We start from the raw sequence: 72,089 nt of genomic DNA on the forward strand, positions 1-72,089 counted from the left end.
CTTGGTAAAGAGTAGATCCTCTCAAGGTGGAATCATATTCACACTGGTGGATCTTAAAACAATCTTTATCTCACAAGAAAAGAGGAGAAGGATTCCCAACACCAAAAAGAAGTTATTAGTACCAGACTTTCTTTGGTTTTCTTTAAACTAGAGATTACCTATCATGAGGCTCTCTTAGAAGATTCATGCCATCCCATAAATTAGTTGCTTGATAGCGAGGCCATGCCTACTTGCTCAACTCTTCCTAAATAGAGTAGTTGATGTTATAGCAGAAGCATAAACAATTATTCACTGGAATGAATCCCAGCACGCCATGCATGCATATCAAAAAAATAGAGTGATAAGCCCTCGGCTTCAATGACAGTTTCAACAGTGTGGGTTGATACTATATGTGCCTTGTATATTTTGTAGTGGCATGGATACATCACAATTTGACATTGCCAATGTAAAATGTGAGCTTATATCCGTATACTTCCAATTCGCTAAACCTGTGTGCCATTACTCTTAATCCCAAGTCAATGGGTAGTACTTTGATACAAAGTAGAAGCCTTGCTTCTTGTTAGTTCTATCAAAGCACTTTGCTTTGCATAGCAGGGAAATATTTTCCAAATAAAAGATTAAAATACAAAAATATATGAAGAACTTGAAATTGTCTAACCTTGTCACCCCTCTTTCATAAGTAAACTCTCACTTGAGAATAAAGTACAATTTGATTTTGTCTTCTAGTCTTGAATTTGGCTCAAAGCCAAGTATACTAAGAAATAGAGAGCTTCTATGCAAACTTTGGAAGCTTCTATGCAATATGCCTAACATTGAAGCCTTGCTTCGCATAATTACATAAAAAAGATAAGATAGGAATGATGGAACCTATGTGCTCATAGCCAATGGGTGCTCCTACCCCATGTACAAATATCATGAAAAAATAAAATCAACCTTGTCGATCATTCACTGATAATCGACCATGTTGACTTAAACATCTTATCGAGAAACATAAAGCACCTTAGATTTCCCAACGTGGATAGTAGATATCTCAAGAAAGTTATCTATCCAGCTTCATCTAACTACAAAACCCTTGTTGACCAAAGAAGTTGTTGCTAGCTAAGCGACTTGCTTGAATCACCACCCTTAGCATCAAAACTCATAGCACCCTATAATATGGTTATCTGCATTGAATTTAACGTGTAAAATTGGGCTCCTTAGTTAAAAGATGATCAATGTACCTTGGCCAATCTTATGGCATGGTCATACTAGACACAGTTAAAGAAAATTGACCGCTCCAATCCTTGACCTTGTCTAGGATACCATACTAGAAGCATAAATATACCTACAATAATTGCATAGACAAAGCATACTTGAGCTATCCAATACTACTGGCATGTACTCATTGCCAATTACCCTTGAAAACCTATCGAATATGGCTTGCCAACAATGCGTTGATCATGCCGTTTCTTACTGAATCAAGTTCAAAAAACTTGCCTAGGAGCCATGCCCTAGCAAATCCAAACTCCAAACTAGAGAAAAAGGATTCTAGTTAGCTTATTGAATTGGAACAAATGGTCTGCCCTATCATATGTCTGTGTCTTACAAGCCATAGACCTTGCCTAATCTTACCTTACTAAGAAATTTTGTTTACATTCATCAACTATGATTGAGCAACTAATAAAAAATTGAAAGAAGTTACCTTGTTCACGTTATACATATTTTAATAATTGCCATCAAAATGCACTTTGGTCTTGTCAATCTTCTCACTCTTGGAGCCCATAAGGCCCGATTCAAGGAAAAATTGCTATTCAATGACAGTTTATGTATGGACCCTTGCTCCCACAACCTTGTTGATTTTTGTTAAAAAGGCTGAAGCTTCCATAAAAATGGCATGCTTGCCCTTGAGGACTTAGGAGCTCGCAACCCTCATATATCAGACCTCTATCTATGATTAGAACATAGGTACTCAAGTCGTGTCAAAGTGGTGTCTCCACAGCTTTGCAATGTTTGCCATGGTATATCCAAGACCAATTACCAACACTCTTAAGCACCCACCCTTTGGTGGGAGCCTCCAATTGTTGAGCACCTTTCGGCATAAAACCCTGAGAAGTGGGAACCTAATATGAAACGAAGGCCAACGATGGGATTTCAGTAGTGCCAAGAGAGAGGAAAAGACTTGTACTACCTTGCTTAGGCCTTGACGGCCATAGCTATATAAACAATTTAGGCAAAGAACATGGGGGCGCTTCCCTTTGAAGCAAGAATCGCCACAATCCGTGTTGCTTGTCAACTTGAGGCTGCCATGGAATAATTTGGAGTAGCCTCAAATTAGCAAACCAATCCCTAGGCTTATCATCAATATAGATAAATAATTGATGGAAAGGTCCTTCATTATTATGAGTGGGGTAACTATGATCAACTCTCTTCTAACAAGTCAGTCCGCAATACTGCAAAGACTTTGGTTTTGATCTCAAGGTAGAAGAATTGTCTTGCATCCCTTGGTAATCTCATTGCCATACTTTTGAACACTATGACCAAAAATTTGTTTCACTTGCTAAAGCATTCAGACATCACATTAGGAGCCATTGCTAACTACAAAGCAAGAATTCAAAAACCCTTAACACAATTGTTTAATACATCAATCATTTCATTGTAATTCAATACCACTCAAATCCACACAAGAAGACAATTCAAGCAGGTATCACCATTTAATGTTACTCATAGATGCTCATGAATACAATAGTATTTTCCAAAAAACATTCTCATGAATGTGCGCATGATGCATTACTAGCGCGACTAGGACCAGGTTTTAGGCTATACCTATAAACTTAGGCTCTAATACCAGGTAAGAGATACCCCTCCCAAGGGGTCTATGCGAGAATTATATAATTTCCACCTTTATTAATTTCAATATACATTAAAGTTATGAATGAATTTGTATTGGAGAGGGTTCTCAATGCCCGACCTAACATGGAGTTTAAGCCATGAGCCAGATTGCATGCAGAGGTACCTAGCAACTAGTGCTACTCCTAAATGTGTAAGGGAAAAAATGTACTCAAGAAGATGATCAAGTGGAGGGATAATATATGTGTACACCACATTGTGAGAATAGAGAGGGAGAGAGAAGGTGGAGGGTGAACTAGAGTGCATAGAGACTTAGGAGAATGACAAAAAAGAATCTTTAAATGGCCCATATAAATGAAAGAGACAAACCATGAATTAATGCAATAACAAAATTTGGGTATGTAATAACTTCAAAAATGTAAATGACTAAGTAGAAGCACCAAACCTTGTGTGGGATTGACCGGTTCACCCATACCACTTCTCCTCCTAGTACGGACAAGGAGAATTTCACTTCACCGGGAGAGATCTAGAACACCTCCAACTTACCTGAGCCATACATAAGCCAAGGCTGCTTCGCCTCCCTCCATGAACCTGAGCTCTTAGAGGATTTCAAATACTAGCAGGTGGTAGGAAGTCAACACCAACCATACTAGTTTAGGCACCATGCCTCTTTGGTGCCACACTAGGTGTTTAAGAAAAGCTAAGAAAAGATCCCCAGCATGCTAGCTGTGTAGGTCATTCAACCCTCAACACACTAATAGTGTAAATGAGCCTCACCAAAAAGAAGATATAGGAAACATCTCCAATCCAGCAAAGCCCCAGGCCATCGACCCTTTCATCTAAGTCTAAGCAATGTAGGTGATCCTAATCTTGTATCGACACTTTCATAAGAAACATAACACATGAGTCCAATCAAAATAACATCTTGCATATGCACAAAAAATCCTTTCCCAAGCAGTCAGGGTCTCTACCCTGATGATGGGAGGCTATGGGGGATGCCACCTTGAGGAAGACATGGCGAGCTGCAAGTGCAAAATGAGCGAGATGGTGAGAGAGATTAACGACACATAAGAAAAAACAAAGCAACACGCTATGATTGTATATATTTGTAAAAAAAAACTTATAATATATAGAAAAACTTTCCATGCAAACTAAAAGGGAGCTCGAGTTCATCTGCATGCATTATGAGAGTGTTCCCACAGGCTAACTGAACCACAATTGGGCTTGGATACCCAACAATACATCTACCATAGTACCTCAAAGCCACTTCATAATCCAATCCAAAGAAAATAAAGTATAATCCAATCCCATCACATGGGTGATCACTCCACCCTACTCTGGTGATGCACATCCAACCTACAAAACCACTTTAGCACATAACGTGGCTTATCACAACCATTACCAAAAACGATCTGAGAGCCACACCAACTTCCACAATAAAAAACACAACCATAATCCATGAGGTACCTCAACCCTTTATCATTAATCATAATCTTCATTGGACCAACTTGCACACTTGGAGTCATGACTATACCCACTATAGTCAAACCGAGCGAACACACATGGTCCTTAAAGAATGAATTTTTATACCCACTATAGTCAAACAGAGCGAACACACATGGTCCTTAAAGAATGAATTTTTATGCATAAAAAGGATTCCAACAAGTGATTAAACATAAACTCAAAATCCCATTTTGATAATGTTTAACCATGCATAAGAGATGTACTATGATCCCACATCACCTTCCTTGCACTAGAGCTAGTTTTGACTTAGAAGTGTTGGGTAAGCCCATGCTAGTGGCACCACATGGGAAAGGTCCCTAGTCTACTAGGATGGATGAAATGATGACTTTGTCCAATAGGAAAAGGATGCAACCTCTCTAGCCAATGGATGTAAACTACCAAGCCATTTAAGAGGTTATAATCTAATTAATCATTTGCACTTTGAGTCCTATCATTGTGTCTATACTCTCTCTCTCTCTCTCTCTCTCTCTCTCTCTCTCTCTCTCTCTCTCTCTCTCTCTCTCTCTCTCTCTATGCATAAGCTAACCTTAATCACCATCTCTCTAACCCTAACCCTAACCCTAGCACCATGGTTAAGCTAAGGCTTCACCCTCCATGGCCTAATGCTAATCATTGGTGATCACCACTTTGATCAAGCACATGCCATAGTTTCACATATAGCTGAAAAACAAACTTTTCTTATTTTTTTAGGTGTGTGTATGACATGCAAAAAAAGTATTTGGCCTCATACCAATGCATCAATATCAATCCTATAACATAGGGTAACACCTTAAAACATCACTACACCCATATGAAACTCATACTAAAAACGATTACATGAAAACAAAACCACTTTATGTATGATAGCCCATACGGCTTGGTTTGACTAACCATATATCCACACATAAGTTTATAGACATCTAACACTTAAAATCAACTCACCAAAAAAAAACAATAAAACATATATGACTCACTCGTCAAACTCACGACTCCATATGGTACTCCCCCTTGGTAGCATTCCTACACATTAGTAATCGCGTACAAAGAATGGTCAATAAATCTCACTCATGAAGTGATTTTGTAAGAGAACGAGGTGTCATGGATGCTTTCATCTACTCCTTAAACTCACGACTCCATATGGTACTCCCCCTTGGTAGCATTCCTACACATTAGTAATCGCGTACAAAGAATGGTCAATAAATCTCACTCATGAAGTGATTTTGTAAGAGAACGAGGTGTCATGGATGCTTTCATCTACTCCTTAACCTCATCAATTTTTTCATTGTCCTCCTCCACAATGGTCATAGGTTCCTTCTTGCTAACCTTTTATTTGGAGTTTCCCATGTCCTTGCCCTCAAGCACAAGCAAAGCCAAACCATGTTTTAAGCTATGGAGTTGGTGCCTATACACCCCATGCCCAAGGCTATGAGGTCATCCTCATCCTCTGTCTTATAGTATTGTTCAATGAGCCCTTTGATGAACCTCAAAAGGAAAAAGCAAAAGTTCTTATCGGGCTTGTAGAGGTGCTTGAAGAAATCCACCCGCGACCACACCATGTCGAATCTCTCAAAACACGATTGCATATTTGGCCATTTGCTCCTCCATGTAGTTGAGAAACATTTGGAAGGCCTTCAATGTAAGCTGGCTATGGCCTGCATGTTGATAGAGCCCTTAAACACAATCACAAGGCCATGTGCTTGATCTACAGGGGCCAAACTTTTTGAGCTTTGCAAGAAGGGCATCACATGATTTTGCCATGGGTTTGTGTGCGAGGAAGATGCCAAAAGAGCTTAGAGCTTCTGCTTTTTGAAAGTGATAAATGAACTTTAGAAACTTATATACCCAAAGCCACTTTAAAAAAAGGAAAAAATCAAAGCCACTTCAAAAACTTAAAGAAAATCCTAAAGCATAACTAAACAGTATAAACAAAAACAATTTGCAAAAAATTAACACAAGACACCATCTGACTTGATTTTAACATTTGCAACCAATCAAGTTGAACATTTTGGCTTGAAGATTTTCTAGAAAATAAAATGCTTCAATAAAAACTTGAAAACTAACCACAGAGATGGAATACAAAATATTATATTCATTGGTAAGAGAGAAATTCACATCAATTACAAGCTTTTACAATAATACATCACAGGACGCAATGTCCTCACAAATAAAGCCTTTTTCTTTTTTGGATCAAACAAATTTGTCATTGACACCAAAGAAGTAAATCTTTGGCAATGTATAACTCATATTGAGATACTTGCAAAGGTGGCAGAGGTGCCAATTGTTATTCACATAGATGTCATGCATCGCATCATTGTGGAGACATATTTGAAGGTCTATAGTTTTTCAAGTAGCAACATCAAAGTAAAGTGCCTCTCATATTATGTGACTAGGTTAGGGTGGATAGGTATTAGTGCCATTCATGAGTTATTAGCATGCGAGGTTAATCATGAATTAAATAAAATAACAAGTAAGATAACTTTAAGTGCAAATGAAATAGCAATGGTTGAAAATAACTGGTTGAAATCTCCTTCACACATAAAAAAACACCACTAAGATGGCTTGCTCATATTCTTCTTCAAAACCATAAAAATATCCACTTTTTGGCTGCAAAACACTCAAACCATTGAGATCTCCATAAAACTAATAAATTTTAGGTTCATTTTCAATCTAAACTCACTCCATTAACACTTTGAATAACTTCACATTAGCTTTTTCTACTTCAAATTGCACAACTTGGCTTTCAGGAAACAATACCTAATCTTTGATTTGAAACATCTTTGCCTCCAATCCACCAAATTCGACTTCAATTTGGTTAGCACAGTCACTTTGCATCACAACGTGCAAAAAACTCCCAATAAAAATGCAGTTGTGGATGTAAGAACACTCAAGAAAACCATCTTGAACTTTAATGTGAATTGCTTTCCTTTCTAAGTTCAACTGAAAAACTCTAGAGAACTGCTCCTCATAGAGATTAGTTAACTGCACTTGACAAATGGATGCAGGTTGGTTCTTTTTAATTGAGTTTCCAATAGCGGTGTGGGAATCCACTTTGTTCTTGGTCCCTATGTCACTATATTCCATAATTGCCTTGTCGTACCATTGACTTGTTGGACCTTAGGCATTGGTATCCTTATGTGGGTATTACTATTTTAGAGGCCTTTCTTTTGTAGTAGAAGATGAGAGATCCATCTAGAGGTTGTGTCATCCTTGGTTGTGGTTGGTTTTCTTTGGGTGAGGCATTATGCTACACGATGTTAACGGCTCGTTGCAATCAAATGTATGCAGCATAGTTGTTTGGCACTAACATAAGGTCAATACTCAAGGAAACAACTCAGATGGGGCACTGAGACTCTTTGAGGGTGTCAACCTCAAGAAGTGAACCTATGGAACCATGCTATCATTGGCACTTGAAATTCTATCACTTCTACTCTGGAAAATCTACCTATGTCATATCTCACTGCTCTAGGGCATCATGCCATTTCATCGACCAAAAGATCTTAGAATGCAACAAAATTTTAGGAAGAGCTATAATAGGGCAAGGAGCACTATCCTAGAAAGTTTGGCGATCATCCAACAATGTACCAAAATCCCACTCCATCATGGTCCACATCATGAAAACTATAATAGAACTATCCAGAAAGGTTGCCCTATGGTCTAGGATCACTCTCCTATGGTCAAAATGTCAAAAAACAACCATTTTTGCTCTCAAAACTATAGGTTTAGCTCACTAATAGGTAGTTGCAAACCACAAAAAAATCGAGAATGATTATACTTAAATTAAAGAACAAGAGACAAGGAACACAATGCACTTTCCGGCAACATTGAGTTTTGATTACCAGAGACTGAGAAAAATTGATTACAATGTCCTGTGATGAGTTGCCGCTCTTTGTCGTACAGATAGAGCTCTTCAAAAACTTTAGATGATGTTACAATGGTGTGTTCAAACTAAAGGTTTTGAACCTTATACCTAGAGGTTCTCATTTGGCCATTGGTTGACTTACAAGGCTGTTGGTGTTCAGAGCAAAGAATTACAACTCAAAGTACATACATAAATGCGGCTCAACAATCATCACTTCTCCTTTATACAAATCTTTTTTTGGAAAAATTTATGGGCTTTGTGGTGGTGTAGTTGACTGTTGTTAAGTATTTTCGCCAGCATTCACCCCTTCCTAGTTGTTGCATGTCCTCTTGCAAGGTTTTTCTTTGGGCTTTAGTAGTCAAATTTTCTTTTCTCAAGTTTCTTTGTAATTCTTGTGATCTTGGCAGCCCGAGAAGTTATCTCTGCTTGTATGGATAGGTCCTTGAATGGGTTGTTGAGTACTGCACTTTGATAGGCGATGTGCCACACTTGTAAATCTTTAATGAGGGGATTGAAAATAGTAGAATCCATTTCAAAGAACCCCATCATGAATGCCTCTTTGAAAGTTTGCATATAATGCAAGGGCAAAAACATGATTCTTTCATACATGTCTCTAGATTCCATGCTATGCCTTGCATGCCCTCTAGGAACACCTTCCATGGGTGTTCTACAGCATCAATTTCTTCAAATACCTGAATGCACGTGATAATCATCTTTGCATGCCCTCTAGGAACACCTGCCATGGGTGTTCTACTGCATCAATTTCTTCAAATGCTTGAATGCACGTGATAATCATCTTTGAAATCTTTGTGAGCATGTGGCATGTCAAATCTGGCACATCTTGCAATTGATTATCACTGCTTGCATTGTGTGCACCATGTAAGATTCTATCAGCTTGTACTTGTTGGGTCAATCTTGAGATGTTGTAGCATGTTTTTGTACAGAGTCTCATCTTGTGGCCACTTCTCCAAGCACTTTTTCTCCATAGGGCATCTTTGAGGCACTCTTTTTGCTGATGTAGCCTCTCAATTTCTCTTACAGCCACATCCGCATCAGCTTTTGCATCCCTAGCATCCAATTCCCCCAATTGTGAAACAACTCTTTGGCATCAAAATTGGAGCCTTATCATCTCTTGGTGTTTCTCTAGCTCAAACTTGAGAATGATCTTGTCAGCTTCCTCAGTTGTTTTTGGTGGGACTTGTCTTCCTACTTGAGTAGCTAGTTTTTGAGATGTTCCTAGCATCAACTCTTTCCTCTCCTCCTCTTTCTTCTATTGGTCTATTGTCTACTCTTGTCCATTTCTTTTTTGTCTTGATCATTTTTAACAGGGTCTTGCTACTCCATTTTCATGTTTTTTAGATTTTCTTGAGAGTGTTTTTTGTCCTCTTGATCTTTAGTTTCTTCTTTCTCTTCAGTAGCAAGAGGAGGTTTGGTTGGTTTTGGGGAGATTTGTTGTTGCTCAGTTCCATCTCTGCCTCCTGCTAATGCTCATTGGTAGCTTTATCTTTTGGCAAAACTTCATGCAGAGATTGTTGTCCTTTAGGTGATCCACTGGGGATTTCAAATCATGCGTCTTTTGTCGCTTGGAATCTTGTTCTTCCCTCTATTGCACTTTTTGCTTTAGGACATCGTGTATATGCTTCCAAAAGGATCCTGCCAACTCGACTTCTTACTTTGCCTTCTTGCATTGATGTCACTTTATCTTCTCTAGCTGCTTACCTTTAATCTTTTTCAACTTTTTTTAAAGCTCGATATCATCTTCATCATTGTTCTTCGAGTTTGCTTCTTCTACCTTCTTCTTTTCTATAGCTAGCTTTGCTAGCCATTCTTCCCTCAACCACCTCTGATCTTCCTCATAGATCTTTGGACTTGTGTCTTGGGGATTTGTTCAGTAGGTTGGGCTCTGGGTCATCACACCATTTTGTCAATCAAACAATCTCAAAATACAACAAAATTCTAGGAAGAGCTATAATAGGCCTAGGGGCACTATCCTAAAAAGTCTGAACAAGGTATCAAAATCTCAATCCATCATGGTCCAAGTCATGAAAACTGCAACATAACTATCTAGGAAGGTTGCCCTATGGTCTAGGATCACTCTCCTATGGTCAAAATGTCAAAAAACTATAGTTTTATTTCACTAACAAGTAGTCATGAACCACATCAAAACTGAGAATGATTATACTTAAATGAAAGAACAAGAGACAGGGAGCACAATGCACTTTTTAAAATTGAACTTTGATTACCAGAGACTGAGAAAAATTGATTGCAATGTGTCATTGAGTTGCTGCTCTTAGTTGTACGTACAGAGCTCTTCAAAAAATTTAGATAATGTTACAATGGTGTGTTCAAACTAGAGATTTTGAACCTTATACCTAGGGCTTCTCATTTTGCCATTGGCCAACTTACAAGGATTTTGTGTCCAGAGCGAAATAATTACAACTCAGAGTGTACATAAATGTGGCTCAACAATTATGACTTCTCCGTTATACAAAGCTTTTCCAAAAAAATAATGCAATTACATCAAAATCATGGGCTTTGTTGCTCATTACGTATTTTTGCTAACACACGACATTCTTAGTGGGTCTCGGTTGAGCTACTACTTTGGGTAACCATATTTGAGAATTATCCTTGTAGAATCCTTGTGCTTGAAGTAAATTCATAGGGACCATCCATTGTTTTATTTGGATAACTTTATGCCCATTTGCTATACCCATAGCTAGAAGATTCATGTCCATCTCTGTTGCAACCACCTGAGACTTTGCAATCAAAATATGCTTAACCTTTTGTTGTTGGTGATGGTGCATAGCAACATTCTTCTTAGACTCCATAGTTTTTGGTTTTGTCTTTTGCTTGTTGCAGGTGTTGGACTAGATGATAAGTTGTATCCCTTTGTTGCTTTTGTGCAAACCCATATGTCCTCATTCCCTGGGAAGTATCCTTGTTCTTGCAATGATTACCTTGACATGATCCATCCCTTGGTCTATCTTCATGGATGATGCGATTGACTTGTTGGTGCCCAAGAAGCCTTGCATACCATTGAAGGGAACCAACACTTGGTTCCTCTTTTTCTTCTTTAATTCTTTGAATCATGGGTACTTTGGTTGATAAATTGGCTTTTTGCTTAAAACCTTTGAAATGAACATAGACTATGTAGGAGAGGTTGACCTTGTTTCTTGTACACTAGCTTTGATTGTAGAGATGTGTACATAGAAGGTTGTCGCAATTTTCTTGTCTCCATCTTCATATCTCTTGGTGTGGAAACTAAAGTCAAGGTGTTGAATTAATTCTTCATAAATGTTTCCTTGTTCATACCAATTACATCTTCTTCGCTTTCCAAGTCTTTATTAAAGGTAATTTGTGCCACCTTGTTTGAAAATTGCTCCTGCAAAGCAAAGACAATCCAACAATATTTGTTGTCTTGCTTAGATAAGCTTCATTTGGAATTTGAGGATGACTGATTTGTGTATCCATGATCTTCTTAGATAGAGCTATGCTTCTCATGGAAACCTTCAATTCATGTTGACTATAGCCTTTTGGTCTATGAGGATGTTCATAAGAACTTAAAAAATCTTCTCTTGTATCGGTGATCCTTGTCAATGAAGAACTCTTCTCTTGTAGCCGTGAGCCTTGTCAATCAAGAACTCTTAGCCGCTTGATGAAGTTGCTAACCACACCAACCTTGAGTTGTTGCAACTTTGATTTTTCCTTCTCCAAGGTTTTGGAGTTTGATGATAAGGCTCTTGAATTGGTAAAGGTTCCACATTGTTGCTTGACTCTCCTCTACTTTGATCCATGGGAGGAATCACTGGGTGGTTTTGAATAGGATGCACCTATTCAAGTTCTTGCAATCTCTCTGAATATTCAAGATCCCTTTGCAATTGCATTTCTTTCTCTCTTTGTTCTTAAGTTGCAAATAACATTTCTTGAAGGGGTTGCTGAGTGAGGATGATCTTGGTTGTGGCTCCCCCCTTCCTAGAGGGTTGTGTAGGTTCATCAATTGGGAGCATCTTGTAGATGTATCCATCGTCTCCTATGCACTCTCACATCGTCTCCTATGCACTCTCGAACTCTATTGTAAGCTATCACAACTTGCTATGAATGAATGGAATAAAAAGATTTTCACAAGATTTTTGGAAGTGTAGTTTTTGTTTAGCCCAATTCACATGAATATTGTGCTTTCTTATCCATGGTCTTCCAAGAGAAACCAGATCCACTAGCTTTCCTATAGGCAGCACATAAAACTTATGCAATGCATCGCACATTAACATAAACCTCAATCATTAGCGATCCAAGTAATATATTTTCTCCAAAAAAAGGTTTGACATTTGATTTTCTTTGGTTTGATAGTTGGTTTTCCCAAAGTTGCCCATGTGTCAAAGTTAATGAGGTTCAAAGCACTTCCCCCATCAACATAAGTGTCAAATATGGGCTTACCTTGTCCCAAGCCTACTTGAATGTATGGCTCCATGTTTGGTTCATCATTGGAGGTTTGATTCTCATGATCATTTCTATTCAACATTCATGCCAATTATCTTTGCTTTTCCATTTTAATCTCAATTTGAATGGGTATGAATTCATTTCCTTCTTTGTCGGAGAATTTGGTTATTTGTTGAGATTTGTTGACATGTACATCCATGATAGCCAATATATCCATCCATCAAAAGGGCTCAAAAAGTATTATAGAAAGGGATCTAGAACATAGCAGCATGTGCCACATTTGTTTCAAGAATACAGTCTTCCCTTTGTAGGCTATCATGGTTTGAAATAGCAAACATCCACATAGGTGTATCGTCCTTAAGCCATAATGGTAGTTTGGTATTTCTAGATGATAGTGATTTGATATCCAAATCTTCTTTTGGTCGTGTTTACATCCCTATAGGAATGTTCCAATAAACTCACTCATGTTATAGCCCCAGATTGCTTGAGATATATGACATTACAGCCCCATTTTTGAATCATCTAGAGTTGTATCATTAAAGGTCTCCCCAATATGATTTCATAGTTTGATTTGGCCCCAAAATCTACAACGGCATCAGTATGTTCATAATCAATCCCAAAGAGGTGACTATCACTCCTTCCAACAATACTAGAGGTCTTTCAACATGTCCATTTCCAACAATACGAGAGGTCTTTCAACATGTCCATTTGCAAGTTATAGTTTCATACCAGTTTTTCTAATTGTTGGTTTTTTCCCAAGCTTCCCAAACTTGTTTGGTAGCAATAGCAATTAATGCTCCATTATCCACTATAACAAGAGGTTTAACTCCGACATACTCAACAAGCAGAGTGGTATTGCCTTTGTCTATTTTGCTAATGCTCCATTATCCAATATAACAAGAGGTTTAACTCCGGCATGCTCAACAAGCAGAGTGGTATTGCCTTTGTCTCTTTTGTTGTATTCTCCCACTTTGTTTACTGTTACACATTTGACTATCATCCTAGGTTCATTTTCTTGCTTTAAGTGTTGAACATGCTCCTTTGTCATTCTCTCAAGATCGTTTTGCAAACCTTTTTACAAATGACGTTTAATGGGTGTAGATAAAAAAGAATGAAAATTGTTCACATCTAAGGTCTTTTTTATTGTGTGTAGTTTCATAGTATTGCATACGACTGACTTTTCTTCATGCTGTCCTAAATACGAGGGTAAAGTTTTGAGAGTAATGTCCTTTCAGAGGGTTCTGGGGACCCCAATCCCCATACAATGACTACATATCCACTTCCATTCAAGGATGGTTCAGGCATAATTCCTCCAAGGAGTCAAACACTTGAGCCTAAAGTTGTTGTTTCTAATATCTCTGTCTTTTGGCTTTTTGCATCTCTCTTGAAGACTTTACAAACACTTGCTCTCAAATGGTTTGTTTATTTCCTTGTTCTTGCAATTTTGCTCTTTCCCTTGTTGCAGACAATTCTTTAGCCCCTTCTTCAATTTGTGCATTTTGCTTCCACATTCTTAGTGAGTTTCTATCTCTTCTTGCTCTGCTTATAGCTTGTGATGACTTCTAACATCCTCACCATCAATTTTTTTCTAGAGCTTTGTTTGAGATCTCGTCACAACATTCCCACGAACTATTGTTCACCCTCGGATGAGGTTGGCAGAATGGACTGTGCCATGTTCAACGCCTGTTTATTTTGTGTTTTTGGATAGTACTCTAGAAAGTGATGCCCTTTCTTATTGCAATCATGACAATACACTGTAGGAGGTACCAAGTTTTTCCTCGTCTCTTTACACTCATTCTTCCATTGATCACGGGATCCAATTATGACAACCCTCAATCCTTTGTATTGGTGGATTTCCAGATGCACCCAAGTTGATTGGATTCTTTCTTAATAGGCATATTATGGGTTGGTTCTACCCCAGGTGGTGGCATATACTAATCTTCATTAACTAGTATTGAAGATGTACTTTCTCCATAGGACATGATAGGAGCCAGTGCTTATTTACAAACTTGTTCTTTACGTTGTATCCATTCAAGAGAACTTGGATTCCCACTAGGTAGGTGGTGTTTTGTCTCCTTGTGTCTCTATGGGTATATAATTCTCATCTCCATTTTACCCTGGCCTATAGTAGCACTCGTGGGTTTCATGGTTTGTCCACTTACCTTCTGTGGCACACAATTGAAGTTGTCCCTAGTGAGATATAAGTTTGTTCTTGAGGAGTTACTTGTTTAGACAAAATTTTTCCTTGAAGAGTATCCATCAATTAAGTCATTTTCCTCAATGTTCCTTTGTACTCTTCTATAGTGGATTTTTTTGTTGGACTTGCTTGTGTAGGCATAGCCACTTCTATCTTGCCACTCCCTATATCTTCTTCTTGGGCATCTTCCCCATAGATCTCACAATTATTCCTTAGCTCAATAGCATCATGTATATATGCCGTCCAAAGTGGAATGTTTCATTCTATACAAGCTTATGTGTAATTCTCTATTTGACAAACCTTCCACGGAGCGAAACAAGTCTCTCTTGTAACAAAAATCTCACTACATATTGTCGCATCCTGCTCACACAATCTCTGATGGTTTCCTCGTTATCTTGTTTAAAGTTGTATATTTGTGTTAATGCCTTGTGTTTGATTCCTATTTTAGCAAATGAAGCAACAAACTTTAGGCTGGAGCCTAAAGGTCATGAATGCTTCTAGATTCTAGACTTTGAAACCATGGTAAGGCCTTGCCTTCCATTGTCATTCCAAAACCCTCATATTGTGTGTGAAAATCATACACTTTTTGCTCTAATTACTTGATGGAATCTTTCCAGGTGATCATAAGGATCTCCAAATCCATCTTACCTTTTTACCCGTTTTTGAAAATCACCCGCTCTTACCTCCCTTGTACAACCTAACCCATTCTTGTTAGTGTTTGGTATCCCCAATCCTAGACCTTCAAACCAAGTTAGGTCTAAATTTGTCCCATTTTCTCTCATGCTGGCTGGTTGGTCATCATGTCTATCCTATTTTGTATCATTTTTTCCTCCATTGATCCAATATTCTTGTGGGATAGAATCCTCACTATCACGCATTAGAGTACATGTGTCTGGTGGTTAGGATGACTCCACATGAGTAGAATAACCACTTGTTAAAATCCACGAGCTAAATTTTGAGGTGTGGCGATGGGTAGGATGTATCTCTTGGTTGTCTCTCAAGCCCACTCTCATAGTGCTACAAGACTTCTTGTTCTTTGCATGTGTAGCATATCTCTAAATTGGACTAGAAACCCAGGTGGTGGGTGATCTAGCATTTTTAAAAGACCATTCAAATCTTCTCAAATAGACATTCACTAACTCACCCTAGTTTAGTACAAACAATCCCTTTTTTTCTCCTAGTCAAGTCTATAGAAAGTCAAGTATTGGTGGCCCTCATGTCTTAGGACTCCTATTATAGACATCTTAAAAGGACTCCTATTGGTGGCCCTCAGGTCTTAGAACTCCTATTACAGACACCCTATAGAAAGTCAAGTATTGGTGGCCCACGAGTCTTAGGACTCCTATTACAAACACCCTAAAAGTTTGGAATTGGAAATCCTAGTTAAAAATAGTCTATGTTATCACTCACAAGCCTTTATCCTAGCAAAATTCAACTCAATTTTGAGTTGTGCATCAAAAGTTAAAGCAATTTCGTTGAATTGCACTTGAAACGGCACTTAAAATAGTTTCAAGCTCTAAAACCCCAATTCTAATGTTTACATAATATTTTGTGATCCAAATCTTCCAAAATTTGACAAGTAGGCTTTAATTACCAAGCACAACAAAAAATAGTCAGAATGGTAATCTGGGAGGAGGGTCTAAAATCAGTGCGCCTATTCTGATTTGGCAAAATTTGACCAAACTTTGTAAGCACACTCTAGGCAACATGTAGAAACATCCTATACCCAAGATTTGCAAAAAAAATCAAATTTTGGCACTTCCCAAGATAGGTGCACCCATAGCCCTTGTCTTGTTGAATGCATATATGCTTTTAAAATTGAATTTGAATATGTCTTTTGTCATTTTTGCTACCAAATAGATGTTGATGTAGTTTCAAACACAATTCTAGCTTTTTCTAAGGGAGCTCTATCCTTTTCTATGCTCGAACTTCCAAACGGATGCATAAATGAAGCAAAATGAGAAAAAATAGCAAGAAGATGGCCACACCAACAACTTTGTCAGAGACTTACGTTTAACTGCAGAGCTTTAACCTCTGATCATAATTCAAATCACAAATTTCCAATAGTACTTCACACAAGGGAGATACAAGCATGAGAAGCAAGAAGATAAGTAATTGTACTCAGAATGACAGAGAGCTCACTTTCATTTATCCAATACTTAGGCTCAATTTATAAAAGTTGACCTTTATACTTTGCCAATGGTCAAAATTTGATTCTCCGACCAATATGGCTCATAAGATTTGGCAAACTAAGTGCTATGGGTAATTCAATTACAAGTTGGAAGCCATTGGCCCCAATCTACTCAATAAAGGCTCACATATACATCCATAAAAATGATTTTTATAGTTGTGACTTTTGCTTCCATCGCATGTGGTCCCTCTTTCAGTGGCATGTGTTAGCTTGGTTGCTAACATGGTGTTTCAAAAGAGTGAAGTAGAAACAAACATTGTGAAAGACTTCCATCACATAATTGAATTTTGTTGCAAGCAACAAGTTATTTGGCATCTTACTAAAGACATTTTTTTGGCTCAATCATCAAATTTTTGGCAATGTTCCTCCATGTAACAAGAATTTTTAGTGTGACGTAGGAGTAATTGATGGGCATGATAGATGGGAGCTTATCACCTGAAGTGGAGTACCAAGCAAACTACCAGGTAATAGCTTCTATGTTAGTGAATTCCAAAAAAAATTGGGCTAATATTTGCACATATTTTAGAAATTCCAAGAGCACAATTACTTGCAGTATTTTCTTTGGTTTAGCTTCAGATGTAGCTGCTCTTCCCTAGTATGTTTGAAAAGTGGATCACTATATGCAAGACATGTGAGTTGATTCCACATTTTAAATTATGTTTCTTTGCCAAGTGTCATTCCATGCACAAGAATAGGTGCATTTCAACATGCTTTGTATGGGTACATTTTACGTTGCATTTATTGACTTTGGCTAGATTTATGATGCTTTAGAAAGGATTCTTGGTAACTAATAGAGTTGCAAGAGTTGTTGTCTTTCTCATCTATGCTTGCAATGGATATCACATCCCTAATTGGATGTTTTGATGCATAAGACTTTTAACATTGCATCAAAGATGCATGTCACATGGTGGTTTTTTTTGTGTTGATGTAAAAAGTATGTATGATTATAGGTATAGTAGTATGGGCATGTATAATTGCTCCTAGTTTTATAACTCAATTTTTTACTAGGTTTAATGAATATAATTTATTAAGAATACTTATAAATTGTTGATTCTATAGTAAAAGATATAGTTGTCTCAATGCTTACTCAATTAATCTTGGAGTGAAGTAGCCTAGGATTGTAAAGAGAAAATCCTCATTAATTGATTTGACTACTAAGAACACATTTAGGAAATGTACTATGAATCACTTTAGTTTTGGGGGCTATTATCAAGCTTTATACCAAGTTACATTCTCACTGCACTATGACACTATGTGTAGAGTGTTTAGTTTGAGTTAGCTTTGATCATATACAGTATCATGTTGTTGACTACTCAAACTTGTAGGATTTGATGCCATATGGGAAAAGTTCCTTCATGCCTATGGTTGTAGGCCTGGACATCATGCTTGGCAGTACTATGATGGAAAATATTCTCTCATGTATGTTGAGATTTCTAGTAGGCACAAATGATTATAGTAACATGCAGAAGAGTGTGGAGTTACGAAGTTTATGGGGTCTCTCTCACACACATGGTTGTGCACCACAATTACTCCACACATGGATCTTTATGTTTACAATAATAGCAACATTTTTGTGCCTTATTATGCATGTGGACAATAAGTACCTGCATGGACATAGTCACAAAGCACCAACTTTTTTGTTTATTCCACATGAAAGTGCTAGTCATTTAATAGAATGATCTGGACCAATAAGAGATCAATTTCTTGAGACAAAAGTGATGGTATGAATTTCATGTTTGTTTCCAAAAGGCATTGCTTAGGCTTTGGGGTAATAAGTTTTTCTTGGATGGAACACCTTGGAACTAGGTAGGCTCTTATGTTCACCTAAGATCCCTTATGAACAAAGTTCAAGTATCTCTATGGATTCCACCTTAGAGTCATCAATTTTATTACAATCATATGGTTTTAAGTAGGCATATAAAATGGGCATATTATCATGATTAATCAAGTGAAAAGCCTGACGAATGCTCTACTTGGGTAAACATTACTGCTTACAAACCAATTTTTCAGGGTTTTTTTAAAGGACAAATACTCTTCTTCAAAGGGGCCATATTGTAGTCCTAAGACTAATAATCGAAAGTCTAGGAGCTTATGGGAATGGGGATTTAAGAGGGTTCTATTATAGGAGTGCACACATGGAAAGGCATAGAATCCTATATATGGGAACAAGGCTAGCCTATATAAGGAGATGATCGGGTGGATGTTTAGTGTGCTATCTCAACCCTTGTCGAAGTCGAAGTGAATGATTGAACATATACTAATAGCCTTTCATAATACACTCTCAAAATTAGTATATTTTCCATCTAGATGTCTTGGAAATCTAAGTAAAACTTCACCAACATCATCATGAAGTTGTTGTGGCCTTTCCATGACCAAGTAGGGACAATCCCTTGCTTGCTTGCATGAGTGGTCTCTCTTCAAGCATCGCACACATGAATGCTAGAGCTTAATAATGCAGATAAAAATTGTTTCCACCAGATTATAGTCACCTCCAAGAGGTCTTAGAGCTCTTCCAAGATACAAGCTTGATGCTTCAATATTATCTCTTGATCTATGGAATAGACTAGACATATGCACCAAATGATGAGAGCCACTATTTGGCCACTTTATCCCTCTTCTCTATAGTTTCTTTCTCCAATCTTCAAGAAAATAAGTATCCATTTTCTTTATCTTATGATTTGAGAGGGACACTATGAATACAAGTACTTAAAAGCTAGAGCTTTCTAGCACTATGATTGCCAAAATGTAGGATGACTAATGGTAATAACAAGTCTAATAGACAAAAAAAAATAGTTTCCTTAGAATTTTTAGACAAGAAGAAAGTGTGATATGCTTAGCTAGTCAATTAGTTCTTATTGAAAATAAAAAAGAGCGAGTCATGATGTATGTATAAGCGCATTGAGAAAGTAATGGGTCCCTTTCACACCTAGTGATGCTCATGCCCGTCTCCGATCTCCTCTATTTTGTCAAAGCTCTTTATCCAACTATGTTGGACTCCTTTGTTATGTTTCTTGGACATTCATCCCCCATGGGTGCCATCAATATTCATGTGTGTGTTGTTGATCCATCTTGTGTCTTCTTGTTATGTCTTATGTCCATTCTTGTCTTTCTCTTAGTTTTTCTTGAAATTGTGTCCGTCAACTCCTTCCTTCGTTGTGGGTAAAGGCCACTCTTGTCAAATTGAAGCCTTCCCTTGTGTGATTAGAGCATGTCTTGTGTGATGAGAGAATTTATTTGGAATCAAATGCTTTGAGGTTTTGCGACCATCGCTTTACCTTAATATTATTAAATAGCTTCGGTGAATTGTCAATAGACTTGGGTTCTCAAAATTGCAACGTATGATTTTGCCTACATAATAGTTCTTCATCTTCCTAAATGGTGGCAATGCCTTAATTCCACATTCTATCAGAAGGTGGTGAGGCATATCTCTCATTCTCTAGTCTCTTATTACTCCTACAGAAGCATATCAAAACATCATATTTCCTAGTAAAATATGCATGATTTTCTTTGGAAGAGCTATATCTAGATATCCCACACATGATTTGTGTAAGGATATAGGTTCACTATATTGTTCTTCATGATTTATGTAAGGACATAGCTTCATTATAGTTTTCTCCACATAACCATATCTACCAAACACATATGCTTTTGTGGAAACGATTGAAAATGCATTGTAAAGCATGTGATGACAACCACCTGACACATTCACCTTTGTTAGGTGGTGGAAAATGACATGTAGATCCTTCTCATGGTCACATGAAGAAGATTGTCTAGCAATTTTCTAACTAACGCAAGTTTTAAATTTTCCCTCAGTTTAGGGACAGCTACGAATGTGTTTAGGAGTATGTCAAATTGGTGCTAATGTAACAACAGATTAGCTAGCCAAGAAAAACATATAGTGGTAGCCAACATATGAGGTATTTTTTGAGCATAAGGATTAGCTAGCCAAGAAAAACCTATGGTGGCAACCAACATATGAGATAGTTTTCAAGCATAAATATTGTGATTGGATTTACAAGCCCAAATGAAAAGTGGTTGTGGTAGCAATGACAAATGCAAAGCTAGGGTGAGGGAAATGTTCATAAGCAAGGCACGAAGTTTAATTTGTATTTTTCTAGAGCTTCTTACATGACCATTATTGCTTAGAATCCGTGTGTTGACATCATATAATGGGTGTGTTGTACATCCATGGCACATTGAAGATATTTTTGAATGGTATTTCATTAAAATGCATCTTCTTGTAACTTTGAGCTTTCGAAATTTGGAAGTTACAAAAAGTGTTGTATGTTTTGAAACAACCTCATTAAAGAAAGTAGCATACTTCTTGTGCATGGTTCTTGCAAATATCCAAATAAGTATACTCTTTACATGAAAATTTTGATAAAATTGTAGTGATTGTTCATGCATAGATACCATGCTATGCTTGCATCATTACTTGGGTATTCAAGCTTGCAAACATGCGGAGATTTGTTTTCAATCTTATCTTATAGAATGAAATTATATTTTATCGACAATTTGTGAAATGATCTTTTATGCATACATTTCATAAAAGGGTGGACATTCAACACTAACACTTAGATAGTAGTTGAATTGAGGTGCATTTACCATATCAAGGAGACAAAGTCCACACACAAGGGAATTGTCATGGACTATATGCTAATATTAAAATAACATTGCATATCTTTTCAAAACATTTAGTATGCTCCCCTTCATAGATCGACTTTTAGTCCTTAGAGCTAGTACAAATTTAGTGTGAAGTCACTTTTGTGCCTAATCTCACCTTTTGGGGAATGTTTCAACAGATAGGGCAATGGTGTGTGTGCATGTCTTTAGATTCATGCCAAGGCATTCCCATGTAACTAATTCTTTGGTTGCAATCCAACTACTTTGCTTTATTCGTCCTCTATGTTGTTTTTATTGTGTGCTTGCATTTCAAAAGGCTAACCTTATATTCACTCCAAAAGTGCAATAGTGGGAGAATGTTTCATAATTATTTTGGTTAATGTGTGGCAGACACTTGATAGTTTCATTTAGCTACATCTTATTTTATTTTAGTGTGCGGTTGACTAAAATTATGTCTTAAAAGCATGCATTTAAGACACCTAAGCACTAAATGTGTGCATTGGGCCAAAGTCACTCAACTATGCTCAAATAGATCAGCAACGCTACACAATTGACACCACCCTTTAGTAAGTACAGAAGGAAATAAGAGAGCAGTGATTGGAGGCAAATATGTGTACAAAAGTGACAAATAGATGTAATCCTTGAACATATGTTCAGAGGTTCATATATCAACAATAGTACCATCTCGAGTTACCTCGTCTCTTTTGCAAAGAACCGTCCCTACCTTGACTCTAAAGTGAACATAAGAATTCCACTCTATTGAGAAAGTTGTGGAGTCAATAAATGTTGTTTCAATCTCACACACACTTAAGGTCCGTTTAATAAACAAGATTTGCAAAATTCCATATATTTTTCTGTAAATGAAATGCAACTCTAGACTCCAACATCAATAAAGATGGTGGAAGTAGCTACATCAATAATGATATTAAGACGGTGCATTTCTAATAATTTGGGAATTTCAATCATAGCACAATTTAATCAGTTTGTTTTCAGAGTTGGGTAGGGCACGCCCAGCCGCTCCCCTCATACAATTTAATCAGTCGTCATCCAATTGTTGAAAGACAAAAGTGAGCTCAAAAATTGTAGGAGATATTCAAGCAAACATCTCATCTCCAATAGTTCAAAGAAAAAGAACATGAGCCAATAGAAAACCATCAAAATATCAAAGCCACCTACATACACCATTGTGTGAATCCGTAAGGCAAGAAAGGCATACCAAATCGATGGGCCAAAGGATCAAGGGAATAATAAAAACCATGAAAAAGATCATCTATTAAGAAGGTTATATTAATAGGCTCCATATGAGTAACTCTTCACATCTAAATGGCATTGGCTTGAGGGCAAAAAGTTAGCCAACTTTTGCTTGCAAAGTCCAACCATAGGGTGCTTGAGTAATGCTTACTAAGCCCATTAACTATTGACATGTTACCATAGGGTGCTTGAATAATGCTTATTAAGCGCCTTAAGTTTCACACATTAAACTTCCTTGGAAGGGGAAATACTGCATGTTAACCATAGAATTGAAAAGGAATGGCTACAAGTAAATGTCTAGAAAATGGTTTCTGAAATAGAAACCTTCGATCTCTTCTGAGAAAAGAATGGATCTGTTCTTTGATCTCTCAATCTTTTAAAGACTAAAACTGGTGGAGCTAATGCTTTGCAAAACAATATATAACACAGACATTCTTTTGAAATCACAGTACCGGCGGGCAGACTGCGTGCAATCATCATTTCACAAACCCAAACCCTTACTGCTGTTCACCAGTCCTTTAAAGACTTTCCACTCCCTCCCACATATAAAACTCATACAAAGACGACTTCGCAAAATTGAAGACGAGTTTGCAGAATTATTGAACCGGCACAACAGGGATACTCTCTTCTAATTTCAGCATTTTACCGTAGGATCTGGTGCCAACATTATCCACAGTAGGGGTTTCGATTGGTTTTTGATAGGAGGCCTCATGTATACCGATTGCAGCTCGACCTGAAGGATCTGGATTCTTGGACCATGCCTCAACCCACTCCAAAGCCTTGGCAGTGCTACAAGCCACACTAGGTCCGCCAGGGACAGTTGTCCGTGCAGAATACTGCAAAATGCATGAAGGCGTCACTTTGTTGACAAGCTGTCCAAAGCCTATGGGGATGAGCGAGGAGAACAAAGGGAAAAGGGGGGGGGACCTGTTGCAAGGACACACTAACCTGCGGAAATAGCCCCTCAAAAATTCTTCTGTAATAGTAGGCTTCTTTGCTGGTTGGTGTGTTGTAGGGATAGATATAAGGTGCATTTGCCATCATTTGGTCTGAAACCTGAGGACCAACCAACATGAATCTTCAGAAAAAGAGAGAGAGAGAGACTAAAGCGCAAAATCACAGAGCCTCCAACATGAACCTGCAGGAAAACCTCAAAAAGCCTGTTTGAAATATGCATACCTGCTTCTCTGCATGTGCTTTGATACCATCAATCCAGCTATAGCCAACTCCATCGCTAAATTGTTCCTTTTGCCGATATAGAATATGCTGAAAAGTCCAATAGCTGAGCATTAAGAATTGAGTTCATGTCCTAAAAATCAAAACATGTGATAAATCAGGTAACAGCCATAATAGCATATCCACGTTAATGCAATCCTTAATAATGCAATAAGAAGCAGATACTTCCCTCTTGCCAAAAACAGGGATCATCAAGAGTGGTGGTTAGGATCCCATCACACAATACAAGCAAGGGGAGGCAGAGCCGCAAACGTAACTACTGCCCAGTGCAAGGAGCCTACAACAGTACATGCACACATGTGTGCATACACATAGACAGGCGCATATGTTACTAGTATAGAGATGAAAAAATAATGCGTGCACAATGCTTGAACACATGTCTGTGTGTGAGAACCATTTGCATGTTTGTGCTTCTGTATATTAATATGTGTGAAAGCATGTTTGTGAAATTATGTGCTTGCATGATTGCAATGTGCGTGTGCAAGTCTGCGTGCGGACGTCTTGAATTGAAAACATCAAAGGATCAATTCTCCTTTTGTGTGGTGACTGCGGTCTTAGGACTGACTAGAGAAAAATCTCAGAAAATAAGCCTACTTTAGGCAAATAAGGTTTCTCCTCATCATCAAAAGCATTGCGCAACACCCACTTCTCTATGCGACCTTTCTTTGGTTTGATCTGTAATAACAGATTATCATTAATAAAAACTAGAATGTGTATTTCTGGGGGTTTTTTTCGACTAGTAAATCTGGATTACTGTACCATCTTCGCCGCAGGATCCATACCCAATGCCACATTGATGAATTCTTTGTCTAGAAATGGGACTCGAGCTTCCACCCCCCATGCTGCAGTGGACTTGTTGGCTCTCAAGCAATCATACAAATGCAGATCTTTGACCTGCCACGAATATTGATAGAACACAACACAGCAAGTACAATAGCAGTTACACTTCATAGGTATAAACAGAAAGGCTAAGAAAGAACAAGACCAAGCAAATCTAAGGAGCTGTTTACTTGGCAACTTTAAAGGATCACATAAGACAAAATGAGAGAGCAAAATGCAATGTTCCAAGTTTCCAAACGATGGTTCTTAGTGGGTTATTCACAAATCATAGCTTGTTATTCACATAGTGATGTTTGTGATACAATGCATACTGCATCTTTTGGAAAGAGGTAATTTGGTTGCCTGTTAACATACTAGAGTTAAACAAAATTTTAGACTTCAAGCTGAATAGCAATACCCACATGTTCTTGGTTTGTTAAGAAAATTTGTTACGAGTGTCTTTTGCACTAACCCATCGTTTTCCCTGGATTGATCAATTGATTTGAATGGTAGTTGAGTCATTTGCAACCCCCCCTGCAACCTTGCTTTTGAAAGGGATTAGATGAAAGAAAAACCCTCCGGTCAATAACTAACCTATGTATGTCTACATGATGGACTTGAAAATTTGCTTATGTCTATGTGAGAGATGTAAACCAGGGAGAGGGAGCAGTTAACCAGAAAAGCTAATTGTAAGGCCATTTCCACAACCCGCTGACAATTTCTGCTCTCTCTCTTTCTTTTGATTACTGCGCTCTTGCAAATGTATTTAAAATATACAGGCATTTTTTTTAAAGGAGAAAAAGACTACTGCAAGATGGCCTTAGGTGATGCAGTCAGACTTTAGTCATAGTGACATGCTTGCTACTTCACACCTGTCATGAAAATGTAACCATTAAATGGATGGTAGTCCTACATCTTTTAAACAGAAGTCTCCAAAATAGAGTACTATATCGAGAACTACTGGAAGTACTAAAAACTTAAGCTTTCTTCATGAAGTTACAGTTTAAGCCAGAAACTGTATGAACAAATATCAAGATCATGACGAGGAGTAGAGACAACCCCAATAATAAGACGATGATGCATACCTTCCTACAGGTTTCTCTATGAAATTCCTCTTTGTTCGGAGCTTTATGGAAGTAAAGGTATCCACCAAACAACTCATCCGAACCTTCTCCAGAAAGCACCATTTTCACCCCAAGAGCCTTTATTTTCCTAGACATCAAAAACATAGGGGTACTAGCTCTGATAGTCGTGACATCATAAGTCTCTATGTGATAGATCACATCTGGTATAGCATCCAAGCCTTCCTGTGTACATACAGACATGAAAAATTTCAGCTCAGCTTGAGAGATTTCGCGAGGGCATAACAAGTTAAAAAAAAACTGCGTCTCATTTGTCTAACACTAGTTGCTTATAACTTTTCCATTGAGTTCCGAGGGAATCTGCCAATAGGCATTCACATGAACAATACACTAAGCACGCCAATGCGCATAGGAAAGCACATGTTTTTAAGGAAGAGGATTATGTTATGTTGCGTATTGTTGAACCTGGACAGTAAAATGAAACTCTGTATGTAATGTTCCAAGATAATCTGACACCTCTTTGGCAGCCATCAGATCTGGTGACCCCTGCAGATTGCAGAGCGAAATGTTCATCTGCAAATAATACGCTCTTAACAGTAAGGCATATCATATAATTAGTCTTCACCTTCAAACCAACACAGAATGAGTGAAGCCTAGACCCCCACTGCTTCCCTGCTTTGGTATCCAAAATATAACGACAGGCCACAGAAGCAACTAAAGATGAGTCCAATCCTCCAGAAAGCAGCACTCCAAAAGGTACATCTGTCATAAGACGTTTCACAACAGCCTGTTCAAGTGCATTACATTGCAATTTATTAGTTGCTGAAAAGATAATTGTCCGCCTCCTGAAGATCATAAAGATCTGCCCTTATTAACTATAAGAAGGGCAAAAAATAAAATAAAATTCTTTTTAAAAAGCCATTGAGCCATTGGATGAAGAACCTGCCTTAAATATGATTTCATGAGTGTGCTTATTCAAACAAAACATTAGATCCAGGATAAAACAAACAACCTGCCATTGCACTTACTAAAAGGGGTAAACTGGGCCCTGACGGACTCACAAGAAAAGTTCCAGACATCCCATGGCACCCCAAGTATCTGATCCCTACCCTAGAAACTGATAGGTGAATCATTCAGCGTCACCACAAAACGTTTCGAGGAAAAAACTTTTCACCCTCAAAACACGGTGTTTCACCACAATATGTTTCAGTCTAATGGTAGAGCACAGTGAAACGTGAGACTGAAACATGCATATATGGATTTTGAAGAGCCCTAAAAGCTGTAACTATGGTGATTTGTTGTTAGTGAAACAGCATGTTGTTTCACTTGATCAACAAAGCACTTCACCCCTGGAAACATCTCATGTGCCCGAACCCACCGAAATGCGCTTCATGGTGACTATGTAGCTGATTACATTATTCTGTCTCAGGCATGCCAAGGCACCTCCAAGTACCTGTCTCTACTCTAGGGAATGGTAGCTGATTCCTTCTCTTTATTTACCCATCTATCGGATCCCTTTTCTGGAAAATTGATAGCTGATTATTATTTTAAAAGCTGAGAAAAAAATTCCTCTTAGCATTCAACAACAGACTCATGCAAATCTTGTATAATGTGTTGTTTGTTAAAGAAACTCAAAACATGGACCAGACAACTTACGAAGTCTTGATCTACTTGGGTCAACATAATTTTCATTTCTGCAAGGCAGACAATGCACAAAATTTACTAAAAAACCATGCACATATTCAAAAATGATAAAAATAAAGACAAAGTATCTTATGTCATCTCAAAATTGAACACAATTGCAAGAATAAATACAAGCGAAACACAAACGCACAATTGACATTAGTGGCAGAATGTAGATTGGTGGGCTACATACCTTTTCAAATGCCAGTCTCAGCAAGAAAGGATCATATGGAGCAGATGGTAGAGCTTCTGAAAACCACTGAGGTTCATAATACCTGCGGAATGCACCTGTCACCAACAACAGAAGTTGAATGTCCAGCAGCTTACTTGCTTACTCTAAACTAACTCCTTGCTTATTTGCTAGTTCCTTGTAAATGCATAACAAGAATAGAAAAATGGCTTCCGTCGTTATAAGCATTTGATAGATCGGCACTGAATTTCAAAATATGACTGCTTAATTATTTGTATCAGATAGATTACAACACATCCAGAACACCTGAAAGAGAATTGAGTGACTGCCTAAAGATTCAACATTGAAACAAAAAATAACGAATCAACTTTCATCAAATAATCAACCCACGTCAGATTAGAGAATAGCAGCCTACACAACTGAAATATAGAGTCAAACAAAAAAAAGAGAGAAACAAAATTGAAAAAATACATACACCACAAACAAACTGACCTGTAGCTTTGAAATCTGAAGCTAGTATGAGGCTATGAAGCGTAAGTTTATAGACGGAGTTTTATGACAGCAGAAATTCAACCCCTTCAATCTAGCAGAGAAAACATTGCCACCAAATTTTAAAAGGGTAGTCCGTTCCCTGTTCTCATTTGGTAAAATCCTGAGTTGAATTTTCCAGTGCATCTCCTATACCATCCTCTCTTTTCATTGAGAATTTTATACTTTCGCAAGGGCAGAAAGGTCTAAACCTGTGACCTACGAGATTATCTAATGAAAGTTCTGAATTCAATCTTGCAGTGCATTCTCTCCACCATTTTCTCTATTCATTGAGAGTTTTATACCTTCACAAGGGAAGAAAGGTCTAAACTTATGAACTATAAGATGGGCTGAAACTATAATTGGAATAGGAGATTCAAAATTGGAATAGGTAAAAGAGTAGTTAAAATTTCTTAATTTTGAATGTAAATGTCCGATTTCACAATGAATTGAAATTTGAAGCTTCCATGCTGACATTTACGTTTTTACAACAGAAGGCCAGTCATCACACCCAATACAGTTGTACCGCTTATTGGTGCCCTTCCTATCACCACTTAAGGGTACTATGGCAAGGCATATTTCTACATCATGAAGTTTAAATGTTGTGACGCTCTTTTGGGCATGCCTTGGCACGACAAGAACGATGCCACCATCCAGATCCGGAACAGAACCATCACTTTAATCACGATGGCAAGCCTGTGATCCTGGAGTTCAACTCACGGAAACCAATCTTAAATGATTTTAGTTTTGTTTTTGTTTACATGCTTTTTGAACACTGTTTGAGAGTATTGTTTGAAAATTGTTAGGAATAGATTTTATTTGTTTTAAACTTGTCTTGGTGCTGATTGAAATTGTTTGATTGTGGTTTTAATTCTAGTTTCAATGTTGTTTGAAAACCTTTGGACGACGCACGCTACGGTCTAGGGAGCGTCTAGTTGTATTTGGGACCTCTAAACAACGCAAGCTGTGGTTTGGGGAGCCTCTAGTTGTAAGGCTGCGGTCTCGGGAGCGTTTAGTTGTATATGGCCTCTGAACAACTCAGACTTTGATCTAGGGAGCGGTCTGGGCTCCTTGTGTCTGAGTCACAAAACACTGACGTCTCAAGCCAATAAAGAACTGAGCCATCTTAAAGAGGGACCTAAACCCTAAGAAGAAGAAGAAGAAGTCTTACCAACTTATGGCCCATGGGACCCCGTCCGATGGGGGCCCTAGAGACACAAGACACTTCAATAAACCAGGACCAACACACACACACTCTATCTTTCTAGCGTAAAATTGATGGCGTGGCAACTATACAGACGCCCCATGTTTTGCGATGATTGCCACGTGGCACTGTATGGATTTTCGTTGGCTACTGATGACGTGGCAAATTGTACGGACAAACATATTAGTGCTAGCTTTTGGAACCAAATGCTTTTAGAACTTGAATGATTTTCATGTAAACTGCTTTTGGGCCTAGGGCCTTTGAGAGCCCATGGGAGTTGTACCATGTTGAAGCAATCTAAAGAAATACCAAAAGGGGCGCCAAGGTTTGGGGCCAGTGCTCTCTTGGGGTGGAATGTCATAAGACGGGCACCACCTGCCAATAGAAAAGAGCAGACTGAACAAACTTTTAGCACTTCAATAATAACTGAACTTAAAGAGAGACAACACACGACACGGAGTGGCAGAATTCCACCCCAGAGAGTATTGGCCCCAAACCTTGGCGCCCCTTTCAGTATTTCTTTATATTGCATCAACACAGTACAAGCCAGTACTCTAGACTCTGCACCTTCTCTAGGAAGCATGCCAGAGAATGAGCCCTAACCTCATATTTAAAGGCCCTTGGCCTGAAAAGCAGTTTACATGAAAAGCCTCCAAACTCAAAAGCTTCTGGTCCAAAAGCAAAGCCAAAAAGCTGTCAACATAATTTACGAAAATCCGTACAGCTGCCACGTCATCAGCCAACACAAAACGCGGAAATCCGTACAGCTTGCCACGTCATCATGCTAGCACAATTTTTGAAAATCTGCCACGTCATCAATTTTTGCGTGTGTGAGGGTCCTGCTTTATTTTAATCCTTTATGTCACTTCGGGCCCTATCGGACGGGGTCCCCATAAGTTGGTAGGACTTCTTCGGTTACTTGCTCTTCTTAGGGTTTAGGCCCCTCGGCCGGCATCTGTAAGTTGGCTCCATTCTTTAGGCTTTGACACGTCAACAGTTTGTGACATGAAACTCCACCACTCCGCATCTCGTGTGTCGTGCATCTCTTTGAGTTCAATGTTATTTGAAGTGCTTAAAGTTGTTCAGTCTGTTCTTTTCCGTTGGCACGTGGTGCCCGCTCCCCTACAAACTAAATGTTTTTGCATATGTGAACTTCATGTCATCTGTAAAGCACTTTCTGAAGCATATGAACCTGGTGTATCAATAGTTCCAATTTACATGAGATTGCCTGGGTATGTGATCTTAGTGTATCAAGACACCCCTTGAAAGATCAATGCGATCTGGGTGTGATGGCTAACATTACTACGCCAGAATACCAAGAGCTCTGATGACTAGAACTGTATGGTGTAATGCATGCTAGATAATGTGTTGTTTGGTAATGATGGGCATTGGCATGTATGCATAAAGGCAATATTTGCTAAAGAATCAGATTGAGTTTTGCAAGTCTAATTGCAGACGATTACTCTTCTTTCAAGAGGGGGTATGTCACAAGTTGGTGAAGTGGCACCACCCCTAGGGGATGAGTCATTGAAATCCAACCTTGGACAACCGGCCGAGATTATGCAAACCCTAAAAACGTGGATATACTAACATGGACAGCCGTACGGACACCCACGAATTGTAGAGCATGTTGACGTGGCACTATACAGATTTCCACGAATCATGGAACTGATTTTGCGTACCAGTTTCCGGCGTGGGAGTGTGAAGCTTTTCATTATGATGCTTTGAGGCCACGAGCCTTTAAATTTTTTCCTTGAGGTCTAATTCTGGCATACCAGGTTTGTGGAGGCAAAGCCGAGTCCCCCGACAGTAATACCTTTGTGAAGAAACACAAAAGAAAGGGTGCCAAGATTTTGGGGCTAGTACTCTAGGAGTGGAACTCCGCGATTCCACGCGGTTTCTCTTCTCTGTTCAATTGTTTTGAAGTGCTAGAAGTCAGTTCCAGTCTGCGACTCTAAAAGTGGAACTCTGCGACTCCACGTCTACCGCGTGGATCTTCTTCTTCTCTCTCTCTCTCTCTCTCTCTCTCTCTCTCTCTCTCTCTCTCTCTCTCTCTCTCTCTTCAATTGTTTTGAAGTGCTAGAGGTCAATTCCAGTCTATTCTTTTTTATTGCCACGTGGTGCCCTTCCATTGCAGTTGATCCACAAGTAGAACTGCAATTAAATTCCCTACACCTCGTCACTCTTAGGCCCATCCTCTGAAACCTCCTCCTCTAGTACTTCTTAATCAAAGATTGTCGCCTTATTTGAACCTTCACCCGTCTCCATGTTTGAAGAATACTTGGGCATGTGAATCGGCTAGGACAGGTAGAAACGAAAAGGGTTCTCCAAATCAGCCCACACCACCACCAAATCAGCCCCAAAGTGAAAAAAAGCAACAACCAGCTGTACACTCCTCTTTGTCGCGAGAAAACAGCACCAAGGACTCACAGATCACCAATCTGTGTCAAGAGCACACCGCAGCTCTCATACCATGTCAAAGGTACAGCAAAAATGATTGCAAACGGTGAACGAAGACACCATCGATCAAGGGCAGCCACTCCACAATGCCGCAATCAAACCTCCTTCTGAATCAGCCCCGAACTGTGGGCAACCCTCTATCGCAATGATCCACAACCCCCCCCCCCCCCCCCCCCCCCCCCCCCCCCCCCCCCCTTTGTAGAAGCTGCAAGAGCAGCGGACATGTGAAGAAGAGAGAGGGCGGTGTGTGTGTGTGTGTGTGTGTGTGTGTGTGTGTGTGTGTGTGAGAGAGAGAGAGAGAGAGAGAGAGAAGAAGAAGAAGAAGAAGAGGAAGAGAGTTTTAACGTCGTAGGAAACTATCCCAAGAGACCTTAAAGATCTAGCCGACGAGGAGTTGAACTCAAGACTTGTTTTTCAAGAGGGAAATGACATATTAACGTCTTCAAAAGGCCAAAATGACCTATGAGACCAATCCATTACAAACTTGTGAATCTGGTACCGTGTCTGAGTACAAAAAGAGAGAGAGAGAGAGAGAGAGAGAGAGAGAGAGAGGGGGGGAAGAAGAAGAAGAAGAAGAAGAAGAAGAAGAGAGTTTTAACGTCGTAGGAAACTATCCCAAGAGACCTTAAAGATCTAGCCAACGAGGAGAGTTGAACTCAAGACCTGTTATTCAAGAGGGAAATGGCATCACCAATCTACCACACTTCGGTGATAGAAAGGTTATTCTGTGCGCACCGCGAGGAGACAAACAGCGGACAATGACCGCACCTACGCCCTCCACAACGCGCGACGAAGGCGGGCGACCAAGGCAAACTCGACCGGCAACTCTAACGCACCGAGGCTCTGTTGGCTGCGCGCGTAGGAAGGCCCTCTAAACCCTTGCATGAAGGAGGGTTGAACCGACCTCATGAGGGTAAGAGGCCAACACTCTACCATCCAAGCTATTGAGCCTTATTGTGTATAACAAGGAAAGATAGCATACTTGAGTTGACAAGGAAAGCTACAAACTTCAAAGAAATAGTTTCACCCTTTCTTTTCACTTCTTAGAGAAAGACAAGTTTTCCTCCAAATATTCTTTTTTCCTCAAGGAGGAAGCTTCAAAGTGAACAAAAGATTTCACAAAAACGACGAGTTTTTGTAAAGAATCAACAAAGGTGTTCTTACGACGAACGACACGTGAAGCGTTACACAGAGAGAGAGAGAGAGAGAGAGAGAGAGGAACTCAAACGCTAGCTGTAGACTGCATAACGCAGTGACCAGATACAAAGGAGTGGCTTCCTGTATAGGGGCCACTGGTAAATGCCCGACCTCCCTCCAAATAGCCCACGGCCCATAAATGGGGAGGTGCCTCGGAATAGAATGTCACATCAACCAATAGATAACACATGGCTGAAAACCTGCAAAATACAAAGACTATGACCGGTCCCGCCTCAAGCCACCCTAACGGGTGGGGGCACATACATGGCTGAAAACAGCTCAAAATCTGTGACCCAAATTTCACAGTGCCATTTGCATCAAGATCTGATGAAACACAGACACCAAGGACATCCCAAATGTCTCCTACACCACGGTTAAAGTCCACATTGAACACCCTTGATCAATATTAGCGAGTACAAGGAGAACTTTTTCAAAAGGCTCGTCAAAGGTTTGTTTCAAACAAAAGCTACATCACTAATTCAAAAGCTTCATAAAATATATTGGAAAATCATCACACAAAAACTTTGCTTTTATATGAGAAATAACAAGCAGTTTCTGTGACGAAATTCCTTATAAAGTACTTGAAAGGCATTTGAAGCATACCAGTTTTACTTGAATAAATATGGCCAGGCGGAAAAGATTGAAATTGCTCACAGTCATCCTTCAAAGCCTTCATCTCCGACGAAAACCACACAGAACCTGTATTACCAAAACAGGCATTGACACAATTTCTACATGATTTATTACATGGAAAAAGATTACAGATACCACAATCACAAACAAACTCAAAGAAGCCATACCATCAGTTCCCCAACCAATATATAAAGGTGTGATACCGATTGGGTCACGGGCAGCAATAAAACTATTATCACGTGTATCAAGCAAAACAAAGGAGTACATGCCGTCCAGCATGGACACCATCTCCTCTCCGACCTCCTTATACTGTTCGCGAAAGTAAAACTTCCTCAATATTGTGCTCAAAAACCAACTGATTACTCACACTCAATCAAAACATACAATAAACACCATATACCTAGATGAATCCAGGATAAGCCCAAATTCACCTTTGAAGGAAAGTGCAAGGTATAGACTTTAGGTAAACATCCACAAGAAAATATAACCATCAGCTCCATCATGCATAGTATTGACTAAAAACAAAGATATCCCACTAACATTGTCATTGCCCAATAGTGAGTGTAAGACTGGGTACTAATGTGACAAAGTGATGATGTGGCGTGCCCATACCGCACCACAAAAATTCCAATGACAATCATGGCGCAGTTTGCGGAATGCTGGCATGGCACCTGAGACACGTGAAATGCAGCCGAAATCCTAACAACATTTCTCTCAAAGTGATGACGTGGCATGCCCAACTGGAAGAGAAATGGCAGAGCCGACAAGAGGATCTGAACACAGAAGATGGGCAGAGGGGCCTACCAGCTTACAGAACTGATGAAGCAATGTTCTAGGCACGGATCTCCGTCATGCCGTGTCGACTCTCTCTCTCTCTCTCTCTCTCTCTCTCTCTCTCTCTCTCTCTCTCTCTCTCTCTCTCTCTCTCTCTCATACCAATTGTTCTTGAGAGTAGACTCAGGAGAGGGTGTCTCTTGTTAGACTTACACCACTCTGCAAACATGTACGGCTAGTGTGCCTCAGGGTTGGCCACCCTTTGCATATGCATATAGGCTGCATTGTCCGGCCGCCCACTCCTGGGCCGGCCACCCACTTTGTCCGGGCGCCCCCATCTTCATTTATTTCTTGTTGGGTCGTGGGGGGTTTTTCCAGGCTTTGTCCTACCTCCCCTTGGGCACCTATTTATGGGGCCAAGGAGGTACCCACTTCCATCATCCGGTCATTGTGTATTGGGTCTTTTGTTCTGGTAGTCATGGGGGGCTGATTGCCCCCTCTTCCCTACCCCAGCGTTTGTGGTATACTGTCACTCTCTCTCTCCTCTCTCATGCTTCCGCACACGCGCACTCACATGGTATCAACAGCTTTAGGCTCTCCATGGGACCAGCGCTTCTACAGAGGTTCTCCCAAGGGATCACAACAGCCAACATTTTTGGAAAACCAGATATGCTAGCGTTTTTGCATCAGCCAGGCCAGCGATGGAGTTTGGAGCACTTCTGTCATAGAGAAACCTTGCTTTTTTGCATTCACACAAGGCGATCAACTCCTGGCTGCCTAGCGCTACCCTTTTGGGCACCATCCGTCACCGGAAATGCCTCCTCTTCTACCTGCGTTTTCAGCATTCACCTGTGTTTTTTGGTGGAGCTGTCCAGCAAGAAACCACCAGCGTTTTCAGCAGGTGCAGGGCAGGAACATCAGCGTTTTTGCACCACCTGCACAGGAAGACCCTTGCGTTTTTGCTGGAGGGCACCAGATCTGCGTTTTAGGGCTGAATTGCCAGCGTTTTCTGGACAGCAGGTCAGCATTTTCAGAAGAGGGGGGCAGCGCTGGGCCTTTCCCACTGGATCTTGCTATTCCTACACGGCTCGGCATCCGGTGCCTTGCCGGCAACAATCTTTTTCAGATCTAAAGATTTCAGCCATTCTCCACTGCTGTTTTTTCTCTATTTTCAGCTCTCTGACGGCTGTGCACATAGAGATAAACCCTCCCTACACCCTCTGCACCGCTCCGGACCCTGCCTGGAGCGTACGAGCACACTTAAAATCGCTGGACAGCAGCGTTTTCATCACCTCGCAGTTGCGTTTTTGGGTGGACAGCAGCCACATGGTTTGGGTTTTTCACAGAGGATGAAGTTACCTCTTGCCAGGACACCATCCACTGGTTGTCCATGCGGTCTTCAATGACTGTTGTAGCATACGATAATCTTCGACGTCGGCTTGATCATCTACAGGCGTACGATCCTTGGGAGATCCATTCATTCCAGCCAACATTCGGCGGTTGCGCACTCCAGAGGGGGTGGTGACTTGTGGTTTGCTATGGACACACCTATGCACTCATCAGAGGAGTTCACACAAGATATGGCCATGCTCATGGCATATGGGATTCCAACATTCCTAGAGAAGACACCACCAGATTGGGTGGACAGACACTTACCGCTTGACCTCGACACGTCAAATCACTCGCTTACACAGGAGCATCTACATGGACTTAGGGAGAGGGTCTTGGATCTCTTCTTGTACAGGTTCATTGCTTGGATCTACAGACTTCAGTGCTTTGGACTCTCTTGGAGAGTTTACCAGCAAGATGCGGGAGATCAGGCATCATTACGCGACTACATCCGGAGTCACCCAAAGCTTGGCTTGGATGGTAGTGCAGTTGCTCTTCTACACTCCTGATCATTTGGATTGCTACCTTCAGAGTTGCTTACACTCACCCTCGGTAACCTTACAATAGACTTATCCCCCAACCTGGGCAGTAGGCCACTCCCAGCTCATTCTCATTGAGAGCAACACCGAGATGCGGTTTGGTGGCGTTGTTAACGCGGATTCTGTTTTGGTTGACACCGGAGGATTGGAGGCAGGAGATACAGGTAAGACGGCGCTGACAGATTGGTCAGGCCTTTCCTCTTCTCAGAGGATCTTCACGGCGCAGAGTGCTCAGTCTGGCTTCCCTTCTGCATAAGATGATTACGGTGCAGACAACTTGGTCTGACCACACCTCTTCTTAGAGGCCCTGCACAACGCAGGCTGTCGAGTCTGGCTTTCCCCTCATCTTGGATTATCCTACCCACTAGCAGGACACCATCCAGCGGTGGTCCGTGCGGCCTCCAAGTGATTGCTGCAGCTTACGATAGCTTCTACAATGCAGAATGTTTAGTCTGGCTTTCCTTGATTCACAGGAGTTTACGGTGCAGATTGCTAAATCTGACCTTCTTGGAGTTTTTCACAGCTTAGCCACCTGGCCACACTAGGTTATAGGTTCATGCATTGACAGGCTTTCGGTCATTCTCACGACGGTTCCTGGGCTTCCCCATTTTCTCCAAACGGTTTGACTACAGACACCACAGATTCTATTGGGCAGGACACTTGCAGGCCTATTGACACTTCTTTTACGACAAGGAGTTGTTTTCACACTCAGTTCGGGACCTTCATGCAGTATCTTCACCCTGTATTGGCGGAGTACAACAGTTTGCTACATTGTTCGTGATGGCACTCTACCATGGAGATCTCTCAACGGTTGCAACACCCCACCCTGCTGCTGCACTCGCGGAGTTCGCCGGAGTATTGTCCTTCAGGCTTCATTGGACATCGCAGCAGACATCTTCATCATTTGCCTCACGTCTTCGGCTTCATGCGGTTTGTTCAACATCAGGTGCCGAGAGGGGGCGTTAGACTTACACCACTCTGCTGCTTCACAGGTCTAGGGCATACATGTACGGCTAGTGTGCCTCCGGGCTGGCCACCCTTTGCATATGCATATAGGCTGGCTGCATTGTTGGCCGCCCACCTTGTCCGGGCGCCCTCATACTTCATTTATTTCTTGTTGGGTCGTGGGGGGTTTTTCCAGGCTTTGTCCTCCCCTTGGGCACCTATTTATGGGGCCAAGGGGGTACCCACGTCCATCATCTGGTCATTGTGTATTGGGTCTTTTGTTATGGTAGTCACGGGGGGTTGATCGCCCCCTATTCCCTGCTCGAGCATTTGTGGTCTACTGTCTCTCTCTCTCTCCTCTCTCACGCTTCCGCAAAAGCGCTCTCACATCTCTTTCAAGTTTCATGAGCACTCCCCTCCCCTAGTGATTACTTCCCCCGATGTATGGGGTCAGTATGCAACATCCTTATATACGGTCCCTGGACAGACACCCCTTCCAGACCCCCTTGAGCCATGCCCATCTACAAGTAACTTCTTTACCACTGAGATGGTAACATTGACAGGATGAAGATCAAGAGGGCATATGATCATGATGGTCTAGTAGCAGAGCACTTTATACATGCTAGAGATATGTTGGCAGAAGTTCTTGCAGTCCTATTCAATCATGTCATGTGTAAGGTCTACCTGAGACTTGGAGACCGTCTACTATTGTGCCTATCTTCAAGGCAGGTAATCCTAGAAATTACCGTACTATTATGATTGGACACACATTGGCACGGTTGTATGCATCTATCCTTGAGCAGCAATTGAGAAAATGGGCAGAGAGTGAAGGCGAATGGGCAGCAAGATAGGCCAGTTTTAGGAGAGGCCTCTCCACTCTTGACCACATTCTTACACTCGGAGCCATCATCGAGGAGGGGAGGGCACATGGGAGACGGATTAAGTGTAGCTTTGTCGATTTCCGAAAAGCATTTGACATGGTGCCAAGAGCCAGATTAATGCAAAGACTACAGGAGATGGGAGTGCCCAATGAGTTGATTTGGGGGATCATGGCTCTATACAAATCAGTGGTGGGACATGTACAACACTCCAGAGGGGATGATATCTGATTTAGTGCACTCCAATATTGGAGTGAGACGAGGTTGTCCATTGTCCCCTACTCTATTTGGTATGTATGTAGGTGAGGTTTTTGATTATATTGACACAGAGGGTGACAGAGGTGCCCAACTGGCAGGGACATGGATTCCATTGTTGCTATATGCTAATGATATTGTGCTGATATCTGACTCACGAGAGGGTATGCAACGACATTTGAATGCATTACATAGCTTTGTTGAGGATAGTGGATTGTCTATAAACCTTGGTAAAACCAAGGTTACGGTGTTTAACACCACACCGCAGTGGATCAAGAGATCAGCACCTACATTCACCTATGGTGAGGAGAATGTGGAGTACACAGATGCATACAAATTACACTTATCTTGGGGTAGACTTCACTGGGCCAAGGTTTTCTTCAAAGAGAGCAGCAGAGACTAGACTGACCAGAGCGTATGCGGCCTTGGGAGAATTGGAGGTTCAATTCCAGGAACCCCGAACAAAACTATGGCTCTTTGATACCTTAGTAGCTTCAGCTATCCTCTATGAGGTTCACGTTTGGGGACCCTCTGTAGGTCAAGATGGGTGGAGAGGTATGGAGAGGCCCTTGGTATCTATGGTCTCTCGGCTGATTAGAGCCAAGGCCTCCGTGCCACGTGAGATCATTAAAGCGGAGTTGGCAGTGTGCCCCCCCCCCCCCCCCCCAATGGAGATAGAGGCGCTTACCAGATCAGTCTCCTTTATGCACAACTTATGGGATACTACCAGAGATAGATATGCCAGATTGGCCCTTGAGTCCTCCAGACAATTAGCTTTACAGGGGGACATATCATGTTGGTATGCACAAATGTCATCATGGTTCCATATACATGGCTTCAGCATGGACAACTTACCCCCCTTCCAGTACTCCCTTGATGCACCATCACTGTCTCTTAGACAACTAACATGTGCTCCCATACACACACAAGCATACATCAATACAAAGATTTACATCCAGATTTTCTGTCATAACTCTAGTGATGCACGCTAGATTCATCCATAATGAAGCCCAGCACTAAAAGAAACATTAACTAGGAGTACATAATGAGATAGCTGACAGGGCGTACGCAATGCAGGTGATAGAAAGAATTAACACAATATCAACCGGCCATAACTCGGATGTGCTGATTCCATCAAGGAGTTTAGCTTTTGTCTTCTTAAAATTTTTATTCCATCTTTGCCAATACCTTTTTAGTTAGGTGTATACCTTCCTTGAGTTCACATAGCTCTCGTAAGCTAAGCTTATCAGTCGCATGTTATCAGCCACTTTTCCTTGCAAGAGACTTCATGTGTGTTGCGTACTTCACATACTTGTGCTTTTGATTGCAATGAGAATGCTAACCCTCAAAATTCATGCTGCATAATGTTGCTCAAACATACCAAAGTTTTTTGGCCACATCCTTGTGCCATTGCCAACTGGTTGGCTACACAACAGATTCATACGTCATCACACATGCTATGATGTGGGCAAACGCATGCAGGAAAAACTCTGCCTTGCAATCTGTGATGTCATTTCTTGCGATGATGGTCCAACATACACAGAATTGTACTTATGTAAAAGGGTTTGTACTCCAGAGGTCTCCATGCAAACCATTCTCTAGTAGCATGTGAAATGCTTCAAGCAAATCAACAATCAAGGGGGGGGGGAGATAAGCCACCTGGCATGATTTTTAGGAATTTGAGACAAGAATTGGGCTTGCGGAGCTGAGGAGGATGGGGCAAGTTAAAGTATCTACATTATTATATGGACTTACGCCCACTTTATGAGGATTGCTTGGTAGAGAAGACAAACGGTTGGTACAAGAACTCGGAAACAAACAGCTAGCCTACCAACATTAGAAAAAACCATTTTTGCATCACAATATTACGCAAAATACACTTACCAAATGGGCAAGAACTTCACAATCACTTTGTGTACGAAAGTTGTGTGTTTGCTTGAGCCCGGCTTTCAAATTTTCATGATTGTAAATCTCTCCATTTACCTGTATGCATGTGCATTTATCAGAGCAATGCTGGACACAAGGAGGCATGCATGCAAAACATACAATAAGGTAGTTATGCATACTAAATCACCTTTGCAAGGTCATGAGCACAATTTGATAGCATCAATGACAGGCATTGTGAGAGACCAGAAAGAATGTACACGTAAATAAAACCATGTACCAATAAACAAGCTACCTAGGACAAAAGAGCACTTAAACACATGACCAATGACCACCAAGAATGATGATCAAACCAGTAGTAAAAGCGTGCATCCACAAACAAGAAACAAACCATGTACTAAATAAACAAGCTACCCATGAGTAAAGAGTTGCCCAATCGCGCAACCAATGGACATGCAGAATTATGGTCGAATCAGCATGTAAGAGCATGCATCCAAATTAGCAGTATAAACAAAGTGAAAAAGAGCAAACCGTGACAACTATTTTTCTCTCATCATCAAACAGAGGCTGATCCCCAGATGCAGGATCAACGATGGCAAGCCGTTCGTGGGCCAAAAAGTGGGCCCCATGATGGAAGAGTCCACTCCAGTCAGGACCTCTGTGTCTAAGCCTGCAAATGAGAACAAAAGAATCAGACGAACCCATTGCAAGAGAGAAACCAATTTCTCAATAGAAGAACGCGGACCCCCAAAAGGGGAAAAAAAAAGAAACAGGTGATGAAATGTGAATGAAACGGGTGATAAAATGTGTGCATTGGGCAATGAGTTCTCACAGAGGAAAAAACAACTTTGAAAGAGAAGAGAGATACCTGCGAGAGAGTTCAAGAACGCGGGAGCGCTTTGAAAGTGAGCAATCCTGGCAGCAGAGCACAGCAAGGATGCCACACATATTGACGTGCTTCAATCAGCAAAAGAGAGCCGGCTTGCCCCGCTCTGGGTGAGTGTAGTTCGCCTCGTTGCGCCTCACTACGTAAGGAATTGTATTTTTGTAGAAGAGATGGTGTAGTGGTGGTGTAGTGGGCCCCCCAAGTTTGTGGCCTTTGAGCTATGCAAATGGTTATCATGAGGTAAGTTCTTTGAAAGAATCAAAGTAAATGCTTAGCAAGAGGCCTTCCGTTTATACCGACCTATGTCTCTTAGCTCTCTCTCTCTCTCTCTATGAAACCCTTGCGAGTTTTGCAAGTAGGATTTTGTCAGTTTCGTCAAAACAAGCTCAGAATCTCGACCTTGATTCACAAATTCGACTCGTCAACTTTGCCCTAATGGTGGGGTTTTACTGAAAGTCTGTTTCGAGTTCAGCTTCGTGTGGACGTTTCCTAGCCGGTTGCCTTTTAATGCAGTTTCGATTTCCCAGTTTCAAGTTGGTTTTGCTCTTCTTTTGACAAATCTTTAAATTTTTCTGCCGCTCAAGGCTTGGCTTCTATTTAATTTTTCCTCGCTTTTTCTTTCCTTATAGTGCTCGATTTTTTGCGCTTGAGGTGAGTTCCTCCGTGCAAACTTTTGCTATTTTGTCTTTTTTAAAATGTTTCGGCACCTTTCCCTTTTCTTATTTTTGTTATTTTTTATTTTTATGGAATTTTTGAATTTATAAATTGTTTGGTATTTTACTTTATTATAGATTTTTTGGTTTTTTTTAATATGGGTTTTTTAAATGATTTTTTTGCTTTCTATGATTTATTGTGATTTTTTAATGACTTTTGTATTTTTTGTGAAAAGTAAAGGAACTTTTTATTTTTATAGATTTTTTGGCTTTATATTGTTTTTTGTGTTTTTGAATGATTTTTTGTGAATTTCTTACTAATATTTTGTGTGATTTTTTCTTTTTTTTCTTTAAAATTTTTTAGGTTTTTGAGTGATTTTTTATTTTTGAATTTTTCCTACCTTTCTTTAAAAAAAATTGTATTTTTTAATTTTAATCGAAATTTCGCGGATGTGTGGGAGGTTTTTTTTTTTTCCAAGAGGAGATTCTCACCACATCCGCGAAGATTCGATTTTGTCAATCAAACTAGAATTTTATCGTCGAACCTGCATGAAGCATCGAAAGCATGGTGGAGCGTACATTGAGGCTCAGGAACACACGTTGACTCAAGTTCAAACCGATTTAAAATATATATATTTTTTAAATGTTTGAAAATGCCAAAATTAATCCAAAAATTAGCCGAGAACGCTAAAAATCACCTGAAAACCCAAAAAATTGCCAAGAAAATCCAAAATTTTCTCAAAGAATTCCATAAATCTAAAAAAATCATCACAATCACATTCAAATACACACAAGCAAGTCAAAAATAGCAGTTTTTATCGAAAACACCAATTATGATAAAATCATCTGATCTTTAAAAATAGCAAAACACACAAAACTCAACCAATGACGCCACAAAAGCACTCAAAATCATGCCATCATCTCGCATCCAAAACACCTTGTCAACATCACAAATTATGAAAATTTTATGAGATTAATCAAGAATCAATGCAAAAATTAGCAAAAAAATACAAAAAAATACCCTTTTTTAATAAAAAAATCTCTACACATAGAGGAATGGTGCAGCTGAATCAAAACTCAAATATCACATTGATTCAATTGCCAATTAATTTTGCCAATAAAAACCAAAACTAGGTAATTAAACCGACAAAATTAGGTTAAAATTTGATGCAATCTAAGTGTGTAAATCCTTGTTTTGAGCTTAAAAAACACATCAATTAACCATAACACACGTCAAATTTGCAATCAAGCATTAGACTAATCATGAACATTAATCAATTGTTAGGCGTGTGCGCGCGCACATACACACACACACACACACACACTAATAATTGACAGTTTTTACCAATTTCTAAATGCGCCCACACAAGTGTTAATCATGTTGAAATTGCAAATTAAACACACAAATCTCTAATTGGGCATGACCACACCTGTATTCTATCTTTGATTGTTATTTTGTTGTTGTGCTTGGTGGTTGCTTCTTCCTTGACCTCCTCCATGACCTGTACCACATCCTCTTTCTCATACTCTTGGACTCCCCCTACCTCAAAAATTTCCTCAACCACATGTATTTTGTCTCTAATTGTTATTTTGTTGTTGTGCTTGGTGGTTGCCTCTTTCTTGACCTCCTCCATGACCTCTTGGACTCCCCCTACCTTAAAAGTTTCCTCAACCACCTGTATTCTTTCTCTGATTGTTATTTTTTTATTGTGCTTGATGGTTGCCTCTTCCTTGACCTCCTCCATCATGACCTCTTGGACTCGCCCTACCTTAAAAGTTTCCTCAACCACCTGTATTCTTTCTCTGATTGTTATTTTTTTATTGTGCTTGATGGTTGCCTCTTCCTTGACCTCCTCCATGACTTGTACCACGTCCTCTTCCTCTTCCTTTATTGTTGAAAAAGACATGTTCCAAATTGTTTCTACCATGTGTAGAAGAGTCTTCCTCAAGTTCCTTCTATTTCACAATCAGTAAGAACACCAAATCTATAAATGAGGGAATTTTCTCTCAAAGATGGATACAAGCCTTAAACTGTTGTATTCTAGACCCAAACCTCACAAACATACTTCCAATTTATCATCATCATTGACTGTAGCACCAATCGATGCAAGTGACTCACATATGTTTTTTATCTTCAATAAATAGTCATTGATATATATTCTTGTGCACTATATTCGGCTCAGTCTTCAATTGTAGCTTCCTTGCCTTTGTGTTGGTCAGATCCAACAATAGTAAGGTGTCCCAAGCCTCCTTAGGGGTGTGACTATCTTGTATGTGCACAATCATAGTGTCATGCACACACACAAGGGCCAATACATGACCTTCCGAGATCTTTGGTTCTAACCTTTAAACGTCTTTATCTATGTAGCACTTGCACCTTCCTCTCATAACGGTGGTGTTGTCTCATGCTCTCCATTAATGTACTAACATTTACCCATAAGGAAATTGATCATTTTGGACTTCCAAGCATGGAAGTTGTTCTTGTCTAGCTTCTCGCTGACAATCTAGTTAAGTCCATCATTGCTGGATGACATGTTTTCAACCTTCACCAAATCTTTGAGCAGTCTGCTAAAAATAGTTTGTTGCCACAATATGGGTACATACACCTATTTCAGAGAAAAAAAATATGTGAACATTGTAGCCAAACTGGATCTTTTTGCACCACCAAAATGTAGATCTGCAAAATCTCAAACCTTAGAGTTTTTGCATGCAAACACACTCTAACTCCAAAACCAGGGCCAAAACATGCCGAGAATGGAAATGTGGCTGCACAATTGTATCTCAAAGGATTGTATAGAATCTAAAGATGCACAATCTCTAAAAATGAGCAGCTTAATCAGAGATCGTTTGACGATGGCTCACTCAAGATAATGGGTCTACAAAACATAAGGGAAAAATAACAACATAAAGGGAAACTAGTACAATGGTCTAGTGTGAACTGCTAACGAGTGAGGTGAATAGATAAGTGTGCCATCACTTCGATAGATAGACCAACTCATTGTAGTACAACTATATATCATTGGCAAAGATATGAGTATCCACTAAGGCATGTCAGTGATGATGACTATCGATGATAGTCATCCAAGAGCCAATGTTGAGCTTGACATCTCAACATTTCACATCAAGTGCACTCACTCACCATGGTTGACAACACGACATATATTTTCAAGATGTTTGCTGAGGAAAAATTGGATGGGGATAGCTACCTAATGTGGGCTTACATGATGACACATGTTCATGTGTCAAAAGGCATCTAGAATGTTGTGAAGGGCATTGATGTACAATCACCTTCTAAGGATACAAGATCTACTAAGGATGTTGCAAGTTTTAGCAGATCTATTGTTTCTAGAGTTCTTTTGCCTATGCTGAGCAATTTTTTTTGGGATGTAAGTGATAAGTAGGCTCATGCATTGATTGCATTATCTATGAAGCACACTATTACTCCTCACATTCACTCAACAAAATCAGCAAATAGGCTTGGGATGCTCTGGGTGGTCTTTATGCAAGTCACATGAGGCAAACATTGCATTACTACATAAAGAGCTAGAGTCAAAGAATTATGCAAGAGGAAGATGTCATGGTCACTTTTCTTGCTGGTATCAAGGATATGAATGAGTAACTCAAGTTATTTTTGATAGTTCACTTGTAAATATTATTCTTGACGTGTTGCCAGAATCTTACCAAACTTTTGCTAGTACTTGGAGACTTATGACACAAGGAAACCCTCAATCTTTCATGGTTTATGCATTGTGAACGTTGCTATTATAGGAGTCACTTTCAAGAAAGAACTGGCTTTTGTTGCTGCTCAAAGAGGAAGTGGCAACAATAATGCAATCTCTTCTTGAGGTTCTTGTTTGAGTAGCAACTCATCTAGAGATTCTAGTGAAAAAGGTAAGAAGAAGGTGTGTTGCCATTATTGCAAGGCTAATGATCACTTGATAAAGCTGCATGTCCTAAGTTGAAGGCAAAAGAAGCCAAGAAGAAGAAGTCAATCTGGATGATTGGTACTTCTTCATCTTTAATTTTAGACAAGTCCCCTGCCACTACATATGATTCTTTCTTCCTCTTCTTTTTGATGAAATTGGAAACCTCAAGTAATGTTCTTATGATGTTATCAAGCTCATTAGTCAGATTTTGAATTCACTCACAAATTTTCACATACATTTGTTCTTGTTCATAGCTAGTGGATCCTTTCATTGGGATTTAGATTGTTTCTAATAAACATTTCTATCCCTAACTCTAGTTTATCAACTTCAGTCAAGTCCACCTTCGCTTGTCATACATCTTTCTCGAGGTGCTCCTCTAAGCCTTTTGCCGGTTCCTTTCTTTTTCTAGCACTATCCTTACTAGATTCCATAACCAAGAGTTTCTTATCTAGAGCTTCTGAAGCCTTTGGTGAAAGCCATTGAATGGTTCTAGAATCTAAGCATTTTGGACTTTCTAGCATTCTCTTCTCTAGATCCTCATCGGTCTGAGCCATTGGTGTCCTTTGCTCTTACTATCCATCCACTTATTTGGCCTTTCCCTTGTGGCCTTCTAGAAAGCTCCCTGTTTTGTCTACTTTTGATCCTCTTCACTTTGATTTCTTTGATTAGATGGATCATCTAGTAAGTGGCCGATGAGAACTTTAGCACTCCTAGTGTTCACATGCACTGGAACTAGCTCTACCACCTTACCCTTGGCCACTTCAACTTTTAGATTATCTAGACATTGAGCTATGAAGTGTCCGTATTTTCCACAAGTATTGTAGTTGAAGTTATGTCTAATAAAATTTGATCTACTTCAACTAGCAACAAAGTTCTCTTAGTATCCTCTTATAAACATGTTGCTAGAATTGACCCCATTTTCCATGTTCTTTAGCATTCTCTCTTGCTTAGCTAGTTCTAGATTTGTCAGAGCTATCATGGAAACATCTTTCCCTCCTTAAAATGATGCATTCTAATTTTGTAGATGTTCCATAAGTGTCCAGATTCTTTACAGTAAGTACATTGGCAACACTCATCAGATCTATGCTTGTTTGATTTGCATTTTGTGCACCATGTCTCTACCTTCTTTGTTGAGTGTCTGGTCTTGGATATTTTAGATATTATCTTCGATAGTGCCTCAATATCTTTGGTCCAACTCCATTCTTCCTACTCTTAGACTAGTCCTCCAACTCACTATCCAAAGAACTAGAGCTAGTATTAAACCCTTTAGTCGATGCTTCACTATCACTAGAAATCTCCCTTCCCTTGAAGCCCTTATCTTTCTTGGCCCGTTGCTCTAACTTTAGAGCTCTTTCATCATATTGTTAAATTTCCAATTGGTGCCGGTACCTCTTGCTCTCTAAATTTCTTACTTTTGAACCCAGTCAATAACCATGCACACATGCATTTTTTTAATGGTGGTTCATTCAGTTGCCTAGTCAATTCCTTAACCTTTTCCACATAAATTTTGTTGATAGACAATTTACCTTGTTTAATCTTATCCAATTCATAGAGGATGTCCTCATCCCCACGGTTTTGACTATAATCTAGTAGGAATGCCTTCTTCAACTTATTGTATGTTCAAAGCTTACATGATGGATAGTGGTAGTACCACTTCCTTGTTGCGTCCTTCAGGGTTTGTGGAAACTACTCTACCCGTTCATGTTCATCGGTATCCTTCAAATAATCATATTGTTCAAAGTCCTATATATGATGCTGCCTTTGAAGGTTGGAAACACAATTTTTAGATCACAAGATCGCACCATATTTGGATATGTGATGATTTCATTCTTTTTGTTTGTGTTTGGACTTCTTCTCTGTGATCTAATTTCCTTTCTTGATGTTTGTGCTTGCTATAATGATCTATGTCTACCTCCCAATTTTTATTGTAGAATTCCCCCATTTTTGTAATTGTGATGATTTCATTCTTTTTGTTTGTGTTTGGACTTCTTCTCTGTGATCTAATTTTCTTTCTTGATGTTTGTGCTTGCTATAATGATCTATGTCTACCTCCCAGTTTTTATTGTAGTTATCCCCCATTTTTGTAATTGAATCAAATTCATCCCTTTGATTAGCTTTTGTGTGTGATGTCGCTCTTCTACAATGTCTACTAGCATCAATAGCATCCCTGTGATCCTTTGCTTTGCCCCTCGCATCTAACTGCCAAGAACCATGTGAATAAGAACATCTATCAGCTTTCTCTAAATGGAGTCTTCTTGAATGTATGAATGTTGACAAGCCCAATGCCCCTCACTCCCTCTTCTCCCTGGTTTGACATCAGTTTTCTCATTTTGAGAGACAAGTTCTCCATTAGAGCCTTGCTTCGATTCCTCAGCTACTGTGTTGATGTGGTCTTGGTCATCAACAAACATTGTAGTCAGTCTCCTTCTTCCTGATTGACTCTAAATTCTAAAGTAGGAGATTGATTCCTATCAAGAGCTTTAGCTAACCACCATAATCACCAAAATGGAATGACTTGGCCACTTGATAACTATTCCAGGTTTATAACTTCAGAGTCTTATGTCAGATATCAAATCAAATAAATAGAATTATACTTTATACCAGATGGGAAAATCAGATAGACAACTAAACTAAACTAAAAGTATAGAGTCAGATGATATAAACCAAAACAAATAGAAATTAGATATTTAGATTATTGAGCTCATAAGTACAATTGATGCCGCACTAAGTGCTAAATTACAAGATAGTACAAGAGTTCCAATGACTCTTGAATGATACAAGCTAAAGACTGCACGACTAACTGAGAGCTAGATAGATTAGCCCCAAAATGAAAGTAGCAGGTCCTATTTATAGGTTCTTGTATTGGGTTTTGATTGATTGTATGAATGTATAGCTATCGAGTAGTAACTATTGGAACTAATGATAAATCCACTAAGTAGAAGCTACTTCCAGGGAAAGTTCACACCATCTACAACTGGTATTTCTAAACTTTGAAGTTTGAATAGGAGAATAACTGTCAAGTCACTAGCTCATTCCATTTTGGCAATCATGGTGGTGAGCTAAAGCTCTTAATAGAAAATAGTCCCGACCTAGAATTTAGGGTCAATCAGATATTCACAATTCCTCCACGTTGTCCAACATGAGGAAGGAGAGCTACTAGAGTGTTTATTGAAGATCAAGATCATATTAGCAGAGTAGATAAGGAATCAAAGCAAAGATCTAATGAACAACCATGCTCTTAGAATGAAGAAATTGTTGCCAATTCATGGAGAAGAGGGGGCAAGGGGCATCGAGTATCTCAACACTTAGTACATTCACGAAGACCACATTTAGTGAGAGCTAAGAGATGCTCTCATTCACATGGATCTTGCAATTCAAATGGGAAAGGTAAATCAAACATTCATATTGAAGTGAGTGATGCCAGAGCATAGTAAATGAGCACAATCACACACAAAATCTGGTCAAGGGAAGGATCATGACACAATTACAAAGAATGATAATAACTAAAATGAGAGATGGGAAGTTCATGAAAAGCACAAACATTGGGAAAGAAAGCCGCATCACAATGATAAATCTAGATGTCAAGAAAAGGAAACTAGAATATTAATAAATCCAGATACAGTGAATGGTCTAGTGATCTAAAAATTGCATTTTCTACTTTTAAAGACAATAGAAGAGATGATCCAAATGTCCATATATAATACTTTGAGTAGTATGCTGATCTCAAGGACATCAAAGAAGATGAATGGGGAGAGTATTTTCCACAACTTTGAAGGATGCAGTAAGGAAATGGTACTGCCATTACCCAACGTGCAAGCTAAGAACTTATAGTAAGTTGAAGAAGGATTTATTGCTATAATATATTGAAAACCATGGGGATGAGGATATCCTCTCTGCAAAGTGGAAAAATTCAAACAGGGTAGGCTATATGTTAGAAGTTATGTGGAGAAAATCAAAGAACTAACCAGGTAGATGAATGAACCACCATATAAAAAAACACATGCTTGCATGGTTTTTGGAAGCAATAAATTAAGAGAATAAGCGGTACTAGCACCATCCCAACATTTTAATGATTTGGTACAAAGAGCTCTTAAACTAGAGCAGCAAGCTAAGAAAGAGAAGGTACAAAAAGGGAAAGAGAGTTCCAGTTCCACTGAGTCATCTATTGAAGGATCATCAACTAGCTCTAGCTCTTTGCATAGTAATTCAAAAGACACATCTAAGAATAGGAAGAAGGGATCCTCGACTAAGAAGATTGAGACACTATCCAAGCAAATATTTGAGATCTCTAAGACCAAACCTTTAGTAGGGAAAATAGAGACCTGGTGTACAAAATGCAATTCAAAAGAGCATAGGTTTGATGAATGTTGGCTTATTGCAAAGATTTTGGGCACCTGTGGAATAATTATACAATTAGAATGAATAATTTTAGGAAGGAAAAGATGTTTCTATTATAGATCTAACAAATGCAAACCAGTTCAGCAAAAGAGGCTATCTGAGAACATTGAAAATGCAGCTAGTATTAGCAATATGGCTAGAAGAGGATGCTATTAGAAATTTTTTGATAGAGGTAGATGTAGAGCCAACTTTTCTAGACACAATTCTAGCTACTACACATGTGGAAAATACAGACATTTTGAATCACAAAGTCCAAATAATATGAATGTTGAACAAGTAGCAAAGCTAGTTCCAGTGTGCATGATCACTAGGAGTGCTTGCATTGTCATCAAGGAATTACTTGATGAGCCATCCAATCGAATGAAGCAAAGAAAAGAGGCTCAAAAGTGGAAGAAATAAAGAGTTGTCTAGAAAGCCAAGGGAAATTCCAAAGAAGTGGATGAGTGGCAGGAGCATAGTGTGCTAGAAGCTATTAATTGAGGCAACGTCAGTTTTAACAAAAGTTGATAAAGGCCCAAACATTACAAATGCACATCAAGGAGAAATACAAAGAAGCAGTGAAGATTGGAGTTACACATTTTTCACATTTTCCCGAAATGGCCAAGTATTGTAATGTCCCGATTTAATTCAAGCCATTGTAATATTTGTAATGGGTTACGAGCTCAGTGAGAGTTCCAAGCTGTAAAGAATAGGTCAGTTAGTGTGCCTAGGTTGAAAATTCAATAAGTTGTGGAGCCCTAAAGGCCTTGGGCGCCCGAACATTATTTTTACCCTAGGTATATAAGGCAATGTGTAAATGGAGGAATTAGGGTTCTCATCCTTATTTGCTGAGACCACTCTTTAATGAGAGCCCATGAGGTGTGTGGCTATGGAGTCCTTGAGCTTCTCCTTGCTCATGTGACTTGATTAACACTCATCAATGCTTAATTCTCTTCACCATGTCTCTCTCATACTCTCTATGATTGTTAATGATGCTTTGATTAGCTAGATCATAACTAATTAGTGGTTAATACGCTCTAATCTTATGTGATTGCCCTCTATTCTTTGTGTGTGCATGTAGGCTTGATTGGAGTGCGGAGGCTCAATAGATCTGTGTGTGTGCGCTTGTGATTAGTGTGTTGCATGATGGGATCAGTGATGTATGCATTGTTACAATCATTAGTGTGTGTAATTGGGTTGATTTGAGGTGAAGAGAAGTGGGCGTGGAGATTGCCAATCTTTGTTTGGGCTTAGCTCCTCCATAGGTCAAGAAGTCACCTTGTAGAGTCGCCGTTCATGTTTCCATGATTAGCTCACTGATCATGTGAGTGTTTCCATGCCCTAGCCGGGTAGCTCATCACTTCGGATTGATAATTATTGTTGGTCATTGGAGCTATGCTACAATGGAATCCCCAACATTTGGCACTGTGGCAGGGGAAGTGATGGTCGATGCTAGTGTAATTATGGCATAATCGGATAAATTCCTTCACTAATTTCATTTATATGTTTGTTGTTTTGTGGATTTTGGATGTGCGTGCACAAGGCATTGTGTTCAATTTCCCCTAATTTGATACCAAATCTTGCTAATTGTGTGCCTCTACACTCTAGTTTCACACTAAACCCTTGTTAATGTCACTAATTTTTGCTAACTTACACACTAATTTTCTACTTATTGGACTAACATTTTGTGCTTATGCTTTGATATTTGCCTAATTAGAGGCTTGGATTGCATTTTATAATGCCGGTTGTGCTAATCACTTAACAATTTTTTGATTTTGGAATGCAAGATTAGGGCTTAGAGCATCGATGAAATTTGCCTACACAATGTGTCATCAGCAATTAGATGATTCCATGGGATTCCACATTTGTATAGTATGCTTAGCCGTTGGCAATTTGATGATTTTGTGCATTTGCATGCCGTCATAATGCCAAAAAATTTCTTAGAACTGAATGTGCGTAAATTGATGGTTTCATGTGCTACTGTGCATTGTTAATTTGCCTAATTGCATGCTTGAATGGTCAATTACAATTGGGTGCACTCTAATTGAGTGTGTGTACACATAATTTTAGGTGTGTGTGCACTATTTTGCCCTTGTGTATGCACCTAAAAATCAATGTGTGCATTATTTGGCCAATGTGATGAATGATTTGAGATATAAGGACTCAAAAATGTGCAACGTAACAATATAGGTCAACACAAAAATGCAGTATGTTGGGGTTGTGGAAGACATGGTCATTTTGAACGTGATTGTCTAGATAAGAGGCAAAAAATAATTATTCAACCATCAACAGGAATGCAGATGAGCTTGAGAGGTTATTTGTGGTGCAACACATACTAAACACTATGTTTACAAATGTGGAAGAATCTAGTGTTTGTCTAGTATGTGGATTCCAATGCATCAAATCACATGAGCAGTCATGGTGATTGGTTTAAGGAAATGCAGACTTTGTAGAGTTCTGCGTATGTAGAGATTGGGGATGATACTACATATACCATTATGTATACAGGAAATGTACCATTATCTATGATAGTTGGTAAAGTGAAGTATCTAGTTGATGTACTACATGCACCCAATATCACAAAAAATTTGGTTTTTATTGGGCAAGTGGTTGAGCAGGGCTTGTAGATTAGCTATAATTCTGATGTCTCTCTATCAAAGAGCATAAGAAGAGTAAAAGGTTGGTTATGCAAGGTTAGAAAGTCAAAATGTTTATTTTGGATATAAATGTGTCCGAGGTGAATGCTGCCATGTTTGCACAAGGTGCAAGAGTTAATGCAAATATTGAGATTTGGCACAAAGGTACTAGTCATGTAGATTTGTAGAGGCTAAAGACAATGCAAACTAAAGAGATGGTTATAGGTTTGCCAACATTTAAAGCTGCTAAAATGTTGAAAGTTTGTGAAGGTTGTTAGTTTGGAAAGCAAGCAAAAGCATCTTTTTCTCATGATAAGCATATAAGCAGAAATACATTGGATTCAATGCATATAGATGTATGGGGTCTGATAGAGATTGCATCTATAAGTGGATGTAGATGCTGTGTGAGTTTTATTGATGAGCATACGAAGAAGGTATGTGTCTATTTCATGAATAAAAAAAGTCGGGTGTTTATGTACTTTCAAAACTTCAAAGTTATGGTTGAAAAATAGACTAGGAAACATGTAAAGTGTCTAAGGTCATATGGAGGGGGATAATATTTCTCCAATGAATTCAATGTTTTTTTAAAAGAATGGAATTCAGAGGTAGTTTTCATGCAGGTATACTCCGCAACAAAATGGTGTTTCCGAGCGAAAGAATACGCACATTATAGAAGTTTCTAGAGCATTGATAAATGAGAAAAACATGCCTCATTGTTATTAGGTTGAATTTGTTGCTATAGGTGTTTACATTATGAACAGGACGCCTACTACTACAATACATGATATGACACCAGAAGAGAAATTTTGTGGTGAAAATCCGGATGTATCATATTTTAAAGTGTTTGAATGTATTGCTTATGTGCATTTGCCATATGAACTAAGAAGTAAGCTTGACCCAAAAACAAAAAAAAAGTGTGTTCGTTGGCTATTCCCTTGATAAAAAAGGGTACACCTGTTGCAATCTTATCACAGGCAAAGTGAGGATGAGCAAAGATGTTGTTTTTTATGAATGCTAATGTGAACGATTATTTAGGCTCTGATGTAAGAGAGGATGTGGTTGCAAAAAATATAGGTGCATAGTTGTTGGTTTGGGTGGGCTGCAAGGGTCACCTAGTGCAAGTCATGGTGAGAATCCATGGAGTGGCACGTTGCATGAAAGAGTGGGTCTTGCTAACTCCCCAATTTATCAAGAAAAGGAAAGGAAAAGGTTGACGATGCCCCTGAGTGTTGGTTATGATGATGGTGATATCACTCATTCTAAGTAGACTTTAGATGAAGAGTTTGGCATACTCTATGTGAAGATTCCGGGTGCAAGAAGGATGCAAGTAGGAAACAAGGCACTTAGAAGTGATTAGACCATGCAAGTTCGAAAGAGTAAGCAATACTTTATAGAGATTGACTTATAACAATTATGTGGCTCTTCATTGTGCATACATGGAAAAGATTAGGATGCTATTAAAGATGAAAAATGGCAGAAAGCTATGGATGAAGAGATGGATTCCCTTGATGAAAATGGAACATTTGAGTTGATGTCATTACCAAAGGGAAAGAAGGCAATTGGATGTAAGTGGGTTTACAAAATAGAGCAAAATGTGGATGGTAGTGTGAGTAGGTACAAGGTCAGGCTTGTGGCCAAAGGCTCTACACAAAATTATGGGATTGATTATGAGCAGACATTCAGCCCTGTAGCCAAGATGGCTATGCTTCGTGTGTTTATTACCGTGGCTATAGCTTTAGGATGGGTGCTGAAACAAATGGATGTAACGAATGCATCTTTGAATGGAGACTTGGAGGAAGTTGTTTATATCAAAGCAGCCACAAGGTTATGCAAGTATGATTCTACATGACCTTGTATGCAGGTTAAAGAAAGAATTATATGGGCTGAAGCAAGCACCTAGAGCCAGGTATGAGAGGATTGTGGCATTCCTCATTTAATTGGGCTTTGAGAAGTATGATGCAAATCATTCATTATATGTGCGGAAGATATGAACATGACTTGATTGTTGCAAGTGATAATGGAATGAAGTAGAGGGTGCACATGCTCTACTTATGCAGGAGCTTGAGATAGACTTGGGAGACTTGCGGTATTTCTTGGGCATTGAAATTGTTTGCAAAAAAGAGGGTGTGTGGTTGTGACAAAGACAATATGCTTTGGACATGTTGAAAAATTATGGTATGGCTAAGTGTAAGTTGATAGAAATGCCCTTAGATCAAAATTTGAAGTTGGGAAATGATGTAGGTCAAGTACTTGGGAATGATATCATGCATAGGATGATTGTAAGTAGCTTGATCTACTTGACTATCTCACATCCAGATTTGAGTTACATAGTTGGATTGGTGAGTCGGTTTATGCAGTCTCCTAGGAGACTACACTCGGATGCAGTGAGGTGCAGGTTGTGCTATGCGAGTGCTACTTTGGATTATGCACTCTTTTATAGGGCTGATGTGGAGTTGTAGCTCTATGGTTACACATATGCGGATTGGGCTGGTAGCATATATGATTGCAGGTCTACCAATTGATTCATGTTCTCACTTGCGAGTGATGATATCACATGGAGCAACAAGAAGAAACCTATGGTTGCTCTTGCAAGTACAGAGGAAGAGTACATAAGTGCTACAGTGAGGTGGTGGCATGTGAGGTAGCATGGTTGGGATTGTACTTTAGGATTTTGAGCGCATGTATAGAGGTCGATTGTCATCTATTGTGAAAACCTCAACATCATACAATTGGCACGAAACCCATTGTTTCATGCCAGACCAAAGCACATCGAGGTGGATTACCACTTCATCAGAGAGAGGGTCTTAGTAGGCAGCATTAACCTTGAGATGTGGCAATGGATGAGCAGGTTGTAAATATCTTCACGAAGGCCCTTGGAGTAGAGAAACTACGGCGATTTCAAGTGATGCTTGGAATACAAGAGATGGCATTGAGCTTAAGGGGGAGTGTTGCTATGTCAAGCTCAACATGTACGACTCTTGCATGACTATAACCGACACTCATCATCACTGGCATGCCTTGGTGGATGTCATAAAATCTAATTTCTAACTTTACCAAATGATTTTCTCATATTAAATTGATCATTTAATATGGGAAGATAAAAGGGGAACAAGAGTTAGGATATAGATATGTGATTCTAGACCTATCTCAGCAGGGGAGCAAAAGGAGAGATGGTTGTATCTCAATAGGGGTCCAAAAGGAGATGGTCTACCAAAGAGCAATGTGCAATAAGTGCTTCTAGACTTATCTCAACAGGAAACAAGGAGGAGAGATGGTTACATCTCAATAGGGGTCCAAAAGTAGATGCTCTATCAAAGAGCAACGTGCATCTAATGGAGCTTAAAATACCTTAGGGTTAGCTTCATTAAAACCTCCAAAGGTTAGTGTTAAAAGTCCTTAGACCTAGGACCGTTAGGTACTTTAGACCTTAGGAAAGCTAGGGATGAGCTTGAGGTGCTTGTCATGCTTAATGACTAAGGTGCTTGAGGTGCTTAATGACCAAGGTGCTTGAGGTGTTCAAGTCAAAGATGAGCCCTAAAGGTAGGGGCATGCAAGAGAACACACACACACACACTCAAGACAAGCCCAAGACTAAAGAGGCATTAAGACCACATGTCAGGCCCCTATCAATATTTCCCTCATAATGTTCCTGAATCCTATTGGATGACCTATAGGGAGGTCCAGTGAGAATTTAGATTAATTAAATTAAGATCTTTCTCTCAAAGGGGGAAATGAGGACACTTGTCCAAATGCTACACCCCTTGCTTGTTATGACTAGAGCCATTCATTGGCTAGCCCAAGGCTTGAGCCAATAGGCTTGTAGCAAGAGAAAAGTAGAAAAATTGAATCCTCTCTCTCTCTCTCTCTCTCTCTCTCTCTCTCTCTCTCTCTCTCTCTCTCTCTCTCTCTCTCTCTCGCATATACTCCACAAGCCACAGACACACTCCCCAATTGTGTGTTGTGCACACAAGTCATCTCCTTCTCCAAGATTGAGAAGTGGAGAGCCTACACCAACACCCCTTGGCTATGGAATGCAAATCCAACCAAGAGTTATGCTCAAAGAAATGCTTATCAATCTCTTCATATTCATTATCACTATGCTAAGCTATGCTCTAAGAGTGATTATATGTGAGGAGACTACATCTTTCTGGTAGAGATACATCTTCTTATCTTCATCTTTCTCACTCCTTGCTAGCTCTCTCCACCTTTGATGGTGTTTGAGGTCTTGGGATTGAGGTCGGGGACAAGTTCTTGTTTATTGCAAGTAGCTTAATTGTTGTTTTAAGCATAAGTTTGGTGCATAAATCTTTCCATCTTCATGGCACCAAAGAGGTCTTAAGAAACACAAAGATTGTATTTTACCAAGTCTCTCTCTTCATGGGAGAACCTATAATACAAAGCCTATTGGAGGGGGACCGTCTCCAAGTAAATTTGATCCTCACTTGTTGTCAATTTCTCTATTTCTCTCTCTTTTGCAAGCTATCTCTTGTGCCATGTTAATTAGGAATGTGTAAATTGTTGCTATCTCTAACCTAGCACTGTCTCTATCTTCATTAGGAATTTTCTTAATGAAATGCTCACTATGGCTAATTTATTTATGCTACATGCAAAGTTATTAGCTTAATTCCGTTACAATATATATGCATATCTTTGTTAGTGATACTATAGTTGTACTACATAGAGTTGGTCTACTTATCAGAGTGATGGCACACTTATCCATTCACCTCACTCACTAGCGGTTCACAATAGACCGTTGTACCAATTTCACTTTATTTTCAAATTTTCCCTCATATTTTTTAGACTTATTATATTGAGGTAGTGAGGAAGAAGAAGAACATATTCAATTGTTGAAGACTTATCAAGTAGAACTTTAATGTCTCTCAACATTGTTCCTACACCCTTAAATAGTTTGCCGATCAATTAGGAAATTCCTCTCCCCATTCGAGGTGCGAATGTTAAAATTGGTTTAGTTGGGCATTTTATCCATTTCAAGGCATTTTTCTCATTTTCTACGAGTGAAAAATGTTTGCTACCCTTTTTAATACACTATAATGTCAAGAAAATCGTAATAGCTTGGAAATTTGAAGGATAAGGGTGACCCTAGTGAGACGGAGTCCCTATGAGCTTGATGGTAAAATCTCTCTCTCTCTCTCTCTCTCTCTCTCTCTCTCTCACACACACACACACACACACACACACACACACACACATTGCAATGCTCTCTCTCTCTCTCTCTCTCTCTCTCTCTCTCTCTCTCTTATGGTCACTAATGTGGATAACAACCCCTTCATTGCATGCATGTCCTCAAAGCAAGACATCCCCCAAGTCGACACATAGATAAGTGAGCTTTCTTCTTTTCTTAATCTTGCACAAGTTTCTAAAAAAGTATTAATATTAGTCTTTAAAAAAACCCTTGAAAAAATAAATCTAAATATATCTTTAGAAATCAAATTTTCTATCAAATAACAAAATCCCCATTGAAATTATGTTCTTTTTGTTATGTGCATTTAAACTACTAAAATTTCAACTTTTCTAATGTGCATTTAGACTGGTGCATTTATTCTATGTAGAGTAAAAAGTCTTTTGACTCTACACTGTCAAAAGGCTTTTCATTTCTTAGAAACTTACCCTTCTCTTTTGCATTATAAATCTTAGCCTTCACTTTTGTTGTTCAGATTAGATGTTTTGTAAGGTTTTTCTTCAAGTAAAGCAATGAGTGACAAGTGGAGGTTTTCTCTTTCCTCGAAAATTTTAAGCTCCACTATATATAGTAAGTATAGAAGTTGCATGGTTTGAAAATGAAGTTCAAATAGACTCTCAATTCAAGGTACACATGTCATGCATGTAACAAGGTAATTTATCATTTTCTTGCACTATTTTCAGTTACTTCGTCCTCCGATTTTTCATCATAAGACATAAATTCAAGTACAAGTCACATGCTTGAAATTGATATAAAATACAAAGCTTATATTTTGTCTTTAAAAAAAAAAAATCACTACCTACATAGTGCAAGGACACTTTAAAGAGAAGAAAAGGCTAAAGAAAAAACAAAGGAGAAGAAAAACACAAATATACCAATGTGAAGTAGACCACCTCTTTATATGTACCTTCATGGACTACATTTCTACCTTCATGGACTACAAAAAGTCTTTTCACTTTCTACCTTCATGGACTACATTTCCTCCTCTCTCATAAACTTCAAGGATTCAATTTGTCAATTGCCTTCATTATATTACATGTTGTATTTGGTCCCATAGGTCAATCTAACCTAGAAGGATAATGACTCTCTCTCTCTCTCTCTCTCTCTCTCGTTTTCTTCGTCTCTCTATCCTTCTCCCTATAGACATTCAATTGTTGAAGACTTGTCGTGTAGAACTTTAATGTCTCTTAACATTGTTCTACACCCTTAAATAGTTTGTTCTCTCTCTCTCTCTCTCTCTCTCTCTCTCCATTCATTGGGCACATAAAATTTATCTTTTGAGTTAGTGAGTGTGTGTGTGTGATATATATATATATATATATATTTTAATAGACACCCTTACTTGTTAAAATTCATGTAGAATCTATAGATTTTTAAGAATGGCCCACATTTTAACTCTTAATAATAAAAAGGTCAAAATACCTCAAAATTGGTAAAATGCCTGTCAACTGGGCAATCCCTCTCCCCATTCGAGGTGCCAATGTTAGGGTTGGTTTTTGTTGGACATTTTATCCATTTCAAGGCATTTTTCTTGTTTTCTACGAGTGAAAAATGTTAGCTACCTTTTCAATAATACACTGTAATGCCAAGAAAATCGTAATATCGTGAAAATATGAAGGACAAGGGTGTCCCTAGTGAGACGGAGTCCCTATGAGCTCGATGGTAAAATCTCTCTCTCTCTCTCTCTCTCTCTCTCTGTCACTAATGTGGATAACAACCCCTTCATTTGCATGCATGTCCTCAAAGCAAGACATCCCCCAAGTTGACGCATGCATAGGAGAGCTTTATTCTTTGCTTAATCTTGCACAAATTTCTAAAAAATATTAATATTGGTCTTTAAAAAACCCCTTGAAAAAGTAAAGCCAAATATGTCTTTAGAAATCAAGTTTTCTATCAAATAATAAAATCTCCACTAAAATTACGTCCTTTTTGTTATGTTATGTGCATTTAAACCACTAAAATTACATTTTTTTTAATATGCATTTAGATTGGTACAGTTATTCTATGTAGAGTAAAAAGTTTTTTGACATTACATTGTCAAAAGGCTTTTCATTTCCTAGAAACTTACCCTTCTCTTTTGCATTATAAATCTTAGCCTTCACTTTTGCTGTTCAAAATAGATGTTTTGTAAGGTTTTTCTTCAAGACATCCCCCAAGTTGACGCATGCATAGGCGAGCTTTATTCTTTGCTTAATCTTGCACAAATTTCTAAAACATATTACTATTGGTCTTTAAAAAACCCCTTGAAAAAGTAAAGCCAAATATGTCTTTAGAAATCAAGTTTTCTATCAAATAATAAAATCTCCACTAAAATTACGTCCTTTTTGTTATGTTATGTGCATTTAAACCACTAAAATTACATTTTTTTTAATATGCATTTAGATTGGTACAGTTATTCTATGTAGAGTAAAAAGTTTTTTGACTTTACATTGTCAAAAGGCTTTTCATTTCCTAGAAACTTACCCTTCTCTTTTGCATTATAAATCTTAGCCTTCACTTTTGCTGTTCAGAATAGATGTTTTGTAAGGTTTTTCTTCAAGTAAACCAATGAGTGACAAGTGGAGGTCCTCTCTTTCCTTGAAAATTTTAAGCTCCATTATATATAGTATAGATATAGAAGTTGTATGGTTTGAAAATGAAGTTCAAATAGCACTCTCAATTCAAGGTACACATGTCATGCATGTAACAAGATAGTTGATAATTTTCTTGCACTATTTTCAGTAACTTTGTCCTCCTATTTTGCATCATAAGACATAAATTCAAGTACAAGTCACATGTTTGAAATTGATATGAAATGCAAAGCTTATATTTTGTCACATGATTGAAACTCTCAATTACTATATAAGGTATTCCCAATGGCTTCAAACAAAAAAATCACTACCTACATAGTGCAATGACACTTTAAAGAGAAGAAAACGCTAAATAAACAAGGTGAAGTATTCACAGAGGCCTTCACAAGGCAAAAAGGTGACTATTGAGGGGTCATGAGAGTTAAAAATCCATTTTAAATGGTAAAAGCTCATAATGATCTCCACCAGAGAGAGAGAGGGGATACTCTTTAAAAGAAAACTTTTATTTAGTTCTTAACGTAAAGTTGTGGAATTTAGTTTATTTCTTAAGCAGTGTTTGAAAAGAACCAGGGCTAAGTGTATTTTTAGCCGGCTAGATTTACAAAATCCTGGCTAGATTATGATATGGCCTTGACAAATACTTGTAAGTATTAATGTAAAAACTGACAAATCTTTAATATTTTGAGCTAAAAACTGGCAAAATTTCAAGTGTGCCCTTAATTGGTTAGGAAAAATGCTTTTGGCAACCCCTATTCTTAAGATTAAAATGATTTGTGGTTTAAAAAAATCAAAAGTTTTAGAAAATATATTATGTTCAAATCATTTGTTGCACCCTTTCCAAAATAAAGTAAATGTAGCATTGGGAAAGATCGTGTGAAAGGCTTTCTCTTCAATGCTCTTCAAGGCTTTCAAGACTTTTAATGCTCCTTTGAGGGACACTTGTCAAACACCAAGAATTGAACGACCTTCATCCATATGGATACTAAGGCCTTTAGCTGCCAAAAATAAAGGAGAAGAAAAACACAAATGTACCAACGTGTTGTAGACCACCTCTTTATATGGACACAAAAAGTCTTTTGACTTTCCACCTGCATGGGTCGTTTTATTTTCTAAACTCACCCTTCACACACACACACTTAAGATGTTTTGAAAGGCTTTTTGTTTTTTCGAGATTGGGGAGACCTAATTACACTTGAGAAAAACAAGGGAAAGAATCACTTTGCGTGTTTCATATTTCTAAAACAAGCCTTTATACTATACTTAATGGAGCTTAACATTTTCAAGGAAAGAGACAACCTCGACTTGTCACACTTGGTTCAGTTCAAAGAAACTCTTAAGAAACATTTAATTTAAAATGCAAAGGTGAAGGGTAAGGACTAAGATGGTAGAATATGAAAAGACTTCCGAGTGTGGTTCATTTCAAAGAAACGCTTAAGAAACATTTCATTTAAAATAAAAAGGTGAAGGGTAAGGACTAAGATGGTAGAAAATGAAAAGACTTCTGGCAATGTAAAGTCAAAAAACTTAATACTCTATCTATTTTTTAATATTTATAGTCCGAAAGGACTATAGAGTTTCACTCCCGCCCTCAAATGTGAAGGGTGACTGCTTTTGTTTTTAAGGCCATTTGAAGGGTAACTCTACTTTGTATTTTGAAGGCCATAAAGAACTCCCCTTTTCTTTTTGGCTTGCTTTATAGTATCCATACTGGTGAAGGTGGTTCAATGGTGGTTCAATTCTAATTGTTTGACATGCGTCCCTCAAGATAGCTTTAAAAATCTTGAAGAGAAAGAAAGCATGTGCTATTTTCCAAAGATGCATTTATTTTGGCATACTGAAAAAGGCTTTGGAGAACAAAGGATTAAAGAGTGTATTCATAGGACATCGATCTATGATGTGAAGTATTGATTCAATAAATTTTTAATATATTGAGAGTCCTCTCATTTAAGGACTTCACAAAGATTCATTTCATTAAATTGTTTTATTATTTCCTATGCTTATTAATCTAAGAAAAACTCTACCAAATTATTCCCTAACATTTGTGAAAAATCCCAAAATAACCCTCAAATTTAACAAAATTATGGTATACCCCTTATATTTTACTCCAAAAGTTCTCAAAATGCCCTTCAATTTCTTGAAAACTCCCAAAATTCCCCTCAATAACCTCCCAAGCATATCTAAAGCCAGAAAATTTTGCAACCCTTTATCACAAGATTTGTTCTCCATCAATAGAAGATGATAGAAGTAGGATTTGAAATGGTATCGTGGGCTCTTAAGATGAAACTGTTCATAATCTCAATCCACTCACAAATTGTGAGTTTTGAAAAAAAAGATGAAATTGTTCATCATGTTTAGACACAAATGTCGTTATTTGTGAACTCATTGGTGAATACTTTTGTCTAAAACACTTAAAGATAGAACTTTATTGCCATAAAGATCAGGGTATGCAAAAATTGGGGCAAATCCATCCCATTATGATACAAGGGTATATTGGGAATTTTTGAAATTTGAATTTTGGGAATCTCCACAAATTTGAAACTTGAAAAATTTTGCCGATTTTCTTTAAGGTAAGCTTGGAATCTAGCTGGGAATTTTCAATTTTAGCGGCGATAAAAGTACACTAAACCCTAGTTTATTGCAAACATTGGGAATCTCAAATAGACCCAAATAGAAAGGGCATGACGGATGTAGAAAAGGTGAATGCCTTGTACATCCACAATCACTCTCTCACCACCCTGAGGACATGCTATGCCAAGAGAGGAGGGGCACACTTAATGAAAATCTGTTACACCCTTGCGTGGGGCACCGATATGTGTGTGTGTGTGTGTGTGTGTGTGTGTGTGTGTGAGAGAGAGAGAGAGAGAGAGAGAGAGAGAGAGAGAGAGAGAGAGAGAGAGAGAATTCCAATAGACTTCAAAGATCCACTTGGCCAATACTAGAAGCTAGAGAGAGAGAGAGCTTTGAGAAAGCTACGAGAGTAGTCAAGATGATACCATCATATGGTTATTCTTGTGCTTGATTAAAAATGGGAGATGTCAAGCTTGGACAATTGTCCTTCGAGCGTGTAAGATGCTCTAGTCTACATTTTAATGAGGATCAATTACGTAGTTGCTCATATGCAGGAGGTAGCACAAAACATTGAATGCACGAGAATCAGGAAAGGTGCTCAAAAGTAAGGAGGGCGCAATTGCTAGAGCAATGAAAGTGGATAGCCTCAATAATTTGTCAAGAATCTAATTTAAGCTACAAGATCTTGAACTTAAATTATCTCTACAAGGTTATTCCCGAGATTTGTAGAGGAATCTTGCAAAATATTTCCCTTAAGTTTTTACTTTGAGCATTCTGAGTAACTGGCCATTGATTATGCAATCATCCATACAACGCAAACAACATCTTGAAACATGTGGGTATGCGGGGATTGCAATGTTGCCGCCTCACCGATATCAAAGATAGAAAAACACAAAATAGTGGTAGAAGATGTAGATCTCGTGCACGATGAACAAGCTAATGGGTAATTTCATTAGATGCAAAGCAAGATGTCACCTATGCTTGCATTGTCTTGGATGCGTTGATTCTAGGATATACCAATGGAGCATGCTAGGAAGCATGTCAACAAGTACAACAACAAAGGTTTAGTTGACACCAGTGTGTTGATAATGACAATTGACATTTGAATGCCAAAATAGAAAGGTATGTAAAAGCTTTCGAATTCATTAGTCGGTACTAACACCGCATTTAAAACGAACGCGCTGAAAATTTTATATTATTGTTCTCACCTATTATAAAAATTGGGGGGGGGGGACTGTGCAAACTCTCCCATGCAAGGAAAATAAAATGAACATCAAAAGGGAATGTCACTTAATAAACAAATCATATTACGATCGAAATGAACTTGCATGTTTTTTTAAATAAAATGAACATCACAAGGGAACGTCACTTAATAAACAATTATGATCGGTCTAGATCATCTCTTAGATAAAATTTCAAGTCTTCGTATGGTTCTTTTGCAAGGTACACATATCAAATTTGGGCCATCACAAGTGTACCATATTAAACACGGTACCAAGTCTGAAAGAAGGTAACACAGTACCAAGTTTGAATGACATCCAAATTTGTCATGGGATTCACTTCAATTCAATACACATGTTGCTTCAATACTAGCTAGTTGTAGTTTTGGACCCCAACCTACTAAGGTCTAATCTACCCTAGGACACAAATGTATTGTGATAGTTTGATCCATCTACTAATGGTTTGTAAATTTTTTTAATAAAAAGGGGATGACTCAATTAGACCATACAGGCGATTCGTTTGAATATAATAGCACCAAATGGAAAATTTTCAGAGGGTTCAACATGCGCATATCGAGGTCGTCGACGTCAATGCACTACAGTGGTGGACAACTGACGGAATTGATGACGCATCCACGCGCAATAGAGGAAGATGCAGGAGCTCTGACTTCTAGTTCAAGGTCTGGAAGAGAGAGAGAGAGAGAGAGAGAGAGAGAGAGAGAGAGAGAGAGAGAGAGAGAGAGAGAGAGAGAGAGAGAGAGAGAGAGAGAGAGAGAGAGAGAGAGAGAGAGAGAGAGAGAGAGAGAGAGAGAGCATCCATGCTTCAACCTCCTAGGGGCATGTCATGCAAGCTCAATGCCTCGTGAAATAGGGAATCATGAACAATCAGTTGGTAATCATTTCGGCCAAGAACATCAGTGTTCAAGCCTAGTTTTGGAAAGCGATACCACAACTCAGTTTAGGAACGAGAGGAACTAGATGTCATTTTGCCAGCCAAAAATTGGCAAGTGCAAGAAATTGCATTGACCTTGGGCTAGCATTGGAAGACCATGTTCACTAGTGAAAATTATTGTACATTAAGCTATTACGAGCACAAATTTTCATCATTTCAAAAGCTATAGCCAAGCTGGAAGCATCGAGTTAGAGTTTATCAACTCTTGTGAGTCTAGAAAGCAACCAATTACCAATTTTTTTTTGGCACAAGGACTCCTGTTGACCTGAGCAACAGAAATTATGCTAAGCAATATCAGAATCTATTAAGAAATAATATTTATAGACCAAGCCAAGACCAAGCCAGCATGGACTCAAGTTTAGCCAAAGATTCAAGTGCACTAGAGCGAGTCAATAGTAATAGCACATGCACAAGTGCAACATAGTAGATTTTACAGCTATATGGCTACAATGGAGATAAAGTCTTATATGCAGATTCAGAAGGCCAAAGGTATCTAATGAGCAGTAAAAGCAACCAAAGCCAAGATCCTATTGATCAGAGTAAAGCTAGATCTAGATAAATCCCATAAGTTTATAGATTTTAGTGGAGCGAGGTATTGCAAGCACAAAGATGAGGTGTAGATAGAAGTTCAAAAAATAGATCCAAGTGGTTATCCAGACATCTGCACAAGCCAGTAAACCATACAGTTGGTGCATATGCAACCAGGATCATTGTACATGGATTACATGGTCGGATCTATAGTCGAGAGCCACAAATGGAGGATCCAACAAATCAGCCAATAAAAGCCAGTCTAATCAAAGATTAAGGCCAAGGTAGTATAGAGTCAAGATGGAGTAGTCTACAACTTGATGCTCAGTGTTCTTAGCAAGAGCTTGAGATAGACGAGCCAATTGAAATACCACCAGTCATGTTGTATTGCTCATATTGTGAAAGAAAAGATGGACATTTTCCAAAGGATTGTCCAAGCAATCCACATAACAAGGATATAGGAACTGCAAAGCAAAGCATAAAGCAATTTGAAGAAGCAAATTTTGATGTAAGTGCATCTAACTTATCATTTTTTATGCCATCAAATGCTTCTGCATTACCATTAGAGGCACCGGTAAAATCACTACAAAGTCAAAATTTGCATGAGATGCACGGGCACTTGAAAAGCTTAAATTGGAACCATTCAACAACAAATTCTTGTGTGAATTTAGTTAGAGTGTCCAAAAATCAAAGGGAGTGTTAGATTTGCAAATGATTCCTCATCCAATGCCACTAGTGTGCAATCATTCATGAATCTAAGAGACACATCAAGGCAAATGTTATTAGCATTATATGGCACCCATAATTCATATGCACACTATGTAGACCAAGAAGGGCAAATGTACGAAAAGAGTCGATAAGTTTCAAAAGGCCTACATACCACCTCATAGTTTTATGCCTAGCGATAGATCACAAAGGATGGTTTATCTCATAAGAAAGAGTAATTATAGACCATCCTCTCTAGAGCTGATTGAAATTACCCAAGTGAACCCATAAATCCGTCCAGAGCCAAACTCTCATCCATTTAAAGTTAAGCTAGCTTTTGACGTTGTGACCAGACGGGCATATATTATGACCAAAATGCACGTAGATGTAGATGAGAGTCTATAATCTATGATGCCTTGGGTCTTGAAACCACAAAAGCTCATGTCATAGGAGACCTATGGGATATACAATATCAAGGCTGAGATCATGCTATCTGCAGTTTGACTTGGGGAATCATAGGTCTTGTTTCACAAAGGTACATAGGAAACTATGCAGAAGATTTACAGATGTCAAACATTGACAGTGCAATACACAGTATGCCATCACAGTCCCAAAAGGTGAGAGCAAACTAGAGTCAAACAGTCTTGAGCCATACACAGTATGCCATCACAGTCCCAAAAGGTGAGAGCAAACTAGAGTCAAACAGTCTTGAGCCTAACTCATTATAGAAAAAGATTTAGTGATCACCCTAGGAAGGGGGGAGCTACAAACCCATCAAGCTCAACACTTGTACCAGGAAATGCGACACTAGTTAGAAGCCAAAAAGCTATTAAAGGATTGTATGGTTGTTGGAAGTTTCCAGTTGACCAAATTTCTTCAAAATTTGTGGAAAAATACTTTTATGAATATTATAAAGGACAAAAGTTTCAGTTGAATTCCACCAATCAAAGTCAAAACCAAAAAATCCTATAGTGTTCAAACAATTCCATGTGACCAAGCTCACATATGCATATAGAGATGCAGATAGCAACGAATACTAGCAAGTCCATGACTTTGTACAACCTCATATGGATGCTAAGCCTGAAGTCAAAGATTTTCTCAAGATGGTGCAAAGCCTCAAGCTACCAAAATAGGTGACAAATAGCTCAAAATCAATGGAAGCTAAAGCTCGAAAGGCAACACAAAGGTCACCACCAAAATCTTGAAAGAAAGTACAGTGGATCTTCTAAGATAAAAAATTACACAAATGCAGACAGACAAAGAGTGACAGTTGCAAGCAAAAGGTGCAACAACACAACTAACCATGCCAGCATTGATTGATATAGGTGTTCAAAGCCAAGAAGATGTAGAAAAAGTTAAACCCAAGGACATAACCATGGCAAAATCAATCAGTATAGGAAAAGATTCTGAGGAGATCAAGGGCAACATTATTAGTGAACATGAAGAAAGGCTATCACGCAAAGTAAAGCTAGATTTTCAGCTAGACAAGAACCTCATGTCTTTTTGCACTTGGAAAAAATGTGGCCAATCGTAGTTGGAAGATGCTCCTAAATTTGTTAACATATCTGGAAACAAACGAGTAGAATGCTGGGGAATCATTTCCACCACCATTCAAGTAGGTTTGTAGACCCTCACAACCCGATTTCATGTGATGACAGTAAAAGATATAACATATAACATCATACTCGGAATGCTACTGGCCCAAAAGGTTCTAGAGATATAGAGTTCAAACAAGATGCAATCTTCAAAGACAACAAAGAATGAAAACCAAGAATGGTCACCCATAGAAGACAAGACAAAGTCCCTGAGTAAAACTCAACTGGAGACCGATGCCAAAGCATCGTTTATTGAAGATGTTTCATCTCCAACCAAGAAAACCTCAAAAGATCTTAAAGCATATATGGCATCAAGAAGTATAGTTCAAATAGAGCAAACAACAACCATGAAATCTATTAAGCAAATAATGCCATCAAATCCAAAAATAAAGAAAGTCGAGGTTGCAGACAACCAGGAAGTAATAGGAAGTCCAAAGATCTGTCAAACATTGCCAATTGAATCAACCGATAGAAGTCTGAGTGGAATTCAAAGTCTTAAGTCACCTTCCATAAAGACCAAGCTAGATCAGGACGAGACTATGACATCAAGACAAAAATCTTCAAGAAAACCACCAATAAACATAACTATAGCCTCATCAATGCAAATGGAGAAAGTGTCAGATGCAATGCTCCATTCAATACAGAAGCAAAGTGAAATACGGGTGCAGATAACATCCAGAGAATATCAAGATCACTCCATGCAAACATGATAGTAGAGCAATGCTAGGTAAGGCTACAAGTAAAAAATAAGTGGTTTCTACTCTTAGTATCCAGAAGCATGAAGAGTAGGTAAAGTTTCAAGTATCCACAAGCATGAAGAGTAGGTAAAGTTTCAAGTATATCCTTCAAAAGACATGCTTGCAGATGTCATTGACTCCTTCGATATCAATGGTTAGACCAGCACAAGGCCTACTGAGAAGAGATAATGTTCATACTCTCTTTACCAAAAGTGGTAGCAAGAAACAATTACAGGTACCATTAATGTTGGATTCAGAGTTGCAATTGTCACAAAGATGAAGGACAAAGCTTGCAGACAAAGGTAAAGCTAAATTGGACCTAACATTGACGAGCATGAAAGATGTGATAGCATATGCTTCTACATCAAAGAATCCTCATGGATCAGCTTTTTCAAGTGAGTCAGGCTTTAGAAACATCCAATCAATTGCGGACCCAAAAAAAACATCTAGGGATCCATCCAGAAAAGCAAAGGTATATTAGCCCAAGTACTCATTGACGCGAATGAAAATCAAGAAAGTGTTTGTTCAAAGTAGTATAGTAAAAGTCAATGATCTAGTGTGGATTGAAGAGGACCAAAGATTAGCACAAAAAGACAAACACATGGGATGGATAGCATCAAAGTGCAGTTTAGAAGAACATGAGTACTATAGAGGTAATAGACACATATGGGTACCAAAACCAAAGATCACGGCATATGAAGTGCAATCAACACCCTCCCAAGAAAGAAGGCCAACTATGTATCAACCTCGTCAACATCCCAAGATACCTAAGAAGAGGCAATACAAAAGGACAACACCAAATGCTGCTAAAGTATACCACAACTCTCCAGAGGATACAAAATAGAGATGGATTTCAAAGAATCTTCTTCTTGCACAAAGGTTCTACAAAGGCTATACGAAGATTTGGCAACCATTCAACTACAATTAAACAAAACTACTAGAAGATCTTGAGAGTTCAACAAGACCTCATCCCATAAAAATTAAAAAAGGTATCTACCAAGGTAACATAAAGATTTGGATTCCTAAGTCTTCCAATACTCCAAGTCCAAAGTTAGATGCCGACAGTCAACAAAGGCTTACATCAACATTAAAGGCTCCTTACAACAAGCCTAATTGGACAAACAAATTGACAATGGAGTCTTCACAATCAAAGAAGGCAACCCAACAAACAAAGATGTATATTCAAAGATAATTAAAAAGGTATGGCAAAAGAAACCCTTAATGCCAACTTGGTCCTTCAATAATCCTCTTTTTGAGAATTCAAGCTTAAGTTTACCTAAAGAAATGTTTGTAGTAAGGTCAAGAATTTGAACAGTCAAGTCACTCAGGGTGCAAAAAACACTATGTGGCATAGTCAGAGGAGTTGGGCTACTGAGCCACTGTTATGGCGGTTACGCCGCTAGCGGAAGCTAAATAGCGAGAACTCAACCAACAACAGAATTTGTCAGACGAGGACGGAGCTTGACCCGCAGGCGCATGGAAACAACTAAGTGGGTGTCAAATCACCTACTCGACCTTCTAATGACAATCACTACTAAGGAAATCAAATCTAAGTTCTAAAATACGCAAGTGACTGAAATCCGTACTACGAACGAATGCTATACGAAACAGGATTTAGAATCATTGAATCGATCTCAAACTCAAGGGGAAGTCTATACACTAGGTAAGAACAACACCCTAAAGACTTGAACTGCAAAATCAACCTATAACCACTCCGTGCGGTAAACGTGTATGAAGACAGGCCGAAAAATACAGGTGACCGAAACTTGACCCCGATGGTACTAATGTGTAGCTCTACTCGTTGTGGTTCTATAGATATGCTGCACGCTCTATTCCGACACACGAGTTGGAAGAAACTCACACCGAAGCTCGTAGGAACTTACCACACATAGAAGCCGATAGCGCGCACTCTTGGTATCAGTGCGTAGCTCTCGCCGTTGCTAACACAATGGCGGTGTCGCTTCTCCAATGGCGGCTTCGTAGCTCGCGTAGCAAGTAGATAAGACTCTCTCTCTCTCTCTCTCTCTCTCTCTCTCTCTCTCTCTCAGACACAGTCACGGCGCTCAAAAACTCACTTTGATTAAAAACTGAATCCCCTTAGGTTACAAAACTTTGGCTTATATACCTCAGCCTTGGAGGTGAGAACATCTCTAACTAATTACATCAGCAAGTGAAGTTACTTCGGATTTACAAGCTGGAAACTCAATTGAGTCCCGTTACTTAATGAATGGCTTAATTCAAAATCAATGTCGGAAAGACATTTATTACAATCAATGGTTACAATAATGATGAGTGTGAGCAAAAATGTGGGTGTGATCCTCTGCTGGCTCAACACTCCCCCCCTCCGCGTTCATGTCGTCCCTGACATGAACTTTATGCTTGGTCAATAAAGTCCTGTCGTCTTGAGCATCTGCAAATGTGATTCGTATCGCAGGTTGCCGATGGTCAAGGTTGGGCCGAATATTTTGCTTTCGTGGGTGAAAAAGCCGGTGTAGAAAGCTTCTTCGAATGTTTGCATGTGGAAGCTAGGCAAAAACATAATCCTCTGGTATAGGAGGTGCAACACTTTTGGAGAAGGTTGCAATGAAAGATCATATATCATATCAGTCACTGTGTCGGCCGTCGATAGTAGACTCGAGGTCGTGGCTTTATCTGGCGCGAACACTTCAATACAAGCTAAGAGAGTCCTGCAAATTTTCTTGAGCATCTGACACGAAAGGTTAGGAGAGCCAGTAAAGAGCTTGATGGTGCCCGTTAGGGTTTTCACCATGTAGGCTTTACCTATTCTCTCTCCTGCCTTTGGTCCTGGCATCCTTGGGTAATTAAGCCAATTTGGCTTCTTTTCTGCAATCCTGCCATGCTCTTTCCAGCTTCTGACTCTTGGCACCGGGCAGAAGGTTGCATTCTCCCGAATCTCCTTTGGTGCCTCTACCAAGTAGATGAGGTAGGCTGG

At 39.0% G+C, this 72,089-nt stretch overlaps 1 protein-coding gene across 2 annotated transcripts; it reads right to left on the reverse strand.

Moving 5' to 3' along the window:
• Window positions 1-23,126: 23,126 nt before the first annotated feature.
• LOC147459857 (asparagine synthetase [glutamine-hydrolyzing] 2-like) lies at window positions 23,127-41,659 on the reverse strand. 2 transcript variants are annotated; one of them, XM_086511049.1, is made up of 14 exons: window positions 41,452-41,658; window positions 41,115-41,253; window positions 40,584-40,682; window positions 34,087-34,228; window positions 33,890-33,985; window positions 27,901-27,995; window positions 26,650-26,811; window positions 26,490-26,570; window positions 26,028-26,249; window positions 24,883-25,017; window positions 24,718-24,798; window positions 24,067-24,153; window positions 23,836-23,943; window positions 23,127-23,723 (listed from the first exon to the last, which is right to left on the reverse strand). In XM_086511049.1, the coding sequence occupies exons 1-14, from the start codon at window positions 41,529-41,531 to the stop codon at window positions 23,484-23,486; spliced, it is 1,767 nt and encodes a 588-aa protein (XP_086367175.1). In that variant the 5' UTR covers window positions 41,532-41,658; the 3' UTR covers window positions 23,127-23,483. The 2 variants fall into 2 exon arrangements, with proteins under 2 accessions (XP_086367175.1, XP_086367176.1); XM_086511050.1 differs by lacking the exon at window positions 24,718-24,798 and having other exon boundaries at window positions 41,452-41,659.
• Window positions 41,660-72,089: the final 30,430 nt, after the last annotated feature.

Source organism: Adiantum capillus-veneris, chromosome 4 (genome assembly GCF_014529385.1).
Source record: "Adiantum capillus-veneris isolate H3 chromosome 4, ASM1452938v2, whole genome shotgun sequence".
NCBI lineage: Eukaryota > Viridiplantae > Streptophyta > Polypodiopsida > Polypodiales > Pteridaceae > Adiantum > Adiantum capillus-veneris.

Bases quoted from the DNA above. Each gene is read 5' to 3' on its own strand.
- LOC147459857 (XM_086511049.1), bottom strand. From the start codon at position 41,531: ATGTGTGGCATCCTTGCTGTGCTCTGCTGCCAGGATTGCTCACTTTCA. The intron at 34,229-40,583 runs GTAAGTGTATTT...TTTCGCGAACAG, and splicing joins GTGAAGTTCTTGCCCATTTG to TATAAGGAGGTCGGAGAGGA. The intron at 26,812-27,900 runs GTATGTAGCCCA...GCACTTGAACAG, and splicing joins TGAGACTGGCATTTGAAAAG to GCTGTTGTGAAACGTCTTAT.